The sequence below is a fragment of the Neopsephotus bourkii genome, unplaced genomic scaffold, assembly GCF_033783945.1.
Source record: "Neopsephotus bourkii isolate Nb327-2 ecotype Australia unplaced genomic scaffold, CSIRO-AGI_Nbou_v1 NB_1350, whole genome shotgun sequence".
In the NCBI taxonomy this organism is placed as follows: Eukaryota; Metazoa; Chordata; class Aves; order Psittaciformes; family Psittacidae; genus Neopsephotus; species Neopsephotus bourkii.
Genome location: NW_026901829.1, coordinates 1,878,451 through 1,942,222, shown reverse-complemented (window position 1 = coordinate 1,942,222; position 63,772 = coordinate 1,878,451). Strand labels below are relative to the sequence as shown.

The window sequence follows — 63,772 nt, the reverse complement described above, 5'->3', positions numbered from 1 at the left end:
GATTTTAATTTCCTCACTAGAAATGTCCATTCTAGAAGAATCATCTTCTCTCAGACTTACTGCTGTTTACTACACAAAATAAGACAGAAATAGCTATGTGAACCCCAAGTCAGGCAGAATAATCTTCTGCTTCTGCTTTCATGTGTAGCACCTGCTGTAGAAACTGAAATAAATGCCTTTATAGCCCATGAATGTCTCTATACACCAGCTTCTTTCCACTAACCTCTACTGATACATGTCAGGGAAGAGTTTCCACAGATTTCTCATGCTTCCTTGCTACAGCTACTTGAAATAATAGAGAACGTATCAAATACAGCCTTAGTATTCTATGCAGCCACACTGGGGATATATAGACAGTGCATGACATGCAGGGTAGTGCAGGACTAAGCCAGCAGATTTGCAGGCCACATTATTAGAAGTACTGCAAATGATATTGAAATGCAGAACTTCCTCCTTCATATCCTTAGCTTGTCCACCCTCAACTGGGAGATTGCTAGGAAGCATCTCCATAGGAAAGAAGCTTCAGGCTTTGCTGTCAAGTGAAGATACCCTGTTCATTCTTCAAGCCAAGGATTTCAGCATTTTAAGAGAAGTGAAACATCATCTTCCTATTGTTCAAGCAGAGCCGTAACATTTACTTCTTTCTGTGCAACCTTCTGACCAAAGAAAAGAGTGTCTGACTCCAATGTTTTGGACCTCCAGCATAGAGGGAAGCCGTAGGAGGTTCCTGCTCCTTTCCCCTCACCAAACATCTGCCTCAGTTCATCCGGTACTCTGAGTCACTTCCTCCCCAGTTTTCAGTCATCCACCCTCAGAGCCCTTCTCCAAGCAAGCCCAGTCTTCTTTGCCCAACCTGGAGCAGCGCTCAAGGGAAGCCTTGCTGGGAGGTAGGCTGTAATGTAACCACAATGTAATCACAAGGTGAAGCTCCTAGGCATTGCGGCCTGTTCAGGAGTTTGGGGCAGGTGAGCATCATGTATTTTAGCCATCTTAATGCTGATGTCAAGAGAACCATAACATTTCATACCAGCAGGTACTGTGTGCCTTCTGCATATATCAGTGGCCTCAGAGCTAGCTTCAAATAAGCTGATACATCATTACATTGCACTGGGTGAAATCATTCAACCCACGGGGTACCAGTTGCATGAAGTTAGTGCCTTGGCTAGGTGCATCTCTGTGCTGACTTGGCTATACTAGTTCTGAAGCTAGCTCAAAGCCAGCTCAGGGAGCTCTGCACTGTCAGCAGCTGCACAGCATGGGCATGGCCCGTGGAAGCTGTTGAGACAGGAGCTTCCCTGAAGGAAAGGGACTCTAGGAATGTGGGCTTCACCTCAGCCTTACCTACCCTCCAGTAGGAGTTGGGTGAAATAAACTATCTTCTCATCAGGACTTTCAGGTGTGTGGGTGTTTCCAGGAATAAACAACACCCGACCACAGAACAACCAGGAAGCAGCTTTATAAGCATACTGTGTCACTTCACCACCACAAAGCTTATAAACTTTATCTCCATAACCAGCCAACTGCCTTATGCCATTCTACTAGCGGACAAGGGGACCAATGGGGTGGGAAATGATCCCTGAACAGTGCCCTTCATGGCACGCTGAAAGCAAAAGCTCAAATTATAGAGTCTGCAATTGCAATCATTCAGACAAAATTGGAACAGACCTGTCAATCATATTCCAGGCAGACTGGATGAACTCTGCTAAGAGTTAAGAACTGGAATAATCAGAGGAACAGCCAGTGAGTAAAGTGCACCAGCGGGGTACATATAGGAGTAGTTTTGCATCTGCCCACACAAGTGATGCTATCCAACACTTTTGTTTTCTATTTCATATACCTCCATATACAAAATTACTGTATTTTGTTACAAAGTATTCAAATAAAACTTATGAAATTATTTTCCCTTTATTATAAATGTAGCAAGTTCTAGGCTCTAAGGTCATCAAAAGGCAGGAAGCCCGCTGACAAGTGTGACAGCCACTGCTATCTCTGACAGAATTAAATTAGTTTTAATGCCCCATACACTGGGCAAGGCCATTGCATAATGTAATCCAGCCTTAATTACTGCTTCCTTCCCAAATTGTCAGACAAAACCACTGTACTTCATTGCTGGGGTGAGCACTTAGTGAGTAAAACAGATCTGTCAATACACAGAGAATTATGATGTTTTTCCAGAAGCATTCACAGCTTCAGAGATCATAGAATCATAGAATAGTTAGGGCTGGAAAGTACCTTAAGATCATCAAGTTCCAACCTGCCTGCCATGGGCAGGGACACCTCACACTAAACCATGTCACCCAAGGCTCTGTCCAACCTGGCCTTGAACACTGCCAGGGATGGAGCATTCACAACCTCCCTGGGCAACCCATTCCAGTGCCTCACCACCCTCACAGTAAAGAACTTCGTCCTTATATCCAATCTAAACTTCCTCTGTTTAAATTTGAACCCATTACCCCTTGTCCTATCACTACAGTCCCTAATAAAGAGTCCCTCTCCAGCATCCCTATAGCCCCCCTTTAGATACTGGAAGGCTGCTATGAGGTCTCCACGCAGCCTTCTCTTCTCCAGGCTGAACAGCCCCAACTTTCTCAGCCTATCTTCATACGGGAGGTGCTCCAGTCCCCTGAGCATCCTCGTGGCCCTCCTCTGGACTTGTTCCAACAGATCCTTGTCCTTTTTATGTTGAGGACACCAGAACTGCAGACAATGCTCCAAGTGAGGTCTTACAAGAGCAGAGTAGAGGGGCAGGATCACCTCCTTCGACCTGCTGGTCACACTCCTGTTGATGCACACCAGGATACGGTTGGCTTTCTGGGCTCTGAGCACACACTGAAGCTGGCTCATGTTCATTTTCTCATCGACCAACACCCCCAAGTCCTTCTCCGCAGGGCTGCTCTGAATCTCTTCTCTACCCAGCCTGTAGATGTGCCTGGGATTGCTCTGACCCAGGTGTAGGACCTTGCACTTGACATGGTTAAACTTCATCAGGTTGGCATCAGCCCACCTCACAAGTGTGTCAAGGTCCCTCTGGATGGCATTCCTTCCCTCCAGCGTATCAACCGAACCACACAGCTTGGTGTCATCAGCAAACTTGCTGGGGGCGCACTCAATCCCACTGTCCGTGTCACCTACAACGATGTTGAACAAGACTGGGCCCAACACCGATCCCTGAGGGACACCACTCGTAACTGGTCTCCAGCTGGACATTGAGCCATTGACCACAACTGTTTGTGTGCGGCCATCCAGCCAGTTCTTTATCCACCGAGTGGTCAATCTGTCAAATTGGTGTCTCTCCAGTTTAGAGACAAGGATGTTGTGTGGGACAGTGTCTAACGCTTTGCACAAGTCCATCAGCTGCTGTACCCCTGTCCATCAGTTCCATAGCCCCATCATAGAAGGCCACCAAATTGGTCAGGCAGGATTTCCCCCTAGTGAACCCATGCTGGCTGTCACCAAGCACCTTGGTGTTTTTCATGTGCCTTAGCATGCCTTCCAGGAGAATCTGCTCCAAGATTTTGCCAGGCACAGAGGTGAGACTGACTGGTCTGTAATTCCCTGAGTCATCCATTTTCCCCTTCTTGAAAATGGGGATTATATTACCCTTTTTCCAGTCATAATTGGATTCACTCCTTTACATGCAGCCTGTTGAGCTACCTGTATAGTCCCAAGATTTAGGATCCTCAGCTGACAGAAAGATACAGCAGGGAGAATACTCATGTGGAGAAAGTCATCGTAGCTCCATGAGAAGTCAATAGAACTGGGACAGTCTAAAAGTTTATAGGAGCTGAGGTTCCAGCACTCTGATATTCATTTCATCATTGGAAATAAATTTGATTTCTGTCTGCACCTTGATAAATGAAATCTTGCTTTTCAGCTCACGCACTTGTTGTTGAACAAGTTATTAGCATGGAATCTGCTGTCAGCAAAGACTTTAAGGCTGAGTAAAACCACTTCAAACAGAGTGGATCACAGACTCTGCCTTTGTCAAACAATAGCTGATGACATTGTGATAGTTAACATAAAATAGTTCTGCAGTAACCCACGCTGAAAACCACAGTCAGAGCCCAGATCTGTGCTCTCAGAATACAGAAGACAGTTAAAGTTCAGTCCCCGGGAAGGCTGTGATGGCTCTGTGTAGCACCTTAAACAAACAATGCTTGAGTTTTCTCTGCTGCTGTGTGGAAATGCACATTTACTGAAAGTGCATCTTTAACTGCACCTTGTTGGTAACATCTTCATCCTCAGCTACATCCCAGGCTTCAGCTTCAGCTATCACAATCAGTTTATCCCCCTCTTTCTCCTCCCTCCATCAAATTCACATTACATTTCTGACTGATGTAGCCAGCAAACTGACAATTTTCCCTCCTCTACATGCATTATTTCTCTACCTAGGCCACCCTCTGTCCCACTCTTGCCTTTATGTTAGAGTCATTTCCTCTGCCATGGGATCCTGGTTCTCAATGTGTAACTGAGAGGAAGGCTTCAGTGAGTAAGAAATAAACTACACAACACTTGTGGTAAATTTATGCTTTCAGTCATGTCCTGTCACAGACTTCTCCGGTCTCACTTCCCAGGTTTTGCTGCTTATAACAGATTTTTCACAAGGCAGAAGAAGGAACTGTTGCAGTACTTCTCAGGCTCAGTTCTCAGATTTCTAGATGTTGTCATGTAAACTATGGACAGGATGAACAAGATGGCAATTATGTCTCCACCACCTAACAAGAAAGAAACACGATCTTTCCCAGGCCTTGTGGGATTTGGAAGAATGCATATTTGAGGTTAATCAGCTTGTGATCCCTCTCCATGGAGTAACCTGAAAGAACTATTTTGAGTGGGTCCTTGAGCAGCAAGTCTTTGAGCAGATCAAACAGGAGATGACTCATGAGGTAGCAAATGATGACTTAGCTGTGCTAAATGTACTCTACACTGCAGCCAGAGAGCATGGTCTCAGCTGGAGCCTCTGGTAGAAAACATCAGGAGAAACCCAAAGTTTTGGAGCTGAGGTGTCAAGGATCAGAAGCCCACAACACACTGACTGAAAAAAAGATACTCAGCAACATATGAGAGGGTTCAAGCAGCTTCACAAGTTGCTAGTATAGAAGTACGTCTCCTCTTGGCACTCCTATTGCCCATGCTACACTGGGTGTTCAAAGAAAACATCCCCTCTACACATCATGCAACGAGTGCTAAGTGGGTGGGGTTGATCATGCAGTGGGCTTGACTGGGGAAACCCAACCGCCCACAAATCTTGGAAAAAAACATGGATTGGCCAGCAGGCAAAGATTTTGGAGCATTGCCTGAGGAGGTGGCTTGTGCCCAAGAGGCCCAACTGTATAATGAGTTATCAGAAGATGAAAGGCATCATGCTGTATTTACTGAGCATAACGCCTTTGTTGTGTTGTAGGCAAGCATCAGAAGTGGAAAGCCGATGTGTGGAGTCCCACGTGGCAAGTTGCTGAAGCCACTGAAGAAGAAGATGAGTCAAGTCAGTTTGCAGAAGTGAAAGCCATCCAACTAGCCTGAGAGATTGCTGAACAAGAAAAGTGTCTGACAGTGATGCGTGGATGGTGGCTATTGCCTTGTGGGGGTGGCTACAGCAGTGGAAGCACAGAGGTAAACCCATCTGGGCTGCTCCATTGTGGCAAGGCATCACTGCCCGGGTAGAAAACATTGCTTCAAAGGTATGTCATGCTCACATGCCCAAAAACCATGCCACCGAAGAACATAAAAATAACGAACAGGTAGACAAGGCTGTCAAAATTGAAGCAGATCAGATGGACCTAGAATGGGAGCGTAAAGCTGAGCTATTTGTAGTTCAGTGGATCTATGCAACACGGGGACTTCTAGGGAGAGATGCAGCATACAGATGGGCTCATGATCAAGGGGTGGACCTGACCATGTAGGCCATCACACAGGTCACTTGTGAATGTGAAATGTGTTGCAAACAAACAAGCCACACGAGGAAAATCTCCCTGGAATAGAGGGTGGTGGCTGGGTTTTCAATATGGAGAGGTCTGGCAAATTGACTATATCGGACCACTGCATGAACACTCCAAGGCAAGTGCTATATACTGTGGTGGAAGCACCCACCACTTGTCTGGAAACATACCCTGTAAACCATGCGACTGCCCAAAAGGCCATCTTGTTTTGCCCATGGTTCAGTGATCCCTCTGTCCTTATGTCAACCCACAAGCCTTTGTTGCATTTTTGTCTCCCTCTCCAGTTGAGGAGGGGGAATGATAAAGGGATTTGGTGGGCACCTGGCAGCCAGCCAAGGTCAACCCACCACACCTTCTCATATGAGCCCTTCACTTCTTCCTAGAAACCAAGGCTTCAAACAGAAATTTTCTTCCAAAGCATCTTAATGACACCTGAAATAATATTTGTTTACCAAAAGAATCCAGCTATTTATATTCTGGTTCCCAATGAATTCCTATGGGAATGGCAGAGACCTTTTATTATGACAACTTAAAGTAGGATTTTTTTGTTTCAAAAGACAGTTTGCTCTCTTACAAAATATCCTCTATCCCACTACATCTTTTATCTTTTTATTTTCATGCAGCAATCATCTAGCCAATATGCCACATGTCTGCACATTTACACCACCTTAGCTTCCTTGCCTTTGCATCAAATTTGAACAATATTTCTTTTACATTTGAAGCCTCATACTGCTTTCATGTTGTCTTCTTCTCTCTCCAGCCTTGTAGCTCAGTCTCTATTTGCATAAACACCCCTTCTTCCTCTCCATGCCCTTGTCTAAAATATAGCTATTGTACCTATTCACAAGCCTTGCATATTTGTAGGTCAGTGGTAAATACTCAGAAAATAAACCAAAATGTTACTTACTGTGATAGCATCTTGAAAACCTCAGAGCAGTGCAGAGTGTCAAAATGTTACATTTAATTTAAAAAATCAAGTGGGAAAAAAAATACAGAACACCCTCCCACACAAAACTGTTGTCAATGAGATGATCCTGAGACCAACACGATCAAGCTGAATTTCTGTCCTACCTAATTTTCTTTATATGATCATTATTAATCTTTGGTTTTTACTTATTTACATAGGAGCATCAGTGCAGACAATTCTGGAACACCAACCTGATCAAATAAAATTACCAGAACATCAGACTACAGTGATCAGTACAGCTTGCCAATGTTCAAATGTGCTGTGCAGTCCTAGCTCCTGAGCAGCTCAATTTCCTGCTTTGATGTATTTTCTGTCTTTATATCTTATGTCTCTGTCCTCAGTGCTGGTTATTCTGACTCGTAGCTTTCAACAGCTCAGGCCTTTTCTCTGTTGCTGGCCCACAGAACTGGGCTGGGGAAATGCTGTGGTCTAAGAAAAGAAAAGGAACCGTGAACCTGAAATTATGAGATCAGTGAGGAAGTGGGGAAACAGGTACAGTATTGTTTAAAAAAACCCACAAAACAGCATTCGAAAAAACCCTCCAGTTTTTCAGTGAAAGGTGTGGACCAGCTTCAGTTCCTTCATTATTTCAGTTGAAAAGTATGTAAAAGAGGCCTTTCTTTCTCCTCAAAAGTCAGTTTCTTCCCTGAGGGTCTGGAAAGCCTTGTTGTCCAAGATGAGAACTATGATGCCAGTAGCTAATTAGCTACTGAAGGGAGAAGTCATTGAAAATGTCACTTACAGAGAAGACTCGAGACTGCTTATTTTTTCAAGGCAGACATGAGGAGGAATTTTCTTGGAGGCAGTGACAAAGAAGTGACAAAGAATTAGTAGCAGTAGTTGTAGTAGTGACGACTATGACGAGTAAGTTTCCCTCTAGCTTCCCAAGACTAAGGTTTCCTTTTTGATATTAAACTCAGCCTTGAATAATCTCCTCTGCTTTTACCCCCTCTAAGATCTGCAGCAGGGTTTATCTTCACTCATCAGCCTCCTGAGGAGAGCCAATGAACGGAAGGCAGACTTATTCAGTCTGTTTCCTCAGCGTTCGCCTAGGCTCTCTGCACAGGAAGCCTAGTGCTCTGAGAAGTCAGAAGGAGGAACCTCTCCAGCTTTGAGGAGCCAGTCGATCAGGAGCACGCACAGCTAGAGGAGAGGAGTGGGAAAGGGGGAGAGAAAACACTGACATTGGCTGCTGAGGATGCACTGGCAGGAAAGAAACACTCCGCATGACCACAGCTAGGCTGGAGGTGGGCCATGAAAGCAGGAGCCGACATGAATATTGCTGGGAAGACTGTGTGTGTTTTTGTGCTGCTCACCATCACCAAGGTCACAAGAACAGTAGGTGAGTCTAACTGGGACCAATCAGCCATCAGGATGGAACAAAGGGAAATATGTACAGATACTTTCTTCCATAAAGGTTATTCTTAATGCTGTGAATTAAATTGCTAAAAATTATGGAGCACAACTAAAACAATGCTTCCCCGATACCTTCTAATGCTCTTCTTTTCTTAGTGGTCACAGGATAGCCAGGCATTATATCCGTGACTTTCATGTAGGCAGTTATTTCGTGAACCTTAGCTGGGCATGTACCTTTTGTCACAGGTAGCCTCTAAATCCACATAATCTGAGAAATTGATCCATTTGACATATTAAAAATATGCCCAGGAAAGTGTTTGTAAACTTGAAGCTTTTGGATATTTAGTTTCTGCTGAAGACAGGCTGCAGGATACTCTGAAACATGGCAGGGATCTCTTGCATCTTTCTGAGAAGCGGTGGAAGATCACTGATGGAATGACACTAGTGAGCAGTTTCTGGAATGTTGTTCTAAGGCTAATGGGCATGGTCAGTATTAAGAACAGGAAAGAATTCTGTACCAAAGACAGTGGCACTCCTAAGTCTTCCTATCCCCATCTTTTAGTATAGTAGACTTAGTTTTAGCTACAGCAGCTAATGTCTGCCACATACTGTTCATTTGCGTTTCTAGAGTTCGTGTTCTTTCAGACACCACACAGCAATCTGGGGACTTGGTAATGGAACTAGAGACTTGAGCAGCATTTCCAGAAAGCTAAACTGTCTCTGTATAGAGGAGAAGGCAGATAGGTCTGTGAGATCCAAATTAAAGTAGGGACATCTCTGCATAAGAGCATTCTTATTATGCACAGGTGGAACTAAACTGTGTGGACATGGGTTATTCCATTCCACCTTTCCAGAAAGTGAAAATGGCTCCTTGGTCATATTTTAAGGAAAAGCTGATGCAGTCATTGTTGGCAGTGAGAGAACACCCATATATAATGTATTTAGCTGGTCAAATGAGGGATCCAAAATGGTTACCTCAGTGCTATTCATTAGAGAAATAAAATGAAACACTTTACAAACATTATTAAACATGGCATCAATAAACTCACAACAAGTACACTGGAGGTAAAGATCCTGTCTCAATTCTGTAGGTAAATAGCTATATCAGAAGAATACTGAGGAACCCATTCGGGGTCATACCTGATTCTGGTACCATCAGAGATAGTCTATATATTTTTAATACAACTGCTCAAAAGTAAAGGAGGATGGACATTTCACAAAATATTGAAGAAAATGGATGAGACAAAGGGGAATCTTACTGACAAAAATTATTTTTTAAATTGATTTTTCTGGAAATATTAAAAAGAATCCAATGCCAAACATTTTGGGTTTTCTGGGGGGCTGGGTGGTTTTTTTCCACCTAAAATGTAATTGGATTTTAACTCTTTGGTGTTTTGGTGAATTAATGATATTCCCCTTCAAATAACTAGGAAAGATGTTCAGTTAAAATCTAGTTTCATGCTTGCACCCCCCCCCCCCCCAGATTAAAAAGCAGCCCACATTTGATGGGAAGTTTTTAGCTAACGCTGCTCTTAAACATGTTTCCTTCAATATTAGGGTGGCTGTTCTGAGCAACATGTAGTGTTCCATTTCTTTCATCAGAGACCACAGGCTAAAGGTGTCAATGTGTGTACTCTTATCTGAGAATCTCATTGTATGAAGCTGAGAAGGAACTACAGTGAAGACCAGAGCAAGCTATTCTGAATGAAATAACGTCATGCAAAAATTGTTGTGTGTAACCAGACTTTATCTGCATTAGCATTTTCCTTAATATTTCCTTAGCATGTTGTTTTGTGTGGTTTGGTTAGTTTTCACAACTTCAGAAGGAGCAGCTTAGAAGCAAGGCTGAAGTCACTTTATAATTGTCATATCTACATCTGCCCCCAAAGAAAGCTGCATAATATGCTACTGAAGCTGCTGGTGTATGATCTGTACTAACAATCCTCCTGTGGCAATCCTCATAAAAGCAGCAGTGGAAAAGACTCAAAACATTTTTCATAATACTCTGAAGACTTCTCTAGTTTAACTAAGGCAGTTGTGTGCATACTCCAAAGAAAAGGGGATAAGGGAGGGCAAGACCTTCCATGACAGGTTCATGCAAAAAAATCTCTTTATATTGGATTAACATTTGCCATGTCAGACTGTGTAAGTCCTGCATCTGTATTTGTATCCTGTGACAACAGATATGCCCAAGTGCTTTCAGAGGAAGATGCAAGAAATTCATTATCAGGAATGATGTGACTCCCTGGGATTTTTATCAAGACAGGCTGAGAAAGTTGGGGCTGTTCAGCCTGGAGAAGAGAAGGCTGCATGGAGGCCTCATAGCAGCCTTCCAGTATCTGAAGGGGGCCTATAGGGATGCTGGGGAGGGACTCTTCATTAGGGACTGTAGTGACAGAACAGGGGTAACGGGTTAAAACTTAAACAGGGGAAGTTTAGATTGGATATAAGGAGGAAATTCTTTCCTATTAGGGGGGTGAGGCACTGGTATGGGTTGCCCAAGGAGGTTGTGAATGCTCCATCCCTGGCAGTGTTCAAGGCCAGGTTGGACGAGGCCTTGGGTGATACGGTATAGAGCAAGGTGTCCCTGCCCATGGCAGGGGGGTTGGAACTTGATGATCTTAAGGTCCTTTCCAACCCTAACTATTCTATGATTCTATGATTCTATAATAGCAAAAAACTGAAGTCAGTGGCATTGCATCAGTGCTGGAATGAGAGTGTATGAGGTGAATAGAAGCAGAGTTACAGAGCTACCTGGCTAGTGTTCAGGTTTACCTACATACATAACTTTCTTGAATGTTACTGCTTTCATTTCATTTCTTTCCTTAACACAAGTTGTAAATTCTCTTTCACTAGTGTGCTAGTGGTTTATTGCCTTTTATTTCTTCATGTCTACTGTGTTTCAGTGCTCCTGTCTCTCCTGCCGCCTATTCTAGCTTACTGGAATCTTGATCTGGATATAAAAAATCATATCCTAAAAACCTATTCTGGCAAACTTACATTTGTCTTAATTTCACTATTTCTTTGCTGTGCCTTTGGGTCTATGTGCTGGAATCATTCTGATTTCTTTTACCCTAAAAACCTGAATCCAAACAGCCTGGTTTTCTTCCCTAAATGCTTAAAACAGAATTCTGTACTATTAAATTAAGCAAAAATTTTTCTCAGGAGAGATCTAAATTGCCCTAGTGCAATCTTCAAAGCATGTCCTTGTGACATTAATATTTTACTTCGCTGTGGTCCAAACGCAATGTCTGAATGTGTCTAGTTTCATAACCATGGAAGCAAAGAAGTTCAGTCTTGGAAGCTGACCACATTCTCTATGACCACAAAGCAGATCTTATTTAATTTGTGATGCATTTGTAGAAATACATGCTACTTAAAACTCGAAGTTGCTATGTTTTGTATACAATCATTCATAAGAAAAAAGTGTAGAGAATCTTCTTATGCTACCCTATCTTCCTATTGAGTAAGAAAGTGCAAGGAAGTACTGTGTGAAAGCTAATCACTAAGCAAAGTGTAACTGAGATTTTAACCAAATAAAAGTGGGATCATAAGCATATTTTCATACTGTCCCTCATCTGCTCTCTGATAAATATGAAAAAGAGGGCATGCAACCTACCTTTTACAGTCAATGACCTGTTTTTTTTTAGAATAGCAGGAAAACACCACTTAAGCACAAACGTTACAACTTATTTTTTTTATTCTTCTCATTAGGAAGAGAGTAAAAGGCCAAGTTCAGCATGCAGGACAAATATAAAATGATATAAACCATTCTGCATTTGTTTCTATACTGAGAAATAGGGGGCCTTTGCACTTCATTACACATGGTGTCGTAATGCTATTGAAAGAAATACTACCCAAGGCACTTTGACATCCAGTGTAAATCTCTTTTCCCCTCACCCATTCCAGGACAAAGATCTACTTACTTTGCACACAGAAGCTGCTATACAAAGTTTGAAGTTTACAGCCAGACTGATATAATATGTGACAGCTTGTTAAATTCAGTGGTGGTTTATTATCAGTTGAGGATTTGGCCAACAGTGTTTGTTCTGCAAGATGGATGACTCTAACACATCATTTAAACACCAACTAGTTTCTTCATTAAAGAATTGTATCCATCCCTTTTTTTATGAAGTCATGTTTACATTGAGACAGAGCCCATCTATGTGAGGGTAGAAATAAAACCTCAGAAAAGACCCTTACATCAGTGCATTGAAATGGGGATAGGAGATATTTTCTAGGAATAATAATGATTACGGATGAGTGTGAGTAGGAAACTAAACCTCTTTAAGATATGACCGTGCTGAAAAAGCTGTGATCATAACTTCAAGAAACAGTCATATGAGCTCAGGCCAGCTAGTTCATGTATTTCTACCATGGAAATTAGAGTACTCTATTTACTACTCACCTAACATGCAGGGTTTATTTTCTCTGTCCTGTGCTGTTGTGGATATGCTTTCAGAGCCAGAAAGTGACCATGAGTAAACTGTGAGTACTTTAGCAATCCCCACCCTAGTACAAAGCACTTCTATCTGTTTATCTTTCACTTCATTCCAGACAAGCCTTGCTAAGTGTAACAGTCACCCTGTGGAAGGGCAAAACAGATGCAGAGCTCAGCTTGTTGTATCTGACCTCTTCCAAGCATCCGGTAGTTCCAAGCATCCGGTGCCTTTTTGATAATGACTTGCTATGACTCATATAATATATTCATTCCAAGATACAGTTAGTCATTTGCTTGTGGTATGATCATGGTTTCAGTTCATTATATCTCTAAGTGTTAATATGCCACAATCTGCAGAGGGAGGGGGGGAGATGCACCAGAAAACTGTGGTGGACTTTTACTGTGAGAAATAAAGACACAATAGGATTATGTCTGAGAAAGTAAAACAGGGTGAAAAACAGCTACATTTCTGCAGAGATCGTCATGGAACTTGAGTCATTTTGGGGGCAGCAAAAAGTTGTACTGTGGGTTAAAACCTGCTACAGAGACTGGAAATTTTTCCTACTTGAAAGGAATCAAAAGCCCTTTAAGCTGCATAGCTGTATCTGATTTTGCAGTGATTCCCCTGAAAATTTTAGTGGCTTCACAATCAAATTGTCCTGTTTTTAAAATCTTTTTTCTCCTTTTACTGTGAGAGACTCTGAGAAGCAGGAAAAAACACTGAATAAGTGACACTGCAAAGGAACTCATGCAAATAGTCATCTACAAGAGCTGTCGAACACAAAGGGCAAAGTCTTTCTCACAGCCTTTTCAATTCCAGTGATTTTAACATGACAACAGTAACCAGCACATTTCTGAAACAAAAATATGAACTCCTCAACTGAGTTTGTTTTTTCTGAGAGAGGATATATCCATTTTCAAACATAAATGTGGAATCTGAAAGTTCATTGGAATGTGCACTCAATAGAGCTTGAGAACCTCCTCAGACATGGCTTAAAATCTTCAGCAGTCAAGAAGGAACAATGAGGGATGGCATAATATTACTGGTATTATAATCAGATGAACTTAAGGGGGGCTGGAGTCAAATTGGAAGACTTCAGCCTAAAGGCCTCCTACCCTACCCACGTGTCAGATGAGTCTCCAAGGTGGAACCTGCTCATGATAGATTTGCATCCATAACCAAAGTAGAATGGCTCAGCCTGGAGCTGTACAGAACTCCTGCAATCTAACTCACCTATTTTCTACATCAGTGTGACAAACACCTACATCAGTGTGACAAATAATTCTGGCTCCTGAGCGTTGTTTGCTCCTTTTTGCTAACAGAAAAAATGGTTGCAGTTTTTCAGAGTCCACTCAATTGTGAAGAACGAGGTTGGAAATGAGGAGTTCTTTACAATAAATGTATAGATATACAATCCTTCATTCCTCCTCTCTCATGTACAATGATATAATTAACGGTACTGACATTTGATGATTGTCCTGTGGTTATCACTGCACTGATATGAGCTTGACAGCTCACAGCTCCTCAGATTTCTTGTTCTCTTCAAGCCCACAGAGAGTGAGGCCTTTGCTGCACTGGTTATCCCCTTTTTCAGCTACAACAAGCTGTGAGTTTGGCTCAGCTATAACACGGGATTTCACCTTGAGAGAAGTATCAATGCAATGTACTGGCTTGTTTCGAGCTGCTGTTTGAATATACAAATGCCGATGTGTATGGCATATATGCCCTACTGCACTGGTCATAAACTAATCAGCTATTACAGAGGATACTTTAGCAACTCTTAGCCATTTTACAGTAAAGCACCATTCCGAAAAACACTGGCACAGAGATGGTCCGAGAAAAAGAACATGTTACAGAGGAATTCAGAATCCCTCTACAACTTTATTGTAAACGTAATATTGCATTTAAACAAGATTCAGCAGATTTTAAGCTGACTGATGTGGCTTATCATTTGAAGTGAATGGTACCTGATTCATTCAGGGGAGAATATGACAGAAAGACGTAGCAGGAAGCACTGCCTTTGCTCCCTCTTTCTTTACAGTCTTGAAGCACACAGGCTGTTATGTTAGGGAACTTGTACATTGCTGCTTAGGAGGTGCAGAGTTGAAAGACAAGTAAAATGGTACTGCTTTAATATGTAAATGCAAGTGCACACAGTTAAATACGCACAACACTGTCACTCATGAGCAGCATTTGCAGACATTATCCAAAAACCCCAGCCCCAGCACACAGGATGTTAGAATGCTTAGGTCTGCTTAGTCATTTTCAGATGAGGTCAGCCATACTGGTGACATAACTCAGTGCTCTGAGACTCTCAGCAGTGTTAAACTAGGAAACACTTTATTCTCCATTTTTCAGAGATAATCATAGGACTCACATCCAGAAACCATCATGAAACAAAAGGCATCTTTCAGTTCCTCTCCTGGTAAAATCATCTGAGTTTAAAACACATACCTCATGTTACCTTGAAATGCCATTAAGCATGATACTGCATCACCGAACACTGTTGGCAATTGAATTAAGGAAACAGCATTTGTGGCGCTGGTGGGTAATTCATGTATCAGAAAATAGTGTGAAAAGACTTTTTTTTTCAGCTGTGCTTGGAAACATTAACCATTGAATCCTGGCAGTGTTGAGAAGCAGGAAGCTAAGTATTATTTCCTTTATTTAATAAAAATGGGAAGTGGATGCTTCAGTGAAATATTATCCCCACCTAATTTTCCTTCTCTACCAGAAAAAAAACCCTACAAAAATAAAAACAACAAAACAACCAGCCTTCTCAGAATTACACTCTGATACACACATTACACAGCTGGAGTAACACATTACAGCACTGTATGGTGTCGTGTGGAGCAGTAGTGCAGCTACATATCAGCCTGCATGAGCAAGGTCCAGGTTTGGAAATGTCTTCAGCCAAAGGGGTCCCAAATCTGGTCAATATAAAAAGAGCAAGCATGACTCATGTCCAATATGTGCAAAAGAGAATCAGTTCTGCAAGTTCATGGAAAAAGAAAACCCAGGCAGATTAGTTTCTTGGCTAAGAAATTGGGGGACCCATAAGAAAGAAACAAAACAAATAAATAAATTAAAGGCAATCCTATGGGTGTAACTTGTCTTGAACAAACAGAGCACACAGATGGGCCATAATAGTGGGCCAGCTCTTTCAATGGCCAGTGTGCTAACTTTCAAAAAGGAGAAAAGGACTAGGTTCAAGCTTTTCTATACAGACAGTTGGCTTCAACTATATAGCTCATGGATCATGAAAAGATAAAGACAGGAGGTGTTGTGCCTGATTTCAAGCAAGAGTCATCTTTTACAAGATAAAAGAAAAGTCACTGTCATAGAAAGAAAAAATAATAAAACAGAAAACGTTTCCAAGCAAATGCAAAGCAGAATTCAAGAACAAGACATGCTCACTGCTACAGAGCCCACACAATTGATATATCAATGGAGTAAAGTTTCTCTGCAATCTTAGCCTCACTAGCAAGAGGCACAGGGATATGGGATATTTCACATGCTCACAGCTGCTTATCTGGCACAAAGATCGGTGGGACTTACATTCATGTCCTGTGGGGACCACTGCAGTAAAACCAGTACAGTCATGGTTTGAATGCATAGGTACACATTGTATACAGTCATAGTGTGAATGTATTCAGAAAATAAAAAGACACCCATGACACATAAGACAAAAACCTTTCCTCCCCCACAAGCTCCATCACTGTTGTTTATACTGTGGTCATATCTGGGAGGTGCAGGCCTCCACCAGCAGTGCTGGATTTTGTATGAATGCAGAAGTAAAAGTTGCTTACTTCACTGGTGCAATAGTTCCACAGAAAAGTCATTATCATGTGGCCAAATGCAATAGTTACATTTCTGTAATTTCAGCCTGTAAGTTGTGACAGGCCTGTGAGCAACCAATGGAGGATTTGCCAACAGAAGCACACTATTCAGATGCTGAACTGCTTAAGACAATGGGCAGAAGCAGGGTCTTCTTCCACTTTTTGTCTTATCCCCTAACATGAGCCTCAGTGGGCCATCAGTTGATAGTATTGAGAGGGCTGGCTGTGTTAGGCCGCTGGCGCCGTAATCCGCAGCTGTACAGTCAGATGGCAGACACCTTGCAGGTGAGAGCAGACAGGGCCTCACACCGGCACGTGACAGTGCAGACACTTCCCTGCGAAGCACAGACCAGAGCTCCAGGGCTATGAGGGACATGGCTGGGCACCTTCTCACACATCCTTCTCTCTCTTTCTCTCCTTCAGGGAACAAAAGAGTGTCAGTAACAGTAGGCAGCAGCTCTATGCTCACCTGCCCTACCAAATCAAATAGAACTATGGTAACATGGAAAATCAGCCCCAGGGTTGGAGGCCCCTGCACCTTGGGATACAGGAGCGATCAGAACAAGACAGACAGAACCAACTGCAGTGACAGCATGAACTGGAAGTTCAGACCGGATCAGGACCCTGCCCTTGAGATACAACAAGTGGGAATAGCCCACGAGGGAAATTACATCTGTGAAGTAGTATCAACAGAAGGGAATTTCCACGAGACATACCACCTGACCGTGCTGGGTAAGGGGCTCCTTCCTCATTTTACAGATCTCCGGAGGACCAGGTATGGGCCTGGGTGTACAAACCTCTTCTCTCCATGCACCAGGGGAAGTGTGCTGAAAGAAGAGGTGTCTTCTTGCTGGGATAAACTGTCATGCATTTCACTGATTGTAACACTGTGTCACTCTTCTCCTTATTTCCCAAAACTCTTCTCTCTTCTGCTTCCCATTTTTCCACTGCCTAGTCAGAAATGATAGGCATGAAGCATTTCCAATACACTAAAAGAGCATTCTGCATATACTTCTAGTTACCCTGTGCAATCAATCCTTAATGCACTAACTTAAGAGAACTAAAGCATATGACAGTAACAATTCCAAGTGCTGAGCTGCTCTATCAAACACCGCATGTTCTTACCCAGACAGTACAAACAGACCCATTTCTTCTTCTGCGTTCACATACATTCAGATACATTTTAAACCACGTGTACAATGGCTGCTTAGGATGAAAGTCTAATTCAGCCCTGTAGTTGGCATAATTCCCTACCACGGTGTCCAGGGATACCTCCTCTAATGGTGCATGGCTGTGGTAACCCACCTGAATGGGAGAGAGCTTCCCAAAAGGGAAAAAGAGGCACGAGCTTTGTCTCTTATGTCTTTGGCCCATGTTGCTGTAATGACATGGCACCTCCAATGTCCTACTCCTCTTTTCCCCCTGTTCATTTTGGGTCGAGAACAAGAACATCCTATCCCAGCTGCAGCAAACTAACCCTATGCATCTCCCCTTCCTGACACTTTGCAGTCCCCCCCAGGCTGACCCTGTACTGTGATGACCATGGGAACCCTGTGTGCGAGGCAGTGGCAGGGAGGCCGGCTGCTCGGATCTCCTGGGTGCTGGAGAGCAGCTTTACCCCCAGGGAAGAAGGCCATGACAACGGGACAGTGACAGTTGTCAGCAAGTTCACAGCACATGGCAGCAATGTGACTAATGCAACCTGCTTCATGTCCCACCCAGCTGGGAACCAGAGCAACTCCATAGCCTGTCATCCCTCAGGTGAGCTTCCTTTTGTGCATTCAGTATTCAAACCTTGTTTAGCCTCCTATGCACACTCTTGTTCCTTCTAGGAAGGAAAATCTATAAAACTATAGAAACCTTCAGTGAATTCTTATATAGACAAGAGTACCATCCCTAACTGCCTTTGCCCAGAAACATCACCAACTTGTTCATGTTCTAGACACTATATTCTAACGGTTTCTTCCCTAAGGGGAATATACATGAGTGTGGTAGTATTTGTTTTGCAGTGGAATCACAAAAAAAGCAGTCATGACCTTAGTGTTAAAATAATCACTTGGAAGCTGAACATCAGCAACATTTTTTAGATGCAGATGTAAAGTCTCTTGCTCAGGTCATGGTAAGAGAGAGAAAGAGAACCAACTCTTGTGTGGCCAGATGAAACAAATAAATCACTTCATTCCAAGTTGGGACTGTCTGACAGTGGATGACATTTATCTCTGATTTTTGCTTTTTTTTTTCTGCTTTTGAGAACTAAACAAGTTGCAGCACTGGGATATGCTGAGTCCTTGAGAGGAGCTCAGGTATGGCTTAGTGAAAAAATATCCCAAATGTGCACTGGGGAATTCATGGGATCTGCTTTGGATTTTGACAGAAACTCCATTTGTGTTTCTGAGACAAGTTTCATTACTGACTTTCCCTTCTGCCAAAGGGGATTATATTTATCTTACAGGCATGCTGAAAATGTGTATATGCTAATAAATTTTAATCTTATACTGAAATAATAAAGAAACTGAGCAGTGAGAAGATATAACTAACTTTTTTTGTGTTTAGAGAGAAGTTTTATGCTGCATGCCTCCATTTTTCTTTGTTTCCTGAGCGTTTTAACCTTCATGGCTGTCATTTACTATTTTAAGCTCCGTGGCAACAGGTATGTATGATAGGGAGGTATGGAAAGATTGTCTAGTGCTAGAAGAAATCTTTAAGTATTGTCTGTGTCTTGAAATCATATGATTCTCTTGGTCTGTGCTGCTATAAATAACTGAATTAACTATATCAAATATTTCTGTATTGCAAGAACTGTCCGCTGCAAACATCTTCACTGAATGATGCACCTGAGTAAAATATAAATAGGCAGAAGCTGGCAGAGGATCCTCATTTCATTGCCTGCTAGAATAAGGGGGACTTCATTCTGATAGGAAATTGGGAGAGTACAGTTGTTCTTCAAATACTGTGTCAGTCTGTCAGTGTCTCTCTTGTTTAGATCAGGGGTTTGCTTCTCCTGCGTGTTAATTTCTACCAAGTGCCGGAGGACTGACCAGTGCTATCCTGCCATATTAGCAGAGGGGGCAGCAGACTCTATCTGTATTTGTGAAAAAGCTCCCTGGCTGAAGCTGGACTCCATCCCCATTAGGATTTGCTATGGAAGAAGGAGCCGTTCCAAGGAAAAACTACATTTTTGCAGAGAAAGGCTGAATTAGCACCTGTACTGAAAACCTCAGCTACACTCCCTCTTTCCCCTGTTCCAAACCTGTTTTTTCTCCCCAAACCTTCTCCCTCAAGGTGAAGAATTAGTTCAATCCATTCTAACTGCAAATTTTACAACCTTCCAGAAGACTTTGGTTTTAAATCTTCCGCTTCTACTTTGTGCTTAAGCTCCCACAAACACAGAAACATGAGAAAAAGACCTCTAAAGAAAGTCAGGGTGCCATAATACCAGGATCAAAAGTCAAGGAGAAAGAGACATGAGAAGATTTTTTTGTTTTACTCTTGATAACAGGAAAAAGAAATATTTCATAAGCTTGTGATCAAAGAAACCAGTCTGTGATCCACCCCAACCTAGGATTTAGGAGGCAATTTGATTTAATACTTGCTCTCTTTTCCACAGACCATGCCACAAAACCAAACCTTCTGAAACTGTCCAAAACAGGCAAACCCCACAGTTACGGAGAACGATGCAAATTAGACCATCAACGAATCATGGATCTTCTGGTAGCCCTGAAAACATGGTCAGTAAAAGGAAATCATTAGATCGTTAACCTGCATTCAGCGGGTGCTGCTCCATCTCAGATGTTTGCTTTCAGCCGTATCTCAGGATAAAACAAAGCTTATCATCACCATAATTTTGACTTTGAGCAAACATTAGAAGCATGTTCCTCAGCAACTGCCATACTTTATCTTAACAAGGAGTGAATCCCACCGCTGGGATCTCCCTGGTCATATGAAATACACTGACCACAACTGCTGTACTCAGGAAGTGAGGCAGTATCATGGGTTGTGGAATATTAAGGAAGCTATTAGTAAAAGAGAGGATGAAACAACAAAACTAACAGACACAGGTTAAAAAAAAAAAAAAAGAAAGAAGGAAGGAAACTTGAGAAGAAACTTCTTCTCAGTGAGGGTGACGGAACACTGGAACAGGCTGCCCAGGGGGGTTGTGGAATCTCCTTCTCTGGAGACATTCAAAACCTGCCTGGACACGTTCCTGTGTAACCTTATCTAGGTGTTCCTGCTCCGGCAGGGGGATTGGACTAGATGATCTTTTGAGGTCCCTTCCAATCTCTAGCATACTGTGATACTGGGTGATACTGTGAAAAAAAAGAAAGAATATCCCTCTTGGTTTCCAGAATGATAATGTGCAAGTTTTGAGGGCCACTCTACTTTTCATGGTCTTTCCACAACCAAAAAACAAACCATACTCAAGACAAAACATTTTATAAAACAATGGAAAGATTGCTGAGCTGCCAGCTGGGAGGTATTCTTGAACTCTCTATGCTCTTACAGTCTTCCTGTGTAGCTGAGCAATTCAATCATCAGCTCTGTGTCTCTGCTCATAGAATCCTAGAATGGTTTCAGTTGGAAGGGACCTTAAAGGTCCATCCAGTTCCAACCCTCCTGCATGAGTAGGGACACTTTTCACTGGACCAAACAGTGGACAGGTTGCTCCAAGCCCCGTCCAACCTGGCCTTGAACACTACCAGGGATGGAGAAGCCACAGCATCTCTGGGCAACCTGAAGGCCTCACTACCCTCACAGTAAATAACTTCTTCCTTATATCTAACCTAAATCCCCCCCTGTTTAAGTTGAACCATTACCCCTTGTCCTATCACTCCAGTCCCTGATGAAGAGAAAGAGAATTGTCTGTTCTCTACTGCCAAATATAAATAACAGCCTTTCTATGCACGCAGGATGTGTCAAGTCTATATTGTGAATATCCATGCATCTACTGTACACACTAGGCTCGCATTCTGTCATCAACTTGAAAAGATGCTTCAGTTCTGGTTTCTGAAAAGACTTAGTCAATTCTAATTGTTATTCTTATTCTTCTGTGCTGACAGATGCAGTTGCATCAATGCAAAATAATGGGTTAAGTCCCAGTGTTCTTGCTGTCATGTCACGCAACTTTCATTAGCATGTTTGTGGTCTGAAATTGTAGGCTAATAGAGTCACTGTCAAGACTCTAGCATACTATTTGCTTTTCCTAGAGGATTACACCCTAATACATTTTTTTCTTCAGACCAAAGTGAGGTAGAAGGGGAGGAAAAGGAGGCAAGTGAACCAATACCCCATCTTTACCCTCCAAATCTTTGACAGAAACAGCAGTACATGTTCTTTGGTAGAAAAAGCAATAGAGGGTTGGTTATTTTTTTTTGAGGCCAAGAGGAATAAATATGGGAGCACTATTTCCCACTTAATTCTTCAGTCCAGACAAAAGGCATTCAGGGTATTGCCAAAGTATTTACAGTTTTTTGTTTTCTTTTGCTAGGATGACACAATGGAAGTGGAACCTTATACTATTTATGTGCAGAAGGAAAATGTAATTTACAACTCGTTGTCTGATCTGACAGTGGGGAAGAATCTGCCACAAGGACTGTCGCCAGCAACATGAATGATTCACCAACACTGGAAAGGGAGAGAGACTCTTTATAAAAGACCAGTTATAGAAAGAAACTTCTCAGAGAATTTATTCGGATTTTGGGGCAACATAGCTCCCTAGGTCTGTTCAGACACCTGTGCTTGCTGAGGAGTCTGTATAGTTCTTTTTCCCTGCTCAGGAAAGGAAACTGGTTTCCTGTTACTCCTTGGGAAAATGTGACTGACTCCATACCATAAGTTTTCCTGGAAAAGCTGTTGTGGTCCTCCCTTTTCTGTTCTTGCCCCGGAGATCCTAGGTTTACCAATATCACTTCTAGGCATTACTTTGATGCACTTGACACTATGTTGCACACATTTGAGAGACTGGAGTGGTATTATTCCTGAACTAAAATGAAAAAGTCTCCGACCAACAGCCACTTCTTTCTAGTTCGTGTATTACTAACATAGTGGCCTGAGTACTGATTGTCACAGAATAGCTCAAATGGTGGAATATATCGGTAGGGAAGATTTTTAATCCCCCAGTTCTGAAAATGGAAAGGAGTGATGAATTTAGAAAGTCATCCACTACGAAAGAGAATTCACTAGCACATTAATTTACTTGTTAGGTTCATATTCGGTATTTCCACTAAATGTGTTCATTCTGTATTTCAGATTATTGTTATGATTATTTTTCCATAAGATTCTCTCACAATATGGTATTGCTCTCTTCCTTAAGAGTATTGGCATTAAGATACTGTAAAAGAATTATGTTACTCAAATCCAGTAAGCTACTTTTAACAGAAACAAACATCAAATATTACATAAACTAAGATTAGTTCAAAGATATCTGCTATAACTGTGCAATAATATAGAAAAAGGATAAAATGCTTACTAATTCTAGTCATATTTATTTTAACTACCACAACTGAAGTTTCTTTTCATTCATATTTCTAGATATTTTATTGATAATCTTTTAAATATACTTGCAAGTTCACTTTTTTGTATGTAAATTAGTTTATATATCTTAATGTGTCTCACATTGAGGTGGCTTCTCACATTCCCAAAATATAATTTGGGAATAAGTCAAATAAATTGTTCTCTGTATACTACCAGTTCTTAAACTTTTTGGGTTGATGCCTTACTAGCTAAAGTATGAGCAGGTGTTATCGTAAAAGTAAAGAAATCCATTTGTAGATCTCTGTTTACTACCTCTTATTTGAGTATTTTAAAAGACTGATCATGTATTTGATCTGATAGTAGGATCAGAAGAAAGAGATTTTTCCTCTAGACCATAGAAGTGTCTTTGCCACACATTGCTAGAGCTTTCTTTTGAAACAGCCTCCCAAGGACTATAACTGAGTGCTTGGAAAACAGACTTATAAATTGATTGCAGTTCCTAAAAGTATTACTCATGTAAACTGATACATACTGGTTATTTATTCTCACTCTAGCATCTAGACTGTCTCTTAGCAGTTCCCTAAGTCTGCCCTATAAACTCCCCAGCATGTTGCAAAGTCACAGGAAGAAAGTCAGCAGCTTTTTAGCTCCTCCCGTAAAGAAAGGTTTCGTCTTTAACCACATCTACCAATGCTACCTCTTGCTGAAACATTTAATTTTGCTAAATTTATCTCTCCCACCTTTGCTGATATATTTTATCTTCACACACACATTCCAGTCTCTTGACAATTTACAGCTGCCATTCCAGCTCTAATTGGGCAGTTGTCAACATGGTTATCTTATGACTATAGAGTCCTGAGCACCAAGCTCACATCAAGACAGCAGATTCTCTGCTATTGTGCATCTGCAGAGCAGCTGCTCATTGAAGTGCAGCAGGCATCCTCCAGACTAAGATGGCACTGGCAGTGCTAAAAAATGCATGCATTACAAATCCTGAGACTGAACTTAGCTTCTGTACAAGCATAAATTCTTGGGCCTCCTTCATCAGAAATTATTTCATGGGAACAAAGTCAAGCCCTTCATCACCCATTACAGCACCATGTAAAATTTAGTCAGCAAATCGTAGCAGAAAGGTCTTTGTATCATCACTTACCTGCTTCAAACACTTTCCTAACAACAGAATGCATTAAAAGTGATGTTTCAGATACTACTCTGTCACTGCATCCCAGTAAGTTTTAGGACTTACAACTACATTCTCCTGCCAGTATCACCTACTCATATTTGTAGTTTACTACTTATCCTGCTGTGCACCATAGCTGTCCACTGAACCCTTCTGGTTCAGTGTGTAACTGCTCTGCAGTTCTGCCCAGCTTATTTCCAATTGTGAATTAAAATGACTACAGTAGCTTCTACTTTCATCCTATTGGCAACAGAAATCAGAGCTGAATGACTTTCACATGAGCATTGACATAGTCACCTACCTCTAGACATAGAAAGGACTTCCTCATGCAAAACTAATTTCCTCATGCAAATCTAGAGAATAAGTGCATTGGCAAGGGAATGATAAAAAAATGGGCTGTTTTTTTTTTAAAGAAAACAACATTTATTAAAAGAAATATTAAAAAAATCTAAAATCTTTATGAGCAGAGTAAAAACTGATTCATATTAACTGGCAGGGAAAGAAAAGTGTGCAATGCGTTTAGTCATAACTAGAAAGAAAGCTCAAAAAATACATTTGCATAGAAAGAAACTATGCAGTCAGACCAAAACCTGTTCACAGAAAATATTATGCAAAGAATTTTCACTACTGAATATATTTCACTAGTGAATACGTAAGAAAGGCTTCCATAGCCTAATCTGTTCTCCCTTGCATTCGCTGTTGAGAAAACATTTCTCTTTGACTAGAGATGCCAAATATCGTTGAACAATAAGTTAAGTTTAAAAATAATTCACCTTGTGCCTTTTATCATTTACCTCAGATGGGACACTCCTTGGTTAGGAAACTGGATAACCCTCCAGAAAGGTACATCATTACTTTTCTTCAGTGTCCTTTCTTAACTTCTGCAGGGACACCTGTTCAGTAAAAATGACATTTTTTAGGGTGCAGGCACACTGGAATTACTGCAGATTGCACCGATCAAATTATCTAACAAGAGAAATTCTTCTGATGTCCTATTTTAGCTCCAGTTATCTTGATCTTCAGCCTCCCACAGCTGTTCAGTAAAGCAGAAGGAGATATTTCACTGTGGTAAATTGTGGGAGAGAGAAAAAAACGGGGTTCACATCCCTGGCGCACAAAGTCATATATTTGTTAATTCCTCATCAATGATTCTGGGGTTTTTTTCTTCACCTCACAGCCCCTCAGATAAATATATATGTATATATATAAGTATATATGTATTTAGGTCAGCACTTTTAGGCAATACATCCATAAGAAACATTCCAGCTATATCCAAATGAAAATGGTAATTGAGGAACACCTATTATGACCACTAGATGACAGTTTCATCTCACCCTATGAAAACCACTGCCAGAGGAGAAACATCAGTTCTTCACACACTTTCTAACTAGATTTGGGATTCTAGTGACTCACTTTCTTACATGTGGAACTTCATTTGTGACAGGATGTTCTCACAAAAAAAAAAGGCAGTTTTCCATGCATGACACCATCGAGCAGTAATGCAATTCTAAGGAAAATCAACAAAACCAACACACTACTCACCAAGAAGCTCATTCAGAAACTGTCGGGGATATCTCCATGGTATACACAACACTCAAATGTGCACCATTAAGCTGGTTCTGAGGATATGAAGATGAGAATAGGGAAAAATCAGTAGGATATCTAGGGCTAGTGTAGTAAAAGGCAAATTGGGAAGAAGATGAGGGAGTGAATGAGAATTCAAAGGACTGCAGTTAGACAGGAGTTCCTCTCCTTTTTCATCACTCCACCTTATCAGTGGGAGGGATCATTCTTCTCCTCTTTTTATAGGAATCAAAATCTATCTACTACCTGGGGTCCCACAGAGCAGCTAATTCCCTCCTGCAGCCGCCACTGTCCCCTTACCTCCTGGGCTGCTGTTTCAAGACAGGAAGTAGGTGTGTGTGACATCTCAGCAGAGAGGCAGCAATGGACAGGGAGTCTGGGCTACTTAATCCTGGTGTTGGTAGGATCAAATCTACAGATCTGCAGTAGAAACCTTAGGAGATGTCCTACGCCTTCATTAAAGGTCGTCCCCTCACTTCCACAGACACCTGGCCTCAGTACAGATAGCAGCAGAGCAGAATACCATCTGCTTCGGTTGGTGCTATGTTTAGAAAACTGGTCCTTATATTCTAGACAAAATAAACTCTGAAGTCAGCTTTGTCCAAATTTCCTACTCTTCTCCCTTTTATACCCATCACCTAGAACCCAGAAAATTACACACCTTTTGTCAAGGTGGGATCTTTTTAAGGGATCATTTGGCATCAAGGAAGAGTTTACATCAAGCTTCATCTTCATCTTTCATTTTGGGGAGAGGAATAGGAAATGGGTGAGACATCACTGAATACAAGCCTAATGGGTAAGAGTGATCATAATCTGGAGGAAAGCGCAGTGTAGAAAGCATGAGCAGCCACACTTTAAGCTTCCATGAAGAACTAAGATGGAGAGGGGCTTGTAAAGCAAGGAGAGTTGACACTGGCCCTGCCTTTTAAATGTTATTACCACTCTGCTAAGCAGGGCCTTTCTTTCTTGAGAAAACCCAATGAAACATGACCAAGAATTTCCGATCACAGCAAAACAGAGGCATACACACCTGTCAGGAGTATTTATTTCACCAACCGTTTGCCCCTTCCCCTGTACCTTTATGGCTGTCTCACAGGGAAAATCAAGGACCAAATAATTTTTGAAAGCTTTCATCCCATCACGGTCACATGCCTTAATCCCTTTCACATTTCTGGTGAGTAACCACTTCCCATCCTCAGTTCAGCACAACCATTTCTTCTTTTTTTCCAAGCACTTGGACCTCTCAATATTGAAATGCTGATGAAAATGTTGAACACTGCCAAAATGAGGCTTCTGTATCAAGTCACATTACAGACACATTGCAAGGGTCTGAAGATGTTCACACAAACCTGTGTGATGTGAAAAGCTATTTATCCAAACACAAAGCAAACAGAAGTCTAAGCATGGACTTGTGTGATCCATCATGCTCCTTGGTGTGCTGTTTCAGGAAATGGAAGTGGGTGGGTGTGCTATCCCAGCAAAGAACAGGGGTATCTGGGCTAGCTAGTCCTGGTGCTAGTAGGACCAGCATAGATCTACAGTAGGAACCTTAGGAGAGGTTATATGATGGTGGCTTATGGATGAATGACTACAGGAACATGTTTTTGGGGAGTGTTTACCACTGGCTGCAGTCCAGTGCAGCTGCATTTTTCCAGCTCCAGGACCCACATTGCAGAAAGCAACTCAGTACAAGTCTGCTATCAAGGTGGAATCTGATGTAGGGAATATAAAAACCAAAAGGGTGCTGCAAATGTAGGAGCTGCCAGTACCACAGCAGAGCAGCATGGGAGCTGATGAAAAGTGAACTTTTAAAAATAGCTCTCTTTACCTTGTTGATCCATTGAGGTTGATGCAACCAGTGAGTCATGGCTCTCTGGGCTTGGTATCAGTATTTCAAGAGCAGTCCAGAATACTGTAGCAGAACAATAATGTTGTTGTGACTGTCAGTAAGCACTTCCTACCCAAAGATCTTAATGGCACTTCACCATCACTTAGAAATTTAATGTAATTAATCCCCTCTGAAATATCATCAATATTTTAAATAGACAAAAATATGAAGGGACATAAGGATGCAGTGATTTGGATGCAATCACCAAGGACTACATTTTACCTATTCAAAAAGCAGGACAGATCAACTGCAAGAGTAAGGAAAAACCATGATAAAAAAATGATACTGACCTACTCTGGAAGGTACATGGTCTTCTACTTAATGATAGATACTGTGTAAACTCTAAGCATTAGTTTTATTATCAAAGCTCAGACACTTTTGAGAGCCTGAACACAGAAAGCTGTGAAAACTGCAAATTTATTGAAGAGTTACAGAATAGAAAGTGAAAATTATAACATCAAACTGAAACTGCCAAATTTAGTTTAGATGGGCAAGTTGTCCTTCACTCCTCGTAGTCACACCACGTCATTAGAAGGGTGTATAACATCCTTACAGAGAATAATACTGAGTTTTTAGGGGGAAAAAAATAATGTCATTTGGTATTTGGTTTAAGATGTCACTTAACAGTAAATGAATCGTTGTCTTCTGTCTTTTTATTAGGAAATACTTTCCACAGGACACTGTGGGTTTTGTTTGCATGTTTGTTTTCCCATGGTCTCCTCACTTCACACTGACCAGTGCTCAGCAGCGGTTTAGCTGTATAAGCTGATGAGCTCATGCCTTAAAGCAGAAAGGTTACACAAGACACAGCTGCTAACACTCCCAAGGCTGAAAATCTACAAACACTGCCACGTGTATGCAGAGGGGGAGGGAGGGTGGCTTGAATTAAAAAAAAAAGAAGGAAAAAACCTGCAAAACCAATGCACAGTGTTGAGACTTTGGGTGTCTGTCGTCTGCTCTCTGTAACCATTTCAAACTCTGTTGCACCAGCTGGAAGTAAACATTTTTTTCCTTTACAATTTATATCTGTAGCCATGCAACAGGACACACAACATCACTTAGATGACCACATGACAGTGAAAGAGACCAAAATGCAGAAGGATAACTTGGAAGAGTTCTTAGATGTTATTGCGGGTACAGATGTGTCCTCCTTGCTTTACTCCTCACATATCATGAAAAAAAGAAAAAAACAAATCTAGAAAGGACCAAGTTAATTGTGGGGGTAAAGGAGGAGAGAAAGTTTGTAAAAATTTCCATGGTGACTTTTCGGCTTATAACTAGATTCCATGAACCTTATTCATCCCGTAAAGGGGGCAAATCTCAAGTCATACAGAGTCCAACATATGCTCACTTGATTGCTTGTAATGTAGGAGGCTTGTATTTCTCATGCCCTGGCTAAAGATTAAAAGAAAGCAGTTGGTGTGGAGGTGGACACCAAAACATTTTTTGACAGCAATTTTCTTTCCCTGTTTCAGACTCTCATCCAAAGCATGGTTACTTTGGCAGGCTACACAGAGGGCAGTGAAACCATAAGGAGCCACTGTCCGATCCTTACCTCTGCAGGACAGTACACCAAATGCAACCTTTTCAATCGCCGCTGTTTTGATCTAAACTGTTTTGCCAAACTAGAAACTCTTATTTATTTATTTATTTATTTTCTATTCTTGTGTTGCTGTCAGGACCTGGAGGGGCTCAGGAGACAAACTTTTCCCAAGAGCTTTTGAGGTTGTTGTCTTACCTGCTTTTTAACTACATGAAGACAAAAGAGGGTGAGGATTGCTGGGAGGGAGAAGGGAAAAATGACTTGTGCTGTTCAAGAACTTGCCTTCAAAAGACTGAAAGAATGGCACAAGGAATAATGAGACCCTGCCTTTATGCTGCTGGCTCAGATCTGAGGTGACTGAAGGTTCCTAACTGCTTTGTTATTACCCTTGTTTATTACTGCAATGTCTAAGGACTAATCACAATGGACAAGCATTTAGTAATTACTATACAAACAGGGAGCTGTAGACAGTCCTTAGCCTAAAGAAATTACAATTTAAACAGACATGCCAAACATGACAGACCAGGATGTTACCAGTGATGTTGAAAAGCACACGCAATTGTGGCAGTGTAATTAATACTTATATTACAATAATACAACAATGCCCAGTTACACCTTCCTGGATCAAAGTTCAGATTTTTGAAAAGGGTGCACTGAGGAAGCTCACTTGAGAGCTGATACGCTCTTCACTGATAGTTTCCATTTCCGTTGCAACATCCTGTAGAAACTAAATGCTAAGTCTTCTGCCACTTAAGTTAATACTGTGTTTTCCATTTAAAAGCTCAAAGCAAAAATAACCTAAGTTGTTATGAGGACTTTTCTTGGGTAGGCTTCAAGGCAGTTAAATCAAAGGTATGTAAGTCTCACTATATTCCTACTGTGGAGCAGGGCAAGCAGGAAGAAGATGGAATTTAAGGCATGAGAGGTGGGACAAGAGCTAATTACAGATACACAGTAAATCAAATAGTTTGATAGGACAGAATTCAGGGTCTGTCCCATCAGCTTGAGCAAGACAGATCAATAGACTGCCTATTGTCAGGAATATCATGTTCACAGGTACGTTGGGACAGAACAGGAAGTTAAATATAAATTTGAGTATTTTCTGCACTAATAATCCCCTGATCTCTGGGTTCATGATGTTCTCCCTTTGAAGTGTTGAAGTACAGGCAGCAATTTAGGATAGAGAAGACAGTGCAGAAGTTACTTATGTGAGAGCAAGTAGTGGATTTCAATTCCAGGGAGGCTTATGGCACTTTTCCTGGCATCATATCCAAATCTTAATCCTCTATTAAAGTCAAATTTTAGTCATTAAGTCTGCTATGTGTTAATAGATGATGCTGTAATGTGTATACAAGGTGTATTTCCCCTTAAAATGCAATACAAGAACCCCATGTCTCAGTTAATGTGAGAATTTGATCTCACAGGAGAATTGAAGGGCAAATTGGCTAAAACCTAAAACAAGTAAATAAAGTTCTTTAGGGAATCATATCTGGCAGTTTACTAAGGAAATTCAGAAGTATAAATATTTACAATAGGAGGTACACAGATTTCTCATAATATTATAACTGATTCCAATTTGGAATACATGCTGTTTTGCTTAAGTTTATTCCATTTGCTTTTGAAATCTGACCCATACTCCACTTATAAACTTCATTATTTGCCCATTTTTTCTATGCCTATCCCTGCTCTGTTATCGTTCTGGGGTTTGTCTGTTATTGGAAATTCCATGGGCTTTCAAACTTTTACCAAAGGATCGCTTTGGTAAAAAGGTCTGAATAAAAAAGCAGAATCCTAAGTTAATGTTTACAAAATAGATTTGTGCTATGTATGTATTTTTAAATATTGTATGCATTTCTAAATGTATGCGTGTAAGATTGCTATTATTTAATTGCGACACTGAGAAACTTGGAGGTCCTGGTGAAAACCATGGAGAAAAGCCTCATTTGTAGAGTTTACAATCTGAATAGTCAAAATAGGCATGGTGTGGAAGAATGTATACTTTTATTCCTTTTTACCTCCTTCCTTTTGTATTTGTGTTCCTTTTGCCCAAAAGGAACTTGCAAAGTAAACAACACAGTGAGTTTTATACCCATCAATAAGAAATGAAAAAAAAAAGCCATCTTGTAATAGGCAGGACCCTAAGAATGAAGCCGTTGTCCACACAGCATGACACATCTGCACTGGGAGCTTGTGATAGCATTAGTGCACCAGGGCCCCTCTACCCATGGAAGCAAGATCATAACTAAAACAAACAGTAAGGCTCTAACTAGGGCTCAGCAGACCTCAGACTATGCAGAGATTCCCAACAGCTTCTAAGTGTGCAGATGCTCTCTGGGCCTTCTCTGCATATACCTCATTCAAAAGTGTTTATTCAGTGTCTTCAGCTCTCACGTAGTCAGGCTCCTATCAAGTTTACTGCTTGCCATTTCCAAAGCAGAAGCAGACTTAAATTATTTGAAACACATTCATGTCAGCTCAAAGGGAGTTAACTCTAAGTTTGAAGCACAGATATATCAGGATGCAGAAGAAAATAGTTCTGATGTAATCCAAAATATTTTGCTCCCCTTTACAAGGCAGAATTACAAGTTAGCAATTCACACACTCAGAGCTTGGTTCTTTCACTGGAGGATTCTCCTGAATCAAGTGGAGATATTAGTGTCTGGCCATAGGAGAGAAGGGGAGTCACCACATAAGATAGAAGAAAACTCGCAAAAAGGAGAAGCCTGAGGCATTCTGCTGTCTAATGAGGGACACACTGTGACATTCATCCTTGGTTCACTGGAAGCTGGAAACTGATGGCACAGGTTCAGGTCCCCCAAACTACCATCACTATTGGTAACACCTGGAGTGATAATGTGGTGTATTAATCTTACATGGGAGGCAACAGATTAAACAGATACATGGTAGGCAGTACACTCACAGCAGAGTGAAGTAATTTCTAGAGCTTGCTCCTTTTCTAAAGAGACAGTACTGTAGAATGTTTGTAATCTCTGTGATAAAATGAACCCCAGAGACAAGAAAACTGTTGAACAAAGCCTCTTTTTACCAGCTTCCCAGAGAAATATCCAATGCCAGGCACAGGTGTAAGTATATTCTAGGGTCAAAGTTGCATCAGCCATACCCAGTCTAATGTGCATAAGCTTAATACAGCTACCCAAGAGATGTATGGACAACTAGGCCTTGACAGCTCAGCCCTCAGAGATTTGAATCAAGCCTAAATCTGAACTCCAAACATATAATTTAAAGTAGCAACAGTTAAACTAGGCATTAAGAAATCAGAAATGTATCCTTGTCCTGGCTTCATCTTATTTGGAAGTAATGTAACTGTTTTATTGGACAGGTTCCTAGACTGTTGCCAAGGGATTTAAATAAGATCTTGTTAGCCACCGAAGTCTCAGGGGTCCAGGAATATAAGCAGAATCTTGTGATTTTCTTTTAGATAGGGAGCTACTTGGCTCTCAGAAACCTATCCTTCAGGCCAGGCAGCTCCTGCTCCTTTGGGATTATTTGAAAAATGGCTTGTAGAGAAAAGCACAGCCATGCAACAGAATCCCAAGGATTTACTCTTTTGGGGCTGCATTATGATCAGGAGTCAAGTAGCTCTAAGGTGTGAATTTTAGGTTTAGAGCAGAGAACTGACAGTCCATCTTACAGCTCTCCTGGGGTGGGGAACGGCACGCATGATACATACTGCTTTATGTGCAAAGCAGCTCCCACTACAGTAGGTTCTTCATCTGTGGCTGCAGCCAGAAGTCGCTATGGCAGTAGTGATGGCAGCTAATGTAACAGTCTTACTCAGTAAGTGATATTCTTTGCCACTGTCTCTAGTGAGCCATATTCAACTGGCTTAATAAATCTTGTTTGAGAGCATTCACAGGACTTCAGGGTGTACGTGGGTGTAGGACACAACACATTGCTCCCATCCTGTTTCCAACATCCTGCTGTGTTCCTGCAAAAATAATTCATGGACTGTGTTCCCTGCTTCACAGCAGCAAGGTTAGGAATGACTGCTCCTGTGGCAAGAGAAATCTATTGTATAGTCATACCACTGAGCTGCAGGTTAAATCTACAGAAACCTGCATATGACAGGAAAATGGAAACTAATATTAGAGAGTCATGAACACACAAACAATGGTTTTGAGAGGAAGCGAAATATATCCAGGTCTTAAAACTCCCCTTGGGAGCCAAACTGGAACATGGCTTCGAATTTTCTATCTGACATGCAACTTCAAGCTGAGCCAAAACCAGTATAGACCTTTGTGTTCTAGGTCATGTTTTGTGTATTCCATACACAGAATATAACAGGGGGAACAAACTGGTTGTCTCTGCCCACTGGGAATCCCCAGCTATTGGAGATTTTTCCTTTGGACAGTTTTAACTTGTGCCAATGGGTGGCCCAAGACTGGAGGAACCCAAGAACAGGGGAGCTGTTTAAATGGGTGGTTTAAAACTAACTATAGCTGTGTGTACAAGACCCCTTTGGACTTCTGCCAGGTACAGCTCAGCAAATCTGGAGACTGTGGGCCAAGCTGTACAATGCAGGCCTGTGGTGGTTTAAGACCTGAGGCACATTAATACTGTGAGGTTCAAAGGGATGCAGGGAAAAAAAAAGCACACAACGCACAAAGCAGCATCTTTCTGTAGCTGCGAGTTCTAGACCCAAGAGTTACTGCCTTGACTGAGGGAATAACCTGGAGGCATAATCAGCTCTGATCTGTTTGTTTTCATCTCCTCCTGGGATCCATTATATGATATTAACAAAATAAATCAATTTTAAATAACTCATTGTGTAAGCTTACAACAGAGTGGTTGTTTCTGGCATACCTCAGGGACATTGCACAGGACATTGCACACCATTATGAATGAATGAATGGGCCTTAGCTGTAGTGCAGTAATTTGTTTTAATAAAGTCTGAATATACACTGAGGTAATATTTGTGCAATCCCTAAGAGTGTTCTTAGGGCAGAAATTCACATATTAAGAGAACTGTGTTTATTTACATTTCAAGAGCAGTTATGGACAGAAAAGAGGCTCTAAAAAGGCACGAGGAGGGTCATATTTACTCTTTCCCTGTGGTTTTAGTTCAGACTTGCCTGGTGCACAAGTCAAAGATGTTTTCTTTTAAATGACAGTTACAGAAACTTCACATGGGATTTGAAAGCCATCTGCTTTTTATCCCCCTACACACAACAGACTGCCTGCAACTATATTTAACTGAAGAGCTGGCAGCGAGGAGAGACTCCAGATGCCCAGAATCTTCTTAGTCCTTTACAAGCATCAGTCCTCCTCTTAGAAAAGGAACACTTTGGTTGGTGGTAAGTGAAATCCATATACGCAGTAGCAGGACTACAGAAAAAGGACTGTTCTCAGGGCGGGAGTGGCTTTTTGGTCTGTTTTCTAATGGTAATTCGTTCTCCCGTTAAAAATGTCAGGAAGGGAACATTATACTTGGTCTTCAGGAAAGCCTTCCTGCGGAAAGTTGGATAGAGACATGTTGGTGCCTTTAAGTAAGGTTAAAACCTGAATATTGCATGTATGACATTTTGTATTCTCCACAACTATACTGGGACTGTATCTTGGATCAGTCCAGTACTAAACTGTTCTGAAGGCACTTCCTATGTTAACTTGCTTCTGCAGATGCTACCTGTTTCTTTCAAATTTATGACAGCTCCTTGGAAAGTTTAGTTCTGATTCCAAAATCAACTGTTTTTAAAAGGACAGAAGAAATCTCATTAACAGCATAACACACAAAAATAAAATGCCAAGGCTTGAAGGTCCAAATTCTCTGTTGGTAGCCAAGTATTCACTGCCATCTGACAGAGGCTAACCTGTGTTTGATTCTGGAGAGACATCTTTGTTGGTCACACAGTGTTTCAAATAAAAAAAAAATTAATTAAAGGCTTTTCTGCAGTATATGTATGTTTTTTGTATGGAACTGTTTTTTTGTAAGGACAACTTCTTTCTCTTCCCCAGGCTACCTCCTTACTAGAATACATGTTTCTTGATATAGGGATTAGATACATTTATTATTGGGGCAGTTCACTACATCATAAAGGTAGGTCTGCTGCTCCTGGATTGCTGCTTCAGCAGCAGTGGAGCTCGTGAGAGTGCTGCAAAAGCATGATGCTGAAGATAAGGTTGGTATGGAATTTCCAGGCTCAGCACTGAGATCAGTTGTAGCTGTCTCTCTCTTTCCAAACAACAATATCCCTTCTGGGCAGCAGTTACTGATGTTTGGCTTTGACCCTGAAGCAAATCTTTGCAAGCTTTGGAAAGTTTGAATGCAATCATTTGGCTGCCTTGCAGTTATCGCAAGTGAACAAAAATGTTTTTCATCTGTTAGGAACTTCGTTTAGCTCAAGGCAGCTGAAACTTCATTCCAACACTTCACAAGCCTTTATGCTTTTCCCTTTAGTGTTTTGTCAGATTCAGGGTGTAGACTCTCTACAGAAACTGCTTAACGAAGGGAATAAAACCCAAATGCCCAATACTGCTGCAGAACTCAATTTCATCGGGAGTGACAGCCCCATGTTTCATCTGTCCCCAAGACGTTCTGTTAAAACCAACTACCAATAAAAGTTCTTCTTGAGGGAGGAATATAAGTAATATGAGTTAAACCCTTTGCTGTGTATCACTTAGAGGCCAAGGGAAATTGTTCATTTTATACGTGTAACAGAAGTTCCACGGCAATCTACATGACAATCCCCATGATACAGCAGAGTTTCATTTGTCAACCCACATTGACAGGAAGGTAGAGGTCAAAAGAGGGATCTTTTAAAAAAATATTCACTACATAAAGAAGGATATAAACCATGCTCCCTCCTTACAAATAGAACTTTGGCAATCATTGCAAAGTTATCACAAAACCCCAGTTTACACTAAACATTCTTTACTGGATAAAAGTAACAAAGTCATAATAGGAAATCTTATCACAAAACTGTGAGCCTGATTTACACAAAGAACCTTGTGTTTGCAACCTAATTTAGGAGCATTTTTATGTGCTTATACACAAGCATGATCACGGGCATGAAGCGCATTTCTGAATTGGAATCAGGTCGCTCTTAATATTTCCTGATGTTTTAGGAGGTAGCATTGTAGGAGTTACATTATAAAAGTGAAAATTAATAGCTTTTGAATATTTCTCAACTGCTTTTCATTTCCTTACATCTGTGCATGGACAAAACCACAGTATTTCCATTAAGTAGATTAGCATTCAAAGTCCTGTTTTGAAGTTAGGATGAAAAAGAGCTGATTCTTCTGTTACTCCTGAAACTTGTCACTAAATTTGCTTCTGTAGAGCCAGGGAAACAATCATTTTCATGAGAGGCAACATCATCAAAATTGCCAGAGGGAGCCCCTGAAACCAAATTCTAACATATCCCAGTTATTTTCTTCCAAGAGCCAGTCCAATGCCCATGACAGCGATATGCACATTGTCACTCACTTATGTCTTAGACTGCATGTTCTTTAAAATTGCAGTCTGCTCTGAGCTGCCCTCATTAAAGGTCCTCTAAAGGATAATGTGTGGCTGTATCCCAAGGCAGCTGCCTGGTAATGTGGGGAGGAAGTACTTAAAAACATATTTAGAAGTACAGCTATAGCTCAGATATATTTCTTCTAATGAAGAAGATGACAGCAATAGTCACCAGTGCCAGTCCAAAGGGGATAGTGCTAATTGACAGAGCCTTTAAGTAAGCTTTATTCAAAATGGTATACATAAGGTCCTATTAAAATAGCAGGTCTGCATATGAGAACTATGATAATTGAAAAATTCCTCCCTTTGATACAAATGCTTTAACACAACATTATTGTTGTCAGGTATTCTTTTACAGTAGTAAATTCAGGCTGGACTTGACTTAATGACGTATCTCTTCTCTTAAGTAAGTTAAGGAGCATGCACAATAACAATCTTCAGCTGTTTTTCACGAAACTCAAGTGATGCTTGGTAGTGTGGCATTAGTAAATCAGTGCTAAGAGCCTGAGCCAAAGATTCCTGAAGTAAATGGAGCCTTTTTGTCTGACTTCAAGGGACAAATGAGCTACCATATACTGAAGATATTTTGTTATTCTTACAGCCTTAAGATATAAAGAGCTGTCTATGATCTGCATAAGCACTTTCAGAATGCTTTTCCAGGAAGAAGTGTAAATCCAGAAGAGTACAAAGAGCAACTGGGAACTAGGAAAAGATAAATTAACACCTTTAGCAGCTCTTTGTGTGTGAAGGAAAAACACTGTTTCATCCACTGATGACAGGAAGTGTAGCTATATCCGCTTCATCCAGTGTTGGTACGAAGTACAGATACATCAGACTGTACTCTGAGCCAAACTGGTTTGACAGAGAATCTGTCTTTTCCCCTCTTCTAAAACTACATATAAATCTAACCTGCTTCACTGAAAAAACAGAGGAGGAGTGACAGAATGCGTGACTCACTTTAATCATAGAATCATATAAAGACATTCTAATGTATTTTGTACTTTCTGTGCTAAATCACAAGCCTCAGAGTGGATTCTTTTGGGGGGCAGGCTAAAACTGGTTTTGTCATTTATTTGTTGTTGGCTTTCACAGTCTGCTCTGGTCTGGAGAGATTCGACATTGAGATTCTCCAGCCTAGTTTTCACAGACCATGCGTTCTTGTAAACAGTTCCCAGGACAGAATATTGTAGTCCAATGCCATTTATTAAATGGCAGTGCACTAGTGTTTTCCTATCTTTTCTTCCTCCCTTGCTGCCTTTTGTTGAACCATATTTCATTTGGCAATAAGCAGGAAATGAATCACTGTCAGCACTTGAACCATCAGGTACTAATCAGGTCCTAGCAATATCCAGTAATTAAAATGCTACAGGTCAGCTTAAACTACAGAATTCTCACCTGGATTCAAAATTTCACCAGTGTTTTGGCTCACAGGAACTGGAGAGTTTCTCTAAGCTCAACTTGATTCCCAAAACACAAAACGGCATTGGATTTGATTACAATACTTCATGTAGCTGGTGGTTGTTTCTGTGTTAGACAATGAAATGTAAGAAGTTTGCTGGCTGCAGGGACCAGAAGCCACATGCACACAAGCCCCGGTGCAAAGTATCAGTCAAATGTTGTGCTTGGTATTATACAGAGAATACTTTTGTTCTCTCTCATTTCGTCTTCTCCCTAAATAAGTTCAAAGACAATACCAACAAAAGATACCTATGGAGACTTAAGGAGATGAGGGTGATAATGTACAAAAGCAAAACACAGTGACAATGTGCCCCTACAAAGCAAATAAACAGTGAAGAGTTCTGGTTAAAGAAATACTAAAGATTTCTAGTTTGATAGTAAATCAATAATCTAGTGCTCTAGAGACAGTGGTTTGTGTATAAAATACCTGTTGCTGTAGGGTTCTGGTTCTGTCTAGGGGCTCTGTATTTCTGAGGGAAATAGTAATAGCAATATTAACAACAATAATAATAGTCCAAAGCCCCTGCCATTAGCTTAACTGAGGCATCCATGCATAATACTACAGTACAGTCAGGATATCACAGAACCAAAATATTAATGTTGGAATGCTGGAGAAGAAAGGACAAAGAACACAGGATGAGCAAAGAGTCTGTGTTAGGAAACACTACTCTGAATACACAAACTTTGGGAGAGGAAATAAAATCTCCCCCAAACCCTGCTTATCTGTAGAAAAGCAACAAAATAAACTGATACGGTTTTCCCCTGTGAAGAGTCCGAGGTGCTGCATCAGCTCTCTCCTGCTCTTTTTGCAAGAACTGTTTTCACACCACGTGTGACTGGACTGTTGACTGCTCTGTTTCCTCATATGCAAGTTTACACATCTAGCCACCCTGCTGTTATGAGGCGGGGTATAGTTTGCAACAGCCACTGCTAAAATAACTGCTGTCTCACTTGTGATGTTCTCACAGAATATTTCTCGGTGGTAACGTATGGGAAGGGATAGAAAATGTCCAGCTGGGTTTTCAGAGCAATCAGCATTTGCCTCATTAATTTGCCTATCTGGATTTGGAAGAGTGAAATTAATGGAGCTCTTAAAATCTGGCCTAAAGCTCAACCGAATCCTTCGGACAAAGTCACTGAACAAAGAAATTCAAGGATAAATTATCAAAGTCTGATAACTGTAAAAGCAGCTGCTGACAGTGACCTCAAACCACAGGCACCATAACCACCCAAAGCATGGGCTAATGAAAGCAATTCAGAAACCTCAAACCTATCAGCAAAACCGCTTTGTGAGGTAACCAGTCGTATCACAAGGGTATGCATGCTTTTCTATGGATTCGAGTGGGGAGCAGGGTTTATGCAAGTGACAGCAAATCAAAAGAAGAAACAGAAGGACCTGTAACTGGGAAAAAGTCTAGAAAAGCACCTTCCACCATACTGTCACTGAAATGCTGTGAACTGGATAAAAAAGAAACACCTTGATTCTTACTGTGTTTTGGGGGAATATGTTCCTTTATTTGCATATTTTGTAAATTCACAAGACTACATCAAAGATATCTAGCACGTTTTGTGTCGTTAGGCAGGATGATACTCTCTTCAAAGATGGTGAAGTTTTACGAGAGTCAAATTTTATTCCCTGTTGCAGGATCCCACTGAAGATCTTGCTCCTGCAGGCTTCAAAAAATCTGGTGCTCTAAAGCTCTTTGTCCTTGGCAGAGTCCGGGTACTCAGTGAGAGCTGTGACTCTGCACTTCCCTTGATTACAGCTGCAAAGGCAATGAGCTCCTTCAGTGACACACCTGAAAAAGCAGGTCCAGCAGGCTCCAAAGTCTGCATTCAAGACTGTTCAAAAATTCTGGATTATTAGGCTTGTGTAACATTAACCTAAAGCCATGTCCTCAGCTCTTAGACAAAACTCATCTCATCGTCACCGCCTCTGTTCTTCATTTCCATGGAGCTTTGCAAACGCAAACACAGCTTGAGCTGAGCCCCACCAGACATGGTGCCAGGGCAGTTGCTGGGCTGGACTATGACAGTTAAAATTTCTGGGCTGCTACCTGACACAGTGTACAACCTGGCACAGTAAAAATCTCCACCGCCGGGCTCTCAGCTTGAAGTGTCAGGTCAGCTGTCAGAGGTGATGACGGAGCGGTTCCAGGGACACGCTTCTGCCAACCTGCAGAAAGGTGTCTGCACCTGTATTCTCACAGGTCTTGCCATACCATCATACTGGCACGTCGAAACCTTTAGTGAGCAAAATCAGCTTCTTTTTCGTACTCGCTCTTTGCTCGGATTCAAAGCAAAGAGTAGATTTTAATTTTTTTATTATCATAGTTACATAAAACAAACTTCAGATGTAAACCTGTGCTCATTTCTCAGATAAACATTGCAGTTTATTATTAGAATTATTTCATAGCTAACCACTTCTAAAAATGTTAAGATATACACAAGCAGGAAAGGATTAAGGAAGCTTGCTTGGGATTCTAATGTGTATATATGGACATTGCCTTGCAAGGGAAAAATATTCATCCTTTTCAGTGGTGTTTTACTGCTGCTACAATCCTGCTTGCTTTACTGAGCAAATTGGCACAAAAAAAAAAAGATTCCACCATCTATCCAGCAACAGATTTAAGGAAATTGAGATGTAACACTGTGATGTGGTGGTTCTGCCTGTGCCTTATGAAGGTGGAGGAATTATTCAAGCCCAGGGTAAACAAACACATCAGGATGAGAGACACAGGGGTTTTTGCTAGGGAAGAAAGAACAAAAATAATCTCCTTGTGCTTAGGAGGGAAACCAGGGGCCCACATTTTACAAGCAGCTCACTACAGACTTTCAGAGGGAATGGGCTTTCAGTAAAGGAATGAACCAGTTTCCAGACAAGCTCACCTTCTTCAGTGGCTGTGGATTGACAATATATTTATATTAACCGTGCTGGGAACTGCAAGTGTGATGTGCAATGAAATATTTGTAATGTTATTGCAAGCACTACGTACTTGTAAACTGCAAATTCCTTTAACTTTCACTGGCAAGCTTGTTCTCTGCTCCACACAGTACAGGCTCACAAAGTCTACATGCTTCAAGTGCTGCAGTTTAAACTTCAGAATAGCAGCTTTCTGGCCCAAGATGGATAAAAGCATTTGTAAGATAAAGTATTTGTAAGGTAAGTTAGTATTCTTTTCTTACAAACTTATTGCTTGCTTGAGAGCTCTAAAAATTAAGTTCCCATCAGGAAAAATATGGTCTTTCTCTCTCTCATTACGTCCTCTTCATCAGCCCCTGCCTGATGCAGAGAAATTTTTGTCAGGGGATAAGATATTAGGAGACAGCAATTGTCCGAGTTCAAACCTGTGCTGGCAAACAGTAACGAGTCTATTGCTGCAATGATATCTTTTGTATGACAACTGTTCTTTAAGTAGTTCATTGAGTCACTACCTGACAGCAACAGATCTCTGCTAACAATCCATGTACCATGTTGCCAAGAAGAAACAAAGCTGAATGGGCTTTAACATCATGTAACGTCATTTCTTCTCCCAGTGACATCAGGACATGGAGAACAGAATTACCTTCAGTAACATGCATATAAATCACTGAAGACAATAATTATATTCTCTGGTTATACAATCAGTTAAAAAGCAGCACATTTCCAAAAAAGTATCAAATAAAACCTTCCTTAGTGTGCCACAGTGATCTCCATCCCACCCGGTCAAGCCCCTCTCCTAGAGGTTTGATACTCACTCATACCCACTAAGGCTTTTATTTGTATTACAGTTGACTCAGAGCCAACCAATTCAGATTACCACTGAATTTCAACTTTTCCTTTAAAATCTGGGATATGAAGACATGAATTACCTGTTTCTAACTATCAACAACAAAGACATGCTTATTTTCCAGAGCTAATTGCATTCACCAGCACCTATCACAAGAGCCTTCAGCAACAGGATGATTTTAGCACTCTTATTTATTGACTGCAACTGAAGATAAACTTTCAAAATATACAAATGCTTGCAGCATAATTAACCTGAATCTGGTTTCATTCTGGTTGGCATTCCAACACAATGCCCTTCATTGTGACATCTTTAAAAGATGAAGCCTTTTTTTATGGGCTCACCATTGCTGGGTAACAAAAAGTGACTTTGCTACAGAGACTGCCACTGGCCTCTGTAGCTCAAAGAGGAAAGGTCACTTGTGCTCAGTCACATCAAGAGGCCTAAGAGGAGAGACAGCACTGGGAGCTACTCCAGAAACCTGAGCATCCAGCCAAATATGTGCTGACTGTAAGGTCTAAGGTTGTATAAAGCCTCCTAAAAATCTAACTTCTGCCAGTGAGGAAATTCACTTCCAACTGAAGCAATGGATTCATTATAGTAATTTGGTTCAACAAATGCCGTGCAGCAGGTGGAAATAGGTCAGATCTCAGAAGGAAAGCTCCCATAAATAACTAAAGTATTTTTAAGTGAAAAAGCCCACAGTGAGTTGTTTTTCTCTCCCTCTGCCCCCAGTCCCGTTTGTCACGATTTGGGCTCACGGGTCATCTCCCAAAAAAATCTTGAATAAACATTCCACTGTGATCTCTTCTCAAATCACAGTGAATTCCCTCAGCATAATGCCTGTTTTTTTCATTTCTTGCTAAACAAGAAGAATTTAAAAACTGGAGGGCAGCTTGCTTTATTTCTACATAGCTGAGAAGTTGAGATTTATTTGATGTGATCTCCAAGTGAAGTGTGGAGGGAAAACAGGATACTGTATCTGGCAGCAAATATGTGGCAATCACGCAAAGTAAACTCTTGATATGTCTGTAATCTCTTTGTTGGCTTATCCCTGATTCAATTTAGGGCTCTGGAAAAAGCCACCAAACCTCTTCATGTGAAGTGTGATATGGAACTTATTAGTCATGGCAATTTGCTTCTCATGGGACACCAGCAGTCAGAGAGCATGGTGTACTGAAAGAAACAAACTGAGAGGTGCAAGTCCTGAGTCTCAGTCCTCCTTACAGTTATCAGTGAGAAGAGAGTTACAGGTAGTTTAACACACAGAGGATAGGCACATGAAGGAAAACCTGCGGGAACATTTGACTTACAGACTTTGGGGTTTGGCTTTTGACAATCTTCTTGTCTTTTGTTTTCTCCAGCCCTTGGTACACAATCAAATGCATTTGCTTTAAACCCATTAAATCAGAGGGATGGAAAAGGTGGTTGCAAATTGTTGAGGGCATGTAATTCTAAAGAGCATAGGCAGAAAAACAGAGATACCTCCAATCTCTCTAGGCTTCATTTTTCTTGTACTTTTTTCTTACTCTTTTTCAGTTCTCAGGTGAAAAGACACTATCCACTGAGATAAATGGACTCACCTTTGTTTGTCTGTGTCCTTAAAAATCATATTGTCCACTCTGTTCCTTCTACCTCATTCTAGAAGGGTGAAAAAAATCATTATTTCAGGCGGACAGGAGATATATACATGGGCAACAGATGTTCCAGATACTTACACATCCCATTAGTCTTTGGCAGAGGTGGTATAAGGGTAGGGTATTTGTCAGACACTTAAAAATACTACCAAAGCACATGAGGCTTGAAAGAAGCAGCAGAATGAACCAGGACCTCCCTTCTCACCCACATATCCTGAGCCTTACCTAAATCCCACATGAATTGTACCCAGCTGCGTAGCAGCTCTTGGGTCCCATGCTGCTGGTTTGCTTGGGTGCATAGGAGAGGAGTCAGGAGAGGAATTAGCAAGTAAAAGCAAGGGGGAGTGATGGGGTGGAGGCAGAAAGGAGGAAGGAGCCCACAGTGGGGACTATCAGAGTTATGTTTGGTATCCAATCGCCAATGGCCAACTGCCAACAACCAGCTCCTCACCTCCCCATGAAGCGCCTCTCGCGCAGGACTTTTCCAGCCTTCCCCTATTTTTTCCCCAGGGCTGGTGGGGGAAAGTGGCAGCCTCCCAGCAGCAAACTTGCAACACTCCAGCACCTTCTGCAGCCCTCCAGGGGGTAACCCCCACCTCCTAAGCTGTGGGCTGGAAGCTTGTACAGTGGTATCATTGCCCTGGGGTAGGGTGGAACAGCCTTTTCTGTCAGGCAGGAGGGTCAAGGCAGGGTTTGGTGCAATGTGAAGTGGCAGTTCTGCAAAAGAAGCTTGAGAGCATTTGCAAACAGCTGTTTTTTTTCACTGTCCAACTCAGTGCAGCGCACTGCCAGCTCCAGTGTCTGGTATACTGCTAGCAACACCACCTACCCAGACTGACAAAAATAACCAAGGACAAAGTCATGTTTTTCTTTCTTTTTAACTGCTTTTTGTCTCAAATAAAATCAGGGTGAATCATAAAAAAAATGTAGAATGGTTTGGGTTGGAAGAGACCTTGAAGCTCATCTACTTCCCATTCACTTGCTATGGGCAGGGACACTTTCCTCTAGACCAGGTGACTCAAAGCCCCATCCAACCCAGCCCTGAACACTGCCAGGGTTGGGGCAGCGGCAGCTTCTCTGGGCAACTTGTTCCAATGTCTTACAGTAAAGGACTTCTTCCTTATATCTAATCTAAATCTACCCTCTTTCAGCTTAAATCTATTCCCCTTTGTGCTATCACCACATGCCCTTATAAAAAGTCCTTTTCCAGATTTCTTGTAGGCCTCCTTTAGGCACTGGAAGCTGCCCTAAGGTCTCCCCAGATCCTTCTCCATGGTCTCTCAGCCTGTCTACCTAGGAGAGGTGCTCCAGCTCTCTGATTGTCTTTGGGGCTCCTCAGGACTTGCTCAAGCAGGTCCACATCCCTCTTGTGTTGGGGGCCCCAGTTGGTCTCACTGGGGAACCCAGGTCGGGTCTCACAAGAGCAGAGTAGATGGTGAGTCACCTTCCTTAGCCTGCTGGTCACACTCTTTTTGATGCAGCCCAGGATACGGTTGGCTTTCTGGGTTGCGAGCGCACACCAAGTCCTTCTCCACAGGGCTGCTTTCAGTCCATTCTCTACCCAGCCTGTATTTGTGCTTGGGATTGCCCTGACCCAGGTGTAGGACCTTGCAATTGGCCTTGTTGAACTTCATGAGGCTGGCACTGTCCCACCTCACAAGTGTGTCAAGGTCCCTCTGGATGGCATTCCTTCCCTCCAGAGTATCAACCGAACCACACAGCTTGGTGTCATCAGAAAACTTGCTGAGGTATTTCAGATTGTCCTTTGTAGTGCAAAGTAAAGTGAAATTGCTAGCCATGGGGTGAGTTGTGCTGGCTTAGCAAGAAGCTTGGCTTCACCCCACCAGCGGGCCCTTCAACATGAGCCAGTTTCTCAGGATGGGATGAGAAGCTGCACTCTGGCTCAGCAGTTCCCCCGCAGTGCATACATCTCACCACCCTGGTATCCATATTACTGTGCATCAACACATTTTAGGATGAAAACTTTATAGAGATTTTGTTTTTTGCAGGTTCAAGGTGAAAAAGCAAAAATTTGCAAGGTATCATTTGCGTTTGTCAACCACTTTTTTAGCTTCCTCCCTTTTTTCCTCCTTTTTCCCTTAAAGGATAGGCAAATATTTTTTTTAAACAACAGCTCATTTAGCTGGAAAATAAAGGAAGAGGCAGTGAGAAAATCTGAGTTACATAGAAAACATATCTTCGGCAAATTTTAAGGAAAACACTTCCAAATGTTGACCACTCTTTAAAGTGAATTTCCTTCATTCTTTTCCTGAGTTACGAGACAAGCTGCAGAAATAGATGGACTGAGGATTATATTTGGCAGTATCTAGCATCTCTCTGTAAGTTCTTAACCCTCTGTTCCTGCTTCTCCTTCCTTTCCTCAGCTGAAATGGTGCTGAAGGGCATGTCAGGCCAAATCCAGGACTCTGCTGAGAAAGTGACCATAGCCTATGCAGGAACAAGTATGTTGCATAACCAGCAGGTCTCTTATTCAGTTGTTAGCAGGATGAAGCAGATTATGACTAGGAGAGAGATAAAGTACAGATGCAGTCCTCCCAAACTCCAGAGTAGTCCAGGAAGAGATCTGTAACCTTGCTACTATCTGGAGCAGCCCCTTGGGTATCCTTCTATTGAGAGGCACATAAACTTTGAGGTACTGGAGTGGATGTTGATGATAGTGGAATCATAGTGGCTCAAATCCACTTTTTACTCCCTTCTATCAGGCTGTTCCTGCTTTGCAGTTTTCTGGCACAGCAGAGAGTCAGCCCCAGCACCCCTATCTTCTGAAGTGACTGTAGAGATACTCCACTACCTCAGTAATCAGTATCTTCCTTAGCATCCCAAGAAATAACAGATAAATACTATGATGGGCTAGTGCAGGCTCACTCCAAACACCTCTGTTTAAGAAGGAAATAGGCTGGGTCCTCTTGTATGACCCTCCCTGTCCCCCCATTGTCTCACCACATTTTTGTACTTTCTGACTGAAAAAAATCACTGACCTGTCTGTCAGTGCCAACTCTGCTTCAGTGAGATGCTTTACATGTTTGTTCACAGAGGGCTGAATGATGGGCCAGTGCCAAAGTCCTAATCAAGAGAAAAGCTACCAGTAGTTAATAGCTTCTCAACATCACACATACTTCTGAGTGGGACTGATTAAGAGTGCTGTTCGGAAAGGGGAACTGTGTCAGTGATGCCACATCCCATAAATTAGTTTAAGCTGAGGTAATGTGTGTGCCAACCTACAGCAATATATCTGCTAGCTCAACAAATCTGGTAAGCAAATGCCTGGGAGAAACAAGACCATCAATATTTTCAGGCATTTAATCTAACTGAAGTGCACAACTGAGAGGACCCTTACAGAAGTACCAGTGTATGCACAGTTTAGCAAAACACTAAGAACTTTGCATTTTATTTTGGTTTTTAGTGGAAAAAAATATCTGAGAAAATAATAGTAATTTGGTATCCAGACTGTTTAGCTAGACAGGAAGAATGGTCTAGTTCTCAAAGTATGGCATGTGCCACTAGGGACTCCTGAGCATTAATCCACTTCCTCTGCAACCTTCGTAGCACTCTGTAGAAAACTCATTTAGTTCTAGTCCAGACGGTGAACTTTGTATGCTGCTGAGCAGACTAGTCATACAAGTGTGTTCCTTTCTGCAGGACTACTCATGTGAGTAAGTTATCAATGGGGAAGAAGCGAGCAAATCTGGCCCTCTGTATGGAGTCACACAAAGGGAGAAAAAGTTACCACAGATTTTAATTGGTCTGGCCTCCTTGGAGGAAAAATTATCTACAGTGGTGCTAGAAATAGTAAGAAAATTAAGAGACCTTTCTGACAGGAAAATCTATTAACTGGAACAGTAGCCTCTAAGTAACAACAACTTTATTGACTGTTTCAAATACAATATGCTGGGCTAAGAAAATCACAAATGCAGGGAATCAAATAGACCCATCTCATTGGGGACACTAAGTAAATGAGTCAGTAGGGCTTTTCTATTTGTACCACCCACCACATCTTAGAGCAGGTAACTAAGACACCTGAGAGAAGAGCATGTTTGCTGGCGATGCGATCAGAGAAATTAACCCAACCAAAAGGCACTTAGAAATGTCATTTCTTTTTTGAACCACAACTGGAGTGTTGTTTTGGAACCTTCTGGAACGGCAACTGGACCTAAACTCTCTCAAAATTTACTTCAGTTAATTAGCAAAGGGAGGTGGTATTTTCTGTGCCTGAAGCTCTGTTCTGCAGGATCTTTCCCAGCAACTATTACGGATCAGTTCCAAGTTACCAGTGTGGTTAACAAACCATTAGTGGCCTGAACTGAAACTGAGCAGGAACAGTTTCAGTTCCAGATAAACCTGAACTGGAACAGAGATAAAAAACCAGCTTGCTTGACCACCTGATGTGATACATCCTTGCTCATGCTTCAATTACCTAAACACATGGGTTAACTGATTTACCATGATTACCTGGGAAATCTGATTTAAAGCAATCTTTCTTTAGAAACACACATTTTGGAGAAGGATGAGGTTCTCAATGACTTCTTTGCCTCAGTCTTCACCAACAAATGCTCCAGCCAGCACTGAGGTCAGGCTGAAAGGCCAGTTTTCCTTTCTGTTCTTTTTGTACAGGCATCACGTCAGCCAATATCCAGTCTTCTCACACTTGCCCACTTGACCAGGAGTTCTGATAAATGATGGAGAGTGGCTTGGCGAGCTCATCTGCCAACTTCTTCAGCACTGAAGAGCACTGCCTTCAAGAGCACATCTTCCTCAGCCAGGCAACAGTTGCATTTGTGCCAATGACCATGTACAAGTAGTCTTCTTCTCTCTCCCCCCATAGTCTATTTATTCTTTCCATACCAGAGAGTCATCCATCTGAGCAGAGCTTAGTCTATTTTCCATCTGAAAATCTTGCCCTTTCAGAAGCCCATGACTTCAGAGGGTGGTTGTTCTCATTTCTGGGGAAAGAAAGGAAAACCTCAATGAATTCCAAGAACTTAGTGTCACTGATTATGTCATATTATCCAGAATCAAAAAGCTTAATCACCATTTACACTAAAGTCTTTAGCACTGCTCAGGCAGAAAACTGTACCATCACCCGCTCTCGTATTCCTGCACTCTTACACCATCAAGATCTTGAAAGTGCCTTAGAGTTAATAAAGATGAGGCTTGTGGTTTTTACAAGCATGTCTATGGAGGCTGGCAGAGAAGTCCACAGCCAAGGTTCAGGCCCTGACTCTGGAGAGTTAGCTTTGCGCTGTCCAGATACCCAAATTAGTTCATAAACAGTTTAGCATGGAAACCCACTTGGGCTAACTGACTTCACTGAGAAGATGAGAAGCCTTCATACACAGGACTGAGATTAATTACAGCTGCCTCATGTCTCTCTCCAACATACTACCCTGAAGGCATGCTTGTACGTTATATGGCAAAATTACATTGCATTATTATACAAACACATATGGGGCATGAGGGAGCTAATACACTGTAAATACCAAGTCATAGGAAGTTCACACAGTCAGCCAGCATATTCAGATAGGCCGCTTGTAATTAATAAGCTACAGGAGACTGAGAGCTGTAACTGAAAAGGCAGTTGGTAGACAGCCTGAAGAACAGGTCTGTTATTAACACTCAGAAGCATTAGGCCTGCTTGGAACTTGTGGGGGGCAACAACTGTATGTTTTGTGCAGCACTTGGCAGCACTGCCAGTGAAAAGAAAAACAGACTCTTCATAAGCACTGCAGTGACCCTTTGCTTTGTTTTCCCTTACCTCACCCTAACACCTTTCAAATTACCTTATTAACATAAACCACTTGCTGCATTACACAGATGTGTACATTACACAGCACTTTTGCAGAAGTGATCTTTGCACAATGGCATCTGCAGCTGATTTACATTTATTTATCCAACAGTGTTTTCAAGTCTCTTGCCCAAAATCAAAACAACTGCCCTCTCAGCGAATGCAGTGTCAAAAGAACGCACACATGCAAGGCTGTCTGAAATTTTAATTGCAGAATGGTCAGGAAGTTCAGGCTGAAGGTTCCCAGAGCAGCGCTAACCCCTTTCCCCTGTGCGTATCACATTGTTGCAACAGGGTCTTTCATTACATAATCAAACAGAATGGGCAATTCAGCCTGCCCTTCAACATTAAAAAAACCTCTCATACACTGCAAAGGATTCCACTCCCTTTCTGTCACCTTGAAAGAACTTCTTTACTACGCCTTTGGATCCTTAGGAGTGCTGACCAAGTTCTGAAAAAAATCCCTACAGAACTAGTTGCAAAGGAACCTGAATGTCTAAGTAAGGACATACATTCAACAAGGTGCCAAGTACATTCATATCTTGAAGAATGTTGCTGGACTCACTGATTAATGCTCTTACTTCAATGTATGTACATCTTTAAATAGTTCCTAGTTGAGTTACAGGACCCCAAACATGAAGGAGGAGACTGATTCCAAGTTCTCCTAATTGTTGATGTGATATACAGAAGTCAAAAAGTAGGTTGTAGTGAAACATTTTTCATGATGACAAAAAACCCTAAACAACTGTTTTGAGATGGATCTGATGATTTCATGAGCAGTGTTAGAAAAACTAGGGAATAACAACATCAGAATATTAGATCTAGAGAGTCTGCAAATTTTACCCTACCCTGTGGTCTTTTTTCCGCTACACTGATTTGGTTTACACATCAGTGACTCGGTTCTGTATCAGGCAGTTCAGGTATTACTGTCATCTCTCAGTAATTCTGGATCAACTGTCAAAACTGATGCTCTGTAGGTGATTTCAAACACTCTCAGAAAAGATTGAATCATTTTATGTGGGCAACCAACCAAAGCAAGACTCTGCCAACAGCTTCAGTGGGTCTGACTCCTTTACCTGGCATGCATGGAATGCACAGGGTGCTTATATGAAAGCTTGGGCATCGAAAAGATGTTTCCTTTTTTGATACAGTATGTGCTCATTTGGGAAAGAAGAAAACTAAAAGATTGTCCTCGGTAACATCTTAAAAGGCCAGAACACTGCAAACAAAACAAAAAAACCTACAGCAACAAAATAGATACTCTCCATATCAGCAAATCTTTTTTAGGTGGTGATAATGTACAAAAGTGTGAAATGTCTTCTTTTCTCACTAAAGTTATCAATTCTATTATAGCAGAGCCTACAAGCTGCAACTAAGCTGTCTTACCCGGTAAATTCTCTACACAGACAAAGGAAGGAGAGTCCTTGTTAGGGGTTCTAACACCACATTGACAAGTGTTAGAAGTTTTATAGGTGGGAAATAGATCTTTAAAGTCCCTTCCAACCCAAACATCATGAGTCTATGAAAACAAGGTGTGAGGAGAGTTAATTAATTTCTTTCAGGTCATACACAAAGCCTATGGCTGAGCAGGAACTGACCCATAAAGTTTCCCAAGAATGGGCTTTCACTGTCAAGTAACTTCCTTACCAGCCAATCTAGGAACACCCGTCCACCCATGCTTTATATAGGTCTGATTACTCTTCATGTTCTTTCAGGAGTGAGCCAAATGTGTCTCTGCAAGAGGAAACCAGGTACTCCCAAGAAGACAGTCCATTCTATGGTCCACTGCAGACAACTGGTATAGACTTAAACTGTAGATACAAACTATACCTAACCCAGGGCCACCTCTGCAGCATGAGATCAACATGTTTTGCGCTGTCAAGCATTCTGACAAACCCTCATGTTATATGCACTGTGTGTAATTTATACCACTGAATTTATCTGATGAAAATATTTTCCCTGTAAGATACAATACAGTCCTTGTTGCAGGCGTTTTGAATGGAAAGAAAAAATATTTTACAGTATTGACCATATCTAGGGCTGAATATGTAATGCCTTGGGGATGTGAAGTTGTATTCAGTGTGCACATTGCCAGCCTTGGCTAGAGCAGGTTAGCTTTCAGCAGTACAGCTAGAAGCCACACTGCAACATCACTCGGTCTGGGAAAGATGCAACGTAGGCATATTTGCATCATCAAGTGGAAGACTGAAAAAGCAGCAGAAGAGCAAACAATTTATTTTCACTAAATTGATTGACTGTTCTGTTAGAACTAACTGTAAGCCATTGGAGGGACGTGATAAGGTATAATCATGATAAGGTATAATCTTTTATATAATGTATAATCATATATATAATACATATAAAAGTTAATCCTAGCCTAGGTAAACTATCAGCTTTGACAAAAGAAAATCTCCAGTGATGTTGAGTGGAATTTATACAGTTTGAATCTAGATTCAGATTTCGAACCTTCTCTTCTACATATAAATCTAATACTGCTTTGATCAAACGCTAAGTGTAAATGCAATACAACAGATGTGAAAGTCTGGATCTAATTACAAACACACACTTCCTTTCCAAGCTGTGGGTTATTCAGATACTGGCTTTACCTCGGCCAGTTCCCCATTTTTGAATGTTAAAATGTCTTGTCCTTAAAGGCTGCACAAATGGAATGACATATGCAGAGTCAAAAGTAGTTAGTTTCGTAGGGAGTGATCTGCTACTTCTACAGTACACTATAGCTCAAGCACTAAAGCACGATTCACTTATAATATCTGCTGATTAAAAAAAGGGAAAGGACCAGACCTTAGGTTGTGCAAAACAAATGACTAGATACCAGCCAGATGTTTGAGCAAGTATCTGCCTCCTCCATTAACATTTGCTGCCCTTAACTCTCCAGGAAACCTTCCCTAATGGCACTGCTGAGGCAAAACAAATGCTTAGTTTAGTCAGTCTTCCTGACCTAGTTGCTGACACTGTGCTCCAAAGAACTGTGGGACACATCCCTTCAGGACTCCTTGCACATTTTTCAGCAGCTAAGCATCATGAAGGCAGATCTCAGGAATATTCAAGATATAACAATATGCTTCTGTCCAAAACAGCGTGAGCATAATCCTAGCCCAGCAGCTTTGTGAGATCTTAATACTAGAAATCAATGTTGAGGCAAATTTAGATGGAACATAATATGCAAAAAACAAATATAAGGGGTGTCAAGCTTTTGAATGTAAATTAGGTTAGCTAAGATAGTTAAGGATTTGAAGATCATTGTGAAATCTTAGGCCACATAGAATGGAAGACAAGTAATGATAATAACCTTTTCCCTGCATAACATCCATTTACCTCTACTGAAACTCACTGGTTGCGCAGAATTCTAAGACTCTGTCTACAAACATCTACACACAACTCAGCTATTCCTACAGAAATACTGTATATAACTGTGAGACAGCTCTTCATGGAGCATTTGCTTTCAGGAAATAGGAGAACAATTTGATCGAACAGCATCCTTCTGACTATAGAGCTGTGGTTAATTTTTACATCTTTAATGATATTTTATTCCCTGATTCACTTAGGCTAACAGACTATCTGGGCCCTCCAGGAAAGCCATAATATGTGATTATCATCTGTTTTAATAGAAAGGTTTCTTCTCAAGAGGGACAAAAGGAGAAATACAGTGACTGCTGGTAGGACTGCCTCTTGGTTGAATTACTAACCAATGATGTAATCCACCTTGGCTCTCCCTTCCGGCCTAAGAGCAGTTCAGACTGCAAATAGTCAAAGCAGGCACCATACAGACAGACACATGTGAGCTCATACCCAGGGAGAGGTTGTGGCAGAGGTCAGGGCAATGTTACAGACTGCACTGTAGTGTTTCCTTGTTAATCATGGTAAATCGATGGTACTGATAAGAGCTACAGAACAGCAGTCAGGTCCAGACTGTAACTTAGATAAGGTGCAACCCCATCTACTTCTTCCTGACTTTCCACTCCCAAGCAATTTAAAAATATTAGATAAATACCAGAAATAAAAACTTTAGCAGAAAAATCCATCTAACAGCTGCTTTGTAAGGTAGGAGACTTCTCAAAGAGATTCCATGTTTATTCATGTGAATCTTCCAGGTGTCTGTGGCTAAATCCAGATGAATTCAGGGTGAGTTTTTCTGGTGTTTACTTGAGGACAAGAATTCATACCCAATTAAGTGATCAGTAGGTGCATTCCTTTCAAGTTTTCTTTAGAGCTAGTTTGACAGCTTTCCATACGCTTTTTCGTCATTATGAAAACTGTACAGGAGTTGTGTAAATCTATATCAACGCTACTTTCAAAACAGGCTTTAGAGTTCAGTTGTCCATAGGTCACACATACTGCCTTGCTGCAGAATATGCAGCAGGTGAACTGTCAGTGCTGGCTACTATACAACTGCCTGCTAGAACAGGAGGGAGAACAAAACAACCAAAGAGACTAAAGACTAACCAAGTTTTGTTTATCACAGATTTGAACTACTGATTTCAGGTGAAAGGCTCCAGATGTTAGTGCTAATTAGTACTAATTAGTATTAGTACTAATACTTCAGATTAGTACTAATCACTCTCATCACTCCTCACTTTTGACAAAATGCTCCAGTAACCTATTTTTTTCATGGACAGCTGCATAGACCCCACATGTATCAAATGCAGCATGGTTAAGGGAGTCTGCTGCAGGAAACCTTGGCCTTAGGCAAAGTGAAATCTGCTGAAAAGTCTACTCTGTACTTAGTCTCTTCAAATAATAAAGATAGTACACTGTCAGAAACTACAAGCTCTAAATGTACATATAAAAGGGTAGCAAGCTGCTGAAGCTGGATAACAGGCACACTAAAATTCTGATGAGACCAAAGAACAGAATGGATGAGCTGCAAATGAAAACATGGGCTTCTCTTACGCATGACAATTTCTGTGATGGATAACTAGAAGATAGTAAGTGTTGCATTGCCTGCTCATTTCCTAAGACTTAACAAAGATTTATGTCAGAACGATAAATAATGCATTGAACATTATAGAAGCATTATATGAATCAATGACACACACTTGCTTGCAATACTCTATTCGCCTCCAAAAACACCACAGAGGACATTCCAGAGTTAAGTAACGAATGTCACCAGGAGCAGAAAATTTCTGTACAGAGGGAGACTGAGGCTATTAAGGTCAGAATGAGGACGCTTAATAAAAATTGGCAAATGGTCCAAATATATTGCACCGTTACTGAATACTGGATGATTGCCTCAGAGGCTGTGTAAATCTGTAGTATCAGCTTTGAGTACCATGGACCTAGTCCTGTTGCTGTCACGTATGTGCAATGATTTTGAGTAATGTTAAAGTGGGGGAAAGTTTGGCCCAGATTAACATCAAACTGAAAAGGTAAGTAGGATTCTGAAGAGATAAAGTCCAGTTCACATCTCAGAAAGAAGAGGAACCCAGGCAGTCACTGAGGCATTCACTGAGGCTAGGAATTCACAGTCACACAGGAAGGAACTGGCAACTTCATAAGGGAAAAAAACCCACCCAGGGGCAGATGGTGTGATTGACAGGAATTGCTATGAAGTATATTGTGCTGGGCATAACTGACTGCTCACCAATGGAGGGAAAGGTGGAAGGACATAACTTCAATCAATAGTCAGTTATTTAGTATTGACTACTGAGACTGTAGCAGCTTTCCTGGAGCAATTAGTAGTGGTAATACATGGATGCAAAATACCAAAAAAGTTTAACTAATCCAATGTGGCAATTCTTATATTTTTTTTAAATAAAAGCTAGCTTACAGTAGACCAAGTGAAGTATAACAAGATGACAGAAATTCAGTTCTCAAGTGGGCTGCCTGTGATTTCACACTGCTTTGCAAGAATTAAAATAAGCTAAAATTTAAGACATGATAATTGCTGAAATCAGGTAAGTCATATTCTGTGCTCAGTTACATCAGTTATTTTATTGTTCTCTTCTTGTTGCTTTCTCCTGGGGTACAGGTATGACTGCATAGAAAATAAACCCATCCAGCAAAACTTTCAACTTGTCACACTTCTCAGTAAAGGTTTTACAAACTTAACCAGCAAAAGGAAGAGTCACTGCGGGATGCAATTTATGAAGGAAAATAAAGTCTCTTTTGGAACAGTTTGCTGACAGCAGTGGAACCAATTCAGCTGCAGTTCAAATGGGAATCCTAGTTATAAAATACAACAGCATTCTACCACCCAAACACAGCTGAAAGTAACTGTTATGTAGACTATTGCATCAGTATCAGACAGCCTGCATAACCCTATCTATAACAGCCCTGAATATTGTGATCCAGTTTCTTTCATTTGTTACATGTCTGCAATGATTTTTAGGGTTTTAAGCTGGGGAGATTTGGCCCAAAATAAGATAAAACTGATGATTTGGTCATTTTGCCTCCTTCTGCAACAAATTTGCTCAGTAGAAAGCAGCTGCCTTTCAAACACCTACACATCTTAGGAGACCATTGGGTAGTCTAATTCATCACCAGTGAAGTTAGGCTGTATCCATGGCAGCTATGAGTGTAAATCTCTACTGTATAAAAGGTAGAGGCTGATAAAGCAGATTGTTGTACAAGTACATATGTGTCTGTGCACACATAAAGTGAGAAAGCGTATGGCTTAGGGTGGGAATAAGGGAGAACAAAATAGCCCACCAAAACCTTTACCAAAGCAACTCTGGGAAAGCTGCCACCTGGATCCCAGCACTGCAGGTGCCTTGGAGGATGCTGCTGAGGATAAGCTGACGCAGTCACAGCACAAGGAGCCAGACAGGATTGTAAGGAACATCACCCAGTGCAAGCTGGTTCTGGCATAATACAGTGATGTTATCCCTTGGGGAGAAAACCACTAATTCCAGCCTGACCTTGGTCTCAGCATTACATTTGTTTCACAGAGAATAGCACAGAAGACAGCAGTTTTGCTCCAGTGACTAGGCCCCAGGAGTTGGCAGCATACATACATACAGAGATGGAGAAAAGGACAGCCTCCCTTTAATCATTCTAAGCCTGGCATTAGGTCAAGCTTTTCTTCATCCTTTTCCAGTGAAACTGGAGCCTTCATTTCTTCCTTTCATTAAAATAAATGAACGTATGATTGATGATCCTGGAGCCTGATATCTCCCACATGTTCAAAGATTAGCTATAGCAGGGGCTACTGCCAGCACAGCACATGTTGAAGTGTTGCAACCCTAATCTCCAAGTTCCTTTTTGAGGGCAAGAAGCCCATTTCCATGACCTAGTCAGCCACTGGCCTCTTTACTGCTGCAAAGGCACAAGCACAGTGGTGAATTTGTAAAGAGGAATCCTACTAGGATTTACCTATTTTTACCTACTATGAATCAAGCTGTGTCTGCCTGCTCACTTCAGTGAGGCTGCTGAGTGACTAGGGAGCAGCAACACAGTAAGGTACACAATGCCAGGTGCAACCAAACAGGCAAAATTGAGGTCAAAACCAACTGAGTCATTAAAACCCTTCCTTTTACCATCCAGGCACACTGGTACACTCTGAGAATGGGCAGTTCTCCCAGAGATTAAGTCCATTTTGGAGAGGGTGCTGAACTGAACCCGAACAGAAAACCATTTTGGGCTGATATTTTTTCATCTCAGACCACACAGGAACCGTTACTATAATGGTTTTGCTGAAGCTGAGCCAGGATGAGCAAACATTGATCTTTCTAGTTCAGAATAACAGATCAGGATTTGGCATCTTCACCAGGAACCTTCCTGCATGGTAACAGCTTGTTACTAACAGGGTTTGAACCTCACAACAGCTTTAGCCATTCATCAGCTTTCCCATCTGTCCCTGGACATACAACTTGCTGTGTTGATGCTTTGCTCTGCAGACCTTTGCAGCAGGCTGTTCACCTGTGACTTCTCACCTGTGTAAACCGATGCTCCTCACCAGAGAAACTTGCCAATTCTTTTATTCCTCTGTTTGAAATGTCCCATGAGACTGCTGAGATCCCTCTGTGCCTGGTTCTTCCAACCCAAGTACCCAGATACACCCTTGAGTGAAGCTTAGATCCCAGATGTGCATGTGTGTTCATGCACTGTACAGGTACAGGCTAATCAGGGAAGGCAAACAAGGCGCTCTAGTCCTACACCACCGGTGAGCTTGATTTTCCCTTCACTGCCAAATACTGTAACTACCCACTGTTGTGCTGCAGCTTCACTCCAATTTTTCTGCTCAACAAGGCAGATTTAGGGAGTTAGAGAGAAACAGCCATACAGTGGTGCCAGAAAAGCAAGTAGTACTGCAGCCCTCACAGAGAAGCAGGTCAACAAATTCTTCCCTCTCTTGAAGCTCAGCATGTAAAGCCATCCTCACTGCAGCTGCACACTGAAAGCTCCTGGTAATGTCAGTGCCAGACAACATATATGTGAATACCATGCTATTTTGCCAAATACTGTGTCATCCTCAGCCTGAAAACCAGAGCTGCCCCAGTGTTGCTCACACCTTCCTGGACTTGCCTTCATTCATCCCCACAGACTTAGTTTTGGATGATGAAAAGGAGAGTCTGAAAACTAAAGGACCACAGTAAACCACAGGATGGAATCTGCCGCAAGCCAGAATTATCCTTATATTCTTTATTTGCTCAGACCTGTGTGTTCTGTATGGCAGGAGATGCTGCAGTGACCAGTGGGCCATCACTGTGAGGTCACCAGAAACCCTACAGATGTACACTTGCATGAACAATAGCTCATGGGATTTGCAAGAGCTCGAAGTTCTGGAAATGAAGCAACATCTTAAATCCAATTGGTTTAGGCTCAGATGTATCTCCCAGTTAACTATTTTTGGGACATTTCCTTCCTGTTCCCCTACACACACAGGTTTTCTTTTAAGAAATCCCCTTCTCCTTGGGTCAACTTTAGTTTACAATGAGAACGAAACAGGAGTACAAAGCTGGAGACTGTGTGTAACTGGAAAGATCAAACTATGAGATTTGTTTTAAAAGTTATTTGATATATAATGAATTGCAAATTCAGTAGAGTGCCAGCTGGAAACAACTAAGCCCTTTTCCAGCAAGAGATGGGAAAGAACAATGACAAAAAGAGTCAACAAGGCAGATCTCCTGAAGAGAAGGCTTCTGACACAGCAGGGCAACATAAGCAAGTACGCTATATATAGAACTGGTCCTTGGGTGAATACACAGGTCTTACAAATGACCCCAAACAGAATCCCAGCTCAGATACACAGAGAAATACATAGGATGGCTGTGTGGTTTGAAGCCTGGGCCAGGAGCCAGGAATTTTCAGTTTCCCTTTTTCCCAGTTCAGTTTGTCTACTTATACCAATGGCCCCCAGCTTTTGTTGACACGCGGGCAATGATACTGAGGAGGTTATGCTCTGCAGGCGAACCATGCACAGCTCTTTTTGTCAGCTGCTGTGCCAGAGGCCCTGGGGATCCTTGTTTCAGACTGTGTGCTTTTCACAGCAGAGGCAATGTCTTGCTTTGGGCACATGCCCCTCAGTGTAATTTGCCTTCCTAAGTGTGCAGCCACTAAACATTGCTGCACTCCCCTGTAACGTCCTTTCCTGTCCTGTACTGAACATTAATGTACTCCCCAGTGAGGATGAGTATCAGAATTTAAAGTATTAATGTTTTAGATTGAAAAGGAGATGAGGATTTTTTAATACCTCACCTATAGGCATTTAGTTACGGATCTTTTTCTATATTTATGGTCTAAAATCTCCCCCTAAATTCTGATGTACCATTTTAATGTAAAAATATTAGATGCTTATATCGACACTGGAACATGGAGGGTGAAGAGAGAATATCTAAGTGATTTATTTAGGCAATGGGTGTTCTGATACTGACACAAGAGATCTGTTTACTTCTTTGATGGGAAGGGCTAAATTCTGTGTTTTAAAAGCCATGATGTTGCTAATGGAGAGGGATTTATAATATGCCCCTTGGCAATATGGTTGTTCCATAGAATAGAAAAGCTTTTGGATTCAGATCTGCAATTTATAAATTTATGATTCATTCTGGACAACAATCCTTAAAAATTATGATATTGATGAATTCTGAATATTAGGCCAAATGCTTAGCTTCTCAAGCAATATTTTCCCCCAGTCTTCCCCTAGGCTTCATTAAGAAAAAGTTAAGATGGTTCTCAGAATCTGTTACTTCTTAATAAACAATACACAGGAGTAGTAGATGTCAAAAGGACAGATTTTGTATCATATGATATACTTCAGCTGCAGGGATAATTGAATGTGAGAGCAGACATGCTTGCACTGGTTTATATATTTTTGTTCTCTAGAACCTGGACATCAAATTATTTGCCATGTCTCCTTGGGAGCTGAAAGAAGTTGTGTCCAATTTACAGCTTTAAAGATCACTTCAGATGTTTGTAATTTGATTTATTTCTTATTCTTTCCATACATCTAGAAAAAAGCCACGTTTGAACAAAATTTAGCCTCAGTTGCGTGACAGAAATATGTAACCCTGAAGAAAAAGAGTAGGCAAATACTACAGCCTACCTTTTCTTGGGAGCAGAGGAATGTATTAGTATCTTTTCAAAATTGTTTGATTCACTTTGCCAAAAAAATTGTAAAAATAAATAATTACATGGCATAATGACTTTGTAAGATTCTTTTCCCCTGCTTCCTCTCACTCTGGTAAAGCTGATTTCTACTCTATGAAAGGTCCTCTGTGCACACCCCTGCATGAGAGAGTGTTGCTGATGACACAGAGACTGCTTGCTTTGTTTTTTCTTCATAAAAGCATTACTTTGGACATTCTTCTCAGCTGCACAAAACTTGTAGGAAAATAATTATCTTTAAGATTTCCATTGAGTTCAGAAGTTTACTAGGTGAAACTCCAAAACAGGGTTGGGAAAGACAGATTCTGATGAAAAAAAACCCAACCCAACCAACCTCCTTTTACTTCATATTAAGAAAACATTATACCAGAGAGAATTTGTCTGAGGAAATTAAAATGAGCAAGGGTAGGTTAGAAGATTAACTACGGCACACAAACAACTTGGCCAATTTTTAAGTACAGCGAACAAGATGATGAAGGCTTCCAAGTCCAAGCTCCCTGCTGTATTCCTATAATTTCTGACTTGGACAGATGTACCGCTGGTATCAAGCCTGAAACCATCATTTCCGAAGAGGTTAACAATTCAGCTCTAAGTATTTCACCCAAAGACAAAATTCACAGTGAAGGTCTCATCCTGGTGCTGGAATTTCTTCATGATTTCAAAACAGAATTTTTTCAATTTATTTAAGTGCATATAAAGCCAATGAAACCTAAAGCTATATTTTCTTGCGTGACTTAAAGTTAGCTTCACGTTTTCATTCCAATTGAAACATTTCAAGCCACTGGAATGTATTGTAATCTGATTCTTTGGTGCATTTGGGACTAAAAATAGCTAAGATACTTCATTTTTTTTGAATAGTCTTCTATACTGTAGAGTTAATTTTTTCCTCCTAATAAAAAGCTAATTAAACTCTGCTGGATACACTTGGATTCATTTCATAATGCGGAACAGCATGTGAAGCACAACTCTGCCACAAAAACTTCAGTTCTTTCCATTCATTTTTTGATTGGTTTGCCTTAGCAAGGGAAATTTCATCATGTGAAGTGTGAAACAGAATGAATTCGGCACTCAGTCCTCCCCACCCTTCCCCATTCAGCCACATTGATTTCAAAGTGTCCCCATTCCACAAGCAAGCTCCTTTCAAGGAAGCCAAACCTTCTGCTTCGGCACAATCCCACTAGAAAACTGGGTGATAAAATCTAGAGCTGCTCTCTGATCTCATACACTTTGTTGTTGTAAGATATTCAAGACAGCTGTTCGATGCTCCCAAAAAACGCTTGGCAGAGAAGAAGACATTTTGTACCTCTGCCACCTCCCAGGCTGATTCTCTGCCACTGACTCACAGAAAGACTCCCCATTTAGGAAGATGCAGCCCAAAGTCCATTCAATTTATGGCTGCTCTCAAAAGATGTCATGAAGTATGCTTGATACATTTTGCAACCTGCATGCTCTACCTAAATGTAAATAGCAACGCAGCAACAAGTTTCATTGAATACACCAATCCAGCTCTCCACTAGCACACGTAAAAGAGCTTTCTTCAGTGTCAAATTCATCCCCTAACAGAGTGAAAACTGAGGGGCCCCAGTGCAGAGCTCAGAGAAAGAAAACACATGCCTTATTTGACACCTATCAACATTAGCATTACAACTGAAGTAGCCCCGTCACCAGTTATTACTTACAGTCTGAATTTCATTTTTTACTCTCAGATCTCAAAGCAATTTACAAAGTCTTTATAAGAGATCAAGACATTTTACAGAGGAAACTGATAAACACAGATAACGCAAACAACGTGAGCAAAATAGGCAGCTATATAGCGGGACAGTTCTGAGCAGCTGGTGAATCTCTGGAAGAGCAATATTATGTTCTAATAATTTTGAAACTAGAGGAAGGAATAAAGGAAAACAGAAGAAAGTTGTTCTGTTCTGAGTTTGTTTTGCATTTTTTTTCCCCTAAGTAAACCCATCACAGGCCAATGTGTGCTTTCAGTGTCAAAAAAAGAAAAAAGTATCATCTGGTTCTTCATCAGCTGTGGAGTACATACTCTACCAGTTACTGTCATTTCCTGACTCTTCAAAGGACTTAGCGCTCCCTTATTCACCCCATCCAAAACAGAACAATAGGCCTGTAGAGACCAAAATTATTTAACTACATAGTACATTTTCCTCAATAAAAACCAGCTGGTACTGCACAAAACAACAGCAGAGCTGTGGACTAGCATGCTACTTGCAGTCCCGTGCTCTCAGTAGTAAGAATCATATTGCTTTATTTAAGCAGAATGAAATTCAGCATAAGCCATGAGATGAGAAAAACAGATAACCAAGACACAGCCCCCTGCAACCTTTCAGATTTCTTTTGCTGAGTTTTAAATCCAGTGTGAACAGTTGCACAGATTTAATTAGAAAATGCTAGAGAGAAGCTGACTCAAACTATTCTATGATTCTATGATAAAGCTTTTCAAGGTGTCTTGGATAAAGGCCAGTCAAAAACTCTATTATGTATAAACACCATAAATGCAAGTTTCATCACTTTTACAGAGCCAGACTATGCATTTGATTTCGTTAAATCCTGTGATACAGACACCACTTTCTTTAATCCAGCCTTAAATATAAGCTACTAACAAGATCTGATTAGAGCCCATAAATCTTATGAACACTTCCTGGCAAGCTATCTGAGCAAATATGAAAATAAAGGCTTCTTCTCTCTCATCTATTTGTTCACATCCTCAAGTACAGTAGATGGATCAGTTGGCTAGGAGACCCTGAACTAAATGACAGCTTATGTGACCCAACCAACACTGGTTTTTTTCTTATATATTCCTTCTTCACAGAGGCATTTTCACATTTCGGCTTTAAAACAACTGTACTGGGGGGAAAAGAATGTTCCAAGTAGCTAAAGATTGGCAGAGAGAAGCATGGTGGGCTGGGAAAGGTTGTCTAAACCCTGAAGAGAAACACCAGTTTTTAATGGAAAACTAATGGAGGCCAAACAAACTCATCTGGGACATGGAGATGAAAAACACAGGACAACTTGAGAAACAGTGATGTCATCAAGGGGCCAGGTGAGATGTGCCAAGCATCTTTCTGAGGTCACAGGTGGTCATGAGATGAATAAATCCAAATGACACCTGAAGGTCACTTATCCATGTTTAATTAATAATAATTAATTCAAGGAGAGAATATTGCAAGAATATTTTGTATGTGTAGCCACTTGGCCACTAATTACAGATGAGGCTATTGCTTCCAAAACCAGCTAGCTACAGTGCTCTGCTGTGTCTAGCAAAGGAGAGAGCTTGTTCTGCAGATGTAACGGTTGCAGCTTGGTATCATTATGTCAACACTTAGGGCTCCTCTGAGCAGAAAGCCAGCCTTCTGGTCATGAGAGATACTCCAGTTCTCTTTACAGAAACTACAAGAAATCACCTCTCCTGTTGAGACCAGACTCTGACCTGGATGGCTGCATTCCACCATCTGTGGGTAGCCTTCCCTCTGGTCCATATTCATCCAAACCACCACAGTCTGGGACTCAGATTAAAGGTTTCAGTTTATCATCTCTGCTATGAGAGCTACATTTAGTTTGGTGTCACAAAACCTCACCAGTTCTGGCTTTGTTCTGCTAGGTCAGATATGGGATGGTGCATACCAGTGTTCCTTTATAACTAAACCTCAGTGGTTAGATGGGTAAGATGGTAAAATCCCAATTTTAGATAATTTCTGATTATAGAACACAGATGAAACTGGCAATGACCCTTTACCTTGAATTGTGCTGTTTTTGCTACTGAAGTGGTAGACCTTGTCAAAAATACCTTGATGATCCCACATTTTTGATACTCTCAAATAGGAGCTTTATAGTCTCGGCTTTTTA

General features: G+C 41.2%; 1 protein-coding gene and 1 long non-coding RNA gene across 2 annotated transcripts; one reads left to right on the top strand and one right to left on the bottom strand.

Moving 5' to 3' along the window:
* Positions 1-7,522: 7,522 nt before the first annotated feature.
* Positions 7,523-23,417, top strand: CD200R1 (CD200 receptor 1). The gene is made up of 6 exons (XM_061366639.1): positions 7,523-8,248; positions 16,967-17,275; positions 18,053-18,304; positions 19,097-19,193; positions 20,151-20,271; positions 22,029-23,417. Exons 1-6 carry the CDS (start codon positions 8,161-8,163, stop codon positions 22,149-22,151), a joined length of 990 nt encoding a protein of 329 aa, XP_061222623.1. The 5' UTR covers positions 7,523-8,160; the 3' UTR covers positions 22,152-23,417.
* Positions 23,418-34,091: 10,674 nt separating this feature from the next.
* On the bottom strand, positions 34,092-63,052 carry LOC133219409 (uncharacterized). The gene is made up of 2 exons (XR_009727433.1): positions 62,903-63,052; positions 34,092-34,674 (listed from the first exon to the last, which is right to left on the bottom strand). It is a non-coding gene; the product is annotated as an uncharacterized LOC133219409 (long non-coding RNA).
* Positions 63,053-63,772: the final 720 nt, after the last annotated feature.

Coding starts and splice junctions, on each gene's coding strand:
- CD200R1 (XM_061366639.1), top strand. CDS start 8,161: ATGAAAGCAGGAGCCGACATGAATATTGCTGGGAAGACTGTGTGTGTT. Junction 19,194..20,150: donor TTTAAGCTCCGTGGCAACAG/GTATGTATGATA, acceptor TCTTTTCCACAG/ACCATGCCACAAAACCAAAC. Junction 20,272..22,028: donor CTGGTAGCCCTGAAAACATG/GTCAGTAAAAGG, acceptor TTCTTTTGCTAG/GATGACACAATGGAAGTGGA.